Source organism: Delphinus delphis, chromosome 6 (assembly GCF_949987515.2).
Source record: "Delphinus delphis chromosome 6, mDelDel1.2, whole genome shotgun sequence".
NCBI lineage: Eukaryota > Metazoa > Chordata > Mammalia > Artiodactyla > Delphinidae > Delphinus > Delphinus delphis.
The window spans coordinates 97216871-97288756 of NC_082688.1; the positions used below are offsets into that span (position 1 = coordinate 97216871).

General features: G+C 42.0%; 2 protein-coding genes and 1 non-coding gene across 5 annotated transcripts in view; 2 read left to right on the plus strand and 1 right to left on the minus strand.

Moving 5' to 3' along the window:
* Nucleotides 1-10075, minus strand: part of SLC18A1 (solute carrier family 18 member A1) — a 21709-nt gene extending 11634 nt beyond the window's left edge. For all 3 annotated transcript variants that reach the window (XM_060013546.1, XM_060013545.1, XM_060013547.1), the window contains exons 1-7: nucleotides 9952-10075; nucleotides 8232-8589; nucleotides 7554-7612; nucleotides 4028-4111; nucleotides 2979-3071; nucleotides 1324-1413; nucleotides 1036-1079 (exon numbers count right to left, since the gene is read on the minus strand). In XM_060013546.1, the coding sequence (XP_059869529.1) occupies nucleotides 1036-1079; nucleotides 1324-1413; nucleotides 2979-3071; nucleotides 4028-4111; nucleotides 7554-7612; nucleotides 8232-8589; nucleotides 9952-10075 (852 nt within the window). The remainder of the gene's footprint in view (nucleotides 1-1035; nucleotides 1080-1323; nucleotides 1414-2978; nucleotides 3072-4027; nucleotides 4112-7553; nucleotides 7613-8231; nucleotides 8590-9951) is intronic.
* An 8270-nt stretch (nucleotides 10076-18345) lies between these two features.
* TRNAW-CCA (transfer RNA tryptophan (anticodon CCA)) lies at nucleotides 18346-18418 on the plus strand. The gene has a single exon. It is a non-coding gene; the product is annotated as a tRNA-Trp (tRNA).
* Nucleotides 18419-28709: 10291 nt separating this feature from the next.
* On the plus strand, nucleotides 28710-53067 carry ATP6V1B2 (ATPase H+ transporting V1 subunit B2). Its single transcript, XM_060015115.1, has 14 exons — nucleotides 28710-28882; nucleotides 35094-35149; nucleotides 39637-39735; nucleotides 40824-40917; nucleotides 41049-41126; nucleotides 41593-41732; nucleotides 42066-42167; nucleotides 42545-42642; nucleotides 43295-43418; nucleotides 45007-45157; nucleotides 46596-46678; nucleotides 48272-48376; nucleotides 49234-49363; nucleotides 51307-53067. Exons 1-14 carry the CDS (start codon nucleotides 28747-28749, stop codon nucleotides 51444-51446), a joined length of 1536 nt encoding a protein of 511 aa, XP_059871098.1. The 5' UTR covers nucleotides 28710-28746; the 3' UTR covers nucleotides 51447-53067.
* Nucleotides 53068-71886: the final 18819 nt, after the last annotated feature.

A 71886-nucleotide genomic window follows, 5' to 3' on the forward strand; every position in this document is an offset into this window, starting at 1 on the left:
GAGTCTTAACCACTGGACTGCCAGGGAATTCCTGACAATTTCACTTTTAGAAATCTACTCTAAAGATTACCTCCAACTCTATAACAAGGCCTACACACAAGGTTATTCATTGCAGCACTATTTGTAGCTGCAAAATACTGGAAACTACCTAAATGCCCAAATATAGAAGAATGAATAAAATATAGTACTGGTATGCCAGCCAGAAAAAAAAAATACTTTTTTGAATACATAGAACATTACCATCTAAAAATCAAAATTATTCAAAAAGGTACTAAAGGAAAATCACTCCTCTACTTACAACACTTCTGATACCAAATGGGTGGGCTTTTTTCACACCAAGCAATTCTCCAATTCTCTGTGAACCAACTGGGTGTCCCTAAAGTTTAATTCAATTCTGGCACTAATTACTTGGAGCTTGCACAGACCCCACAAGATTGCCCCCCACTTCAGACACCAATCACACGTAGTGCGCCCCTACGATACCAACACTACCATCTGACTTGGCTACAAAATCAAGGTCCTTAGATCAAACATTCCCATATTGTCTGTATTCTCTTATCTTTCTTCATGACTTGGTATAGATTTCCCAGAGCCATCTCTGTCTTAGAGTCAGACAGATACCAACTCTGATATTTAACTGCTACAGAATGACAGTCTGTAAGTATGCTTTGGGGGTAGAGATTGTTTGGATGGCCTCCAAGGTCTTCTTTAGCTCTGAGATAGTATAACTATAAATACTCAGGTCCCAATGTCATTGTCCTCCTGGTTCTGAGTTATCATACATAACTCAGTAAGGTTTCTTTGATTCTTTATAAGGTCCTTCCTCCATCTTGGTCCAACATCAAGCCAGACTCCTTCCCCATCCCTCATACTATCCTAAACGTGACCCTATTGGGAATCCAGTACAGTTCTTGCTTTCTCCAACTCCACTCCCCTTTCTTCTTATGGTTTGACACGGATGGTCTAGGCAGGCCTGGGTCACTGCACCTATCCATTCTATCACTCTCTTGGCAATGGAACTTGGTATCCACTTACCTCAGGAGAGACTTTGGAAGGCTGTAGGATGCAAAGCTGGAGTGCTAAGAAAGGAAGAGGGAGTGAGAAATAGTTCAGTGTGTCCACTTATTAGATGGAGGATCCAATAACAGCCACATTGTTAGCACCCTACCCCTTGCAGATCTAATTCCCTGAGCTTCCTCCCTCTCTCTTACGATGGGGCAGTCCTTGATCCACCCAAATATGTTAACACGGACACCATAGCATAATGCATTCCCAACCTGACCTGGGCTCTCGCCTGCCTGGTGGCCTCTTATGGTGACTTACCTCCATCCAGTAGTGCCAGGGAGGCCAAGATGAGGAAGGGTACAGTCTTCCCCCAAAGTACATATGTCACACTTCCAAACGGAGCTCCCACTAGAGAAGCAAAACAGGCATGGATTCCAGAGACGGGGGGCTGATTCCCAGCCAGCATGACTTGTCCTGCTATACCCAGTGAGCATTTCTTGATGGCCTGCTAGGGGCTGAGCTCCACATGAGGACACGAGGTTTTGAGGATTCAGAGATGAAGAAGACCTACTTCCAAGGGGCTCATTTTCTAGTGGAAGAAATGTGTGTGTGGGCGTGGGGGGAGCCAAATAATTATAACATGGTGAAAAGTAAATGTTCCATCCACGAAATGTTATGTAATCACAGTAGAGTGAGTTCAGGTGGCCACAGGGGCTTTGTCAACTGGGTAATACTTGTGGGGAAGGAGCATGTGTGAAGAACACAGAGGTGTCAGAAAAGGGAGTGTGGATAGAGCAGAAATAGAAGAAAGTCCCTGTTACTAGAATAGGAGTATTTGGGAGATGAGAAGAGGTGGGGAAGGTTGAGACCAAATAGCCAAGGGCCCTGTGTATCCAGATAAAGCATGTACTTGGCCTTGTGGGCTAGGGAGAAAGACCAGTGCTTTTTGGCAGGGAAGAAACACCAGCTCTGGTCATAGGAAGCTTCTTCGGGCGGCACCTTGGAGGAAGGAGACAACGTGCAGATCAGGCTGGAGGCTGGTGCCTTGTTCCAACTGAGACGTGATGAGGTGCTGGCTTTGAGCAAGTGGCTGAGGAGGGTTTAATAGGCTTATTCATTTGGGAGTGAGAGGTGATAAAGGAGACAAGGATGCACCAAAGTGTTAGCTTGGGTGTTTGGGGAGGTGGATACTAACAAAGAGCAGGGCTTTGCTTCCCTCTCCTCGCCGTGGTGGTAGAGAGCAGGGTATAGGCCAGGGAAGAGATTTTTGGTGTTTTCTTCTCAATTAGCTAGAAAATTCCTAGAGGGCAGGAAGCATGTCTGAGGCGTCTGACCTATATCCCCTCTGTGCCAGCACTGTGCTTGGCACACAATACGTACTCAGTAAAAGTTTGTGGCTTGTTGGACTAGTCAGTTAAACCAGACTTTGGATGAACCTCAAAGAAAGCATAAGCTTTGGAGCTTGGGATTCGATCTCAGAAAATCTGAGTCTGTATCCTTGCTCTGGCATTTCCCGGCCATGTGACCTTGGATGGCTATGAACGTGTCTTATCCTCCTCTGTGTAATGGGGATGATCATTCCTCTTTTACAGTGTGGTAGTGAGGAATAAAAGAGATTATGTATATATTTAACACAGAACCTGACAAAGAGCATGTTCTCATGTTGAAAGCACTGGCCACGTACGGAAGCAGCGGTAAGGCGGTGGCTACTAACATGCAGATATTCACTCCCTTGAATAGAGTAGGTTTCTGGACCATTCCCAGGCCCTTATGGGCTGTTCAGCTCCCCAAGGGGAAAGAGATTCTGCTTTTCCTGGGCAGAATTTCAGAAGGACTCAAAACATGGTTGTACAGAGAAGGAAGAAAAATGCTGTCTTCCATGACCTTAGAAACACCTGCCTCCTGGGCCTGTCTCCGGAGAGTCTGCTGTAGCTCAACCTCCTGAACCCAGACCTGGGGCCAGTGCCACTTACCTAACACTCCCAAGGCCAGGCCCCCCAAGGCAATTCCCATGGCCTGCCCTCTCTCACAGTCATCAGTGTAGACACTTGCCAGCATCCCAAGACCTGAAAGGAGAGAGGCAGGTAGAATTAGCCTAGTCTCTGCCTCTCTCACTGAGTCCTTGGTCTTGCCCCTATTATATCTTCAGGGGTCGTGTTAGCTAGAGTTTCAGTTTTGGGGGTTTTATAGAACCTAACCCATAGTATTTTGCAAATACTGCCTCCCACAGGTCCCCCAAATGCCCACCTTGCTCACTCCTTCTGTTCAGAATATCATTAGAAGTGCAAAAGTCTCTGGGAAGGGTAATGCAGAATACCATTGTCCAGTGATCCTGCATTTCATATTATTTTATCATTTCCTAGTACATTTCCCTGAATCCATGGATATGGAGTAGGCCAAGGAAGGGAAAAACCTATGGACACAGAACACTGCTCTATTCGATGGGGATGCCCAAGGAAGAGTATGAAAGCACTTGGGAAAGAGTGTGGGCTGGGCTCTTATGGCCATTTACTCATGTGTAAAATGTCATAAAATCTCTGCTTCATAGGGTTACATTAAATATTGTATTTGATAGTACTTTGCAAACTGTGATGGTATTATCAATAGTATTAACTTTACTACTTCTATAAAATGGTAAGAAGGGGGACAGAGAAAAGACCATAGAGTGGCATTAAATCAAAACCTGGCATACGTCACAGTTTTACCTTGGGCTTGGTCTGGCCTGAGCTAGCAGCATCTAAATATCAAAGAAAATTATGTCACGCTTAGGGATTTATAGGCACTACCAGCAACTCTACAATTATCTTGTTTTTAAATCACAATTTCCGCAACTATGCAGAGATACATATCACAATTTATGCAACAATCACAACTATGATGATATTTTCCTTAATTTCTTCATATAAATCTTAGAGGGTCTGATGGTAGTAAGAGATGGTGAGAGATGTGTGTGTGTGTGTGTGTGTGTGTGTGTGTGTGTGTGTGTGTGTGTGTGTGTGTGTGTGTAAGATGTCGGCGTTACCTGCAACAGATGAAAATGAAGATCCAATGCCTTGAAGAGTTCGGGCCACGAAGAGCAGGGTATAGGTACCAGAAAAAGCAAACACTGGGCAAAGAGAATAGCAAGATGCTCCAGTTAGCAAAAATGCCTTTGATTCCCTGGCCACCAGAAAATGGACTCATGATACTATAGACATGAGCCATTATGCGTACGTTTTAATAAAGCATGATCACTGCTCCCTGTTTTCGGAGTTGTCTTTCTAATCCTTCCCCCTTAATTAGGATTGCACTTTAATTGGCATGAAGACAGAGAAACCAAAGCATAAACTGATTCACCACACAGTGGATGGAAGGCTGAGTGTCCACATTTCCTGCTTAAAACCCAACATCCTGTCCACTGGAGTCAGGGCTGTGCACGAAACCCAATACCCTGGGCTGAGAACTGGTCCCTGGACCCTACTTCTGGATCCTCTATATGCAATACCCAGATTTGATCTTTGCCACTGTTGGGTCCCATTGGGTCATCTGGAGTGTGGGACAAAAGCTATGTGTACTTGAAGGACCATTGGTACTGTGTAGAAAATAATATCTTGTAATCCAATCAGATCCTTCCCCTTATATTGGAGGATCTTTTAGCCAAATCAGATCAGTGAGTATTTATTAAGTAATACTGACCATGCAGCTGTGCTGTACTCTGTAGCAGATGTGAGAGAAAGAGAATATCCAGTTCATGCCCTTGAAGAGATTCAGTCTACTAGAGACTAACATACACGAAACTGAGAACCAAACAGGAATATGTTATCAACAACTAAATTACAGGGCATTGGTAGTAATGTTGGTGGGTCCAGACATGTCTCATCTCCAATTCCAGGACAATACCACAGAAAGAGAGAAGACTCCCTCCCAAAGTGTCTGAATCAGCATAATCTGAATCCCTTTGCCCATTCATTAGATGTCTTTGGTTGTGTTTATAATCTTCTCCCATTACTTCCCGACATGAGCACACCGTCTCCCAAACATGCAAATGATTGGTCTCTCCTGGGCCAGGCCTCCAATGCGTTCTCCCAGGCTTTCTGATTTCCACTCTGTTCAAGGTCTGCTACCCCTATGTCCTTTGAGAATGGTGTGACCAACTCATCTCTGTTGGACCAGGACCTTTGCGGTTTTAAAATCAAAAGTCTCGCATCCCAGGAAGCCCCTCAATCCCAGGCAAACTAGGATGGCTGATCTCCCTATTTAGGAAGACCAAAGTAATTCCTTTTTCACTTTGTGCCCCAACATGGGCCACCATTTCGCTCCTAATTACATTAAGCATGTTTCCCAGCTGGCGGTCCTTCGGGGGAGTGATGGGCATTAGCAACCTCATTTTAGTATTTAAAAACCCTGAAGGAATGCTACATAGGATCCCCTAAACATCAAACGTTTGCTAGAGTTAGGCTAACTCAGTATAGCAACACTAGTTATGGCATGGAAACGATAATTATTATTTAATATATATAGTTCAGTAGATAAGAAAAGCTTTCAAAACATGAGTTCTTGGACTTCCCTGGTGGCACAGTGGTTAAGAATCTGCCTGCTAATGCAAGGGACACGGGTTCGATCCCTTGTCCGGGTAGATCCTACATGCCATGGAGAACTAAGCCCGTGTGCCACAACTAATGAGCCTGTGCACTAGAGCCCACGAGCCACACTACTGAGCCCACGTGCCACAACTACGGAAGCCTGCATGCCTAGAGCCCATGCTCCACAAGAGAAGCCACTGCAATGAGAAGCCTGTGCACCGCAACGAAGAGTAGCCCGCCTCACCACAACTAGAGAAAGCCTGTGCGCAACAACGAAGACCCAACGCAGCCGAAAATAAATAAATAAATTTAAAAATATAATGTTAAAAAAAAAATCAGTTCTTGACAGAGAATCAGGAAAGGACCTTATGCTAAAAAGTTTGGGATCCACTAGGACACTGCATTATCTTATTTTGCAGGGTGTTTGTCATGGCTCCCAGGCAAGCATTAAGAACACCTGGGTAGACAGAGCCATGTCTTTTCATTCTTTATGTTCCCTCAGTGACTTTTCACCTCAGTAACTTTTCACCATCACCATCAAGGCATCATGTGTGTGTACCATAAAATTTTGTGAAATGAACTATGCCTCATGTGATGAGATAGAGCGTCTTATTAGTTTTTAATTTACTGTTTGGCACAGGCTGAGCTCCTAGAAGTTCAATAAAGATTTCTAACTTTCATTTCTTCATTTTCTTTGATTCAACTAGAATGTCACAAGTAAGCTGAAGCTCTCAGATAGAACTTCACACATTGAGCTCCTGCACTTTGCACCTTCCAGCCCTGAACGCAACAAATTCCTGTTCAGTATTGGTTGACAGGAGACAAGTCCTATGCTGGAAGGGAAGACAATTTGAGAAAGAGCAATAGAAAAAGTAGAAAAGTAACAGAAAGGTAATAAGAAAAACAAGAGGGAGAAGGTATGTTATTCGGAGCAGAGAGGCAGCAGAGGCAGCAGGATGCCTTCCCCTTTATTAAACTCTCCCCACCACTCCACATTCATTTTTTTTCTTATTTTCTCAGGGTCAATTTCCAGATGTATTTTATTTCACTTAATGTTACTATTCCATCTTTAGGGAACAGTTATCTGATACTGGGTAGACTATTTGTCTTTCTCTTTCTTGTTTCCTTAGCAAATCTATTTTCCAAAACTATAATCTTTAATGGCCTTCCTTGAAGGGAGTGAACTTTTATGGAATTTTCCAGTTGCTACTGTCCAATTTAGATTCTTTGTTAGTTGCCCTTTACCTTTACATATCAAAATACGATGACCTCTTCTCAAAGATGGGAGGTTTGGGGCTTCCCTGGTGGCGCAGTGGTTAAGAATCTGCCTGCTAATGCAGGAGACATGGGTTCCAGCCCTGGTCCAGGAAGATCCCACACGCCACGGAGCAACTAAGCCCGTGCGCCACAACTACTGAGCCTGCGCTCTAGAGCCCGCGAGCCACAACTACTGAGCCCGTGTGCCGCAACTACTGAAGCCCCCGTGCCTAGAGACCATGCTCCACAACAAGAGAAGACACCGCAGTGAGAAGCCTGCGCACCACAACAAGGAGTAGCCCCAGCCCTCCGCAACTAGAGAAAGCCTGCACGCAGCAACAAAGACCCGACGCAGCCAAAAATAAATAAAAATAAATTTATTAAAAAAAAAAGATGGGAGGTTTGTACTAAGCTCATTCAAGGGATTACTGATAGATACACACATACACATTATTGCATACAAATTAAAACAGCCTTCACAATTTCCCCAAGCTGAAGGAAGTGAAGTATCTGTTCTTCTATAGCATGATATACAAATGCCAACTAGACTGAGTTGCCTCTACTGCTCTAGTCCCCATAACGAAAACTGTAAAGCATTTAAATCAGTGTCATAGGTCACTTAGTCAGATGACTAATTAGCTCACTTGACCCTGCTCTCTTCTTGGTAATGCATGTGATAAAATCAAAGTTAATCAATGAAGTGAAGAAAAGAGGTAGCAAATTACTTACTAACTGTGGAGATAAACATGATAACAAAGCCAGCAAACATGGGAATGTGATATCCAATCCTAAAAGGGAATTTAAAAAAAGATACGATTCCAATAGGCATCTGTGTACTTGCACTATATTTTTTCATGTCATTGGGAACAAAAATGCAGTTATTTGAGTGCATGGCAAAACATGTCTCCAAATGCAGGTACAGAGATGGAATGTGACATGTGAGTGCATATAAACAAACATGCAAATTGACCTGTTGGCCTGGGCCCAAATCCTCTTTTCCAGAAAAGACAAATAACCTAGTCAGAAGGCATATCTTTCTGAAACATGAGGATAATCCCAAACACAAGCACTAAGAAGCCAGTGCTCTAACCTTCAAGAAGCCTGTCCTATTTCTACCCTTACCCCATTCAAGCCATGTTCCAGGGCACTGAAATAATACCAGTAGTATACTTCTGTTCCCTGGTTCTCTTCTTGGTACTCAATAGTCATTACATCACTAAGAAAATCGGAAGCCCAAGTCATTTTATCAATATCATGCTATCTTTCCCAAACAGCTGACCACCCTGGGGTGCAGACAAGTGAGTTTTCCCTTCTTTATCCCTTCTAACCACCTTTATGATACCTCAGCCCATTCTCTTATTTCTGAGCCCCTGAGTACCCTGTGGGGCACTGTACCCATTGAGATACCTGTTGGTGAGAGGCCCCACGAATGGGTTGACCAGAAGTTGCATCAGAGCCTTGGAAGCAAACAGAAGCCCAACCCACAGGTTCTCTTCCTTCAAGAACTCTGTGCCTTGAAAGCAGTTGTTTTCATGGGCTGGGATGGCTTCGGTGACCGGAGGGGGGACAGTGCCGGGAGTGTCACTTGTCCATGCTATGCCACCGGGCACACTTTCTTCGATAGCCAAGGTGTTGTTTTCAAAGAAGGAGAAGATGGTGGAAGAGGTAGAAGTGAGGGCAGGCTGGGAAGCTGTGGTGGGCCCAGGGTACACAGAAGTGTTGACTTTGAACTCTGTGGCATATAGGTAAGTGGGCACAATGGGCACTGAAAGTTAAGAAGAACAAGTAATGAGGGCTAAGGACAGACTGCCTTCTGACTGCTAGTCAGTTCAGGGACATTACCATGAGGTCCAGACTCATGCTCAGGAAGGCGTCTAAGTGACATGATCTGAAGCATACTCAAAGACTGCGCCTGCCCGAGTTATCCTATTAGCTCAAGTACCTGAATTCCAACCATCATACAATTGGTCCTCATTCATGGATTCCATAATGGCTAATTCATCTACTGGCCAACGTTTGTAATCACAAAAATCAATGCTCGCAAAGCCATTGCGGGTTTTCTCAGACATATATGCGGAGAGTGTGGAAAACAGAGTCACCAGATGCTCACTTTTGCAGCTGAGGTTGAACAAGGTGGGCTCTGCCTTCTTCTTTCACTCTCACACAGAGATGCAGAGCATGGGGCGGGGAAGGGCAGCGAGGTGCAAGAAACTCCAGCTCTGGGGCCAGTTGGGCACAGCCTGAATCCCAGCTCAGCACCTGTTAGTGGGGTCGCCTCGGGCAAGTCACTTAACACCTCTGAAGTTCGTTTTCTCTTTTGTAAAGAAAATACAATCTACCAGGATGTGTTGTTTTTAAGATTTAAGATTATAATCTATACGGTGTACACACACACATATGTGTGGGGGGGCGTGGGGGGGCGTGTGTGTGTGTGTGTGTGTGTGTGTATTTCCCCGAAGAGAAATTATTTAGTATAGACTAAATCCAGTGTTCACAGAAAATTTATAGAGCACAACACCATGAATAATAAGAACTGACTGTATTGGATTTATCATTTGTTTCAGGAAGATTCTTGTTTAAAAGCATATATTTTACCCAGAAGGGGAAACATGTTGGTCCCATTTATATACCAGCACAACTGAAAGTAAAAATGAATAGACTACCAACTGAAAAAGAAGGACTGGGAGGGAATGAACCACAGGAAAGGTAGGTTTTGATAAGAAGTTGGATATCTATATAAAGTGTGTTATTTTGACCGAGCAGACAAAGGCAACATGGTGAGAAGGTGCTCACAATCCCAGAGGGCATTTGGAGTCATTAGCGCCTTAGGAAGAGAGTATGTGGAGGAAGAAAAGTATTGCCAGTTCTGGCTCCGGGTCAGTCCCTTTGATTCGGTCAGATGCTCTCTGAACCTCCTTCTCTTTGAACCTCTGGGGTCTTTCAGCAAAGGTTGGCAAGCTTCAGACTCCATTTCCTGCCATTTCTTCTAATCCCCAGCAATCTTTGTGTTTTCAAGCACAAAAAGAAAAATTCTCCAGTCCCTTCACTGCTGAATTCTAACAGGGTATGTGCTGTCCTCTGGGAACCAGAGCAAATTAACCCCCAGCGCCAGACCTCCCAAACGTACCCACCACAGTGAGCAGCATGTTGTCCAGGAGTAGAGCGACAAACACCACCAGCAACACCAGCTTCCGGGACTCTCTCCCCTTCTTCAGCAACCACTGAGGAACGTCCAAAACTGCCCTGAGCATGGTGAGGGTGCCAGGGGTGGCTCCTCTGCCAGGATTTTAAGGAGGATCTGGGAGAAATTCTGCCCAGACAAGTGAAACTCACTATTAAAATGAGAAGTACAAAGAGTTGCAAGTGATAGGATGGTATTTTTGTTTGTTTGTTTGTTTATATTTTACTGAAGTATAGTTAATTTACAATGTTCTGTTGATTTCTGCTGTACAGCACAGTGATTCAGGTACACACATATATATATTCCTTTTCATACTCTTTTCCATTATGGTTTATCACAGGATATTGCATATAGTTCCCTGTGCTATACAGTAGGACCTTGTTGTTTATCCATCCTATATATACTAGTTTGCATCTGCTAAATCCAAACTCCCAGTGATAGGATGGTATCTGAACCTTTTCCATGCCTGTGTCTCTGTTACTTCTTATACATCTGAATAACTCTACCTCGTTCACAGAATGCCTTCCAAGGAAGCATTGCTGACCGGCTTTTTATATCTGAAATTCTACCTCACACATTAAGCAAGTTCTACAGAGATCACCTAGCTCTATATTTCTCAGACATTTGCCCATCACCTCAGTAGTTTATGTCATATCTGAGGACTACCTGTATTGTTATTTACTTAATCTTTTCCTCTAAATCCACTCTTTAAAAACTGAAATATTATCATTTAAAAAGATAACTTTATGGGCCATGCCAAAAAAATAATTGTCTGTGTCTATGTACCACCCCAAAATAGCCCATGTGCCACAAGTGTTACCTGTGCTGCCCACTGAGAAACACTGACCTAGACCAAGCCTTTCATCTCACAGATGAGAAATCTGAGATTCAAGAAGCTAAGAGATGTGTCTCAGGTCCCACAATCAGTGTCAAACTAGAACAAAGTCCCAGGTTTTTTTTTTTAACTTGCAGGAATGTTCCCCACCATCTTCCCTTGCTCTATGGTACTAGAAACACACCTATTCTTTTGTTTAAGCTATAAACCCCTGCTCAGAAAGGTGTGCTACTCTGTGTAAGTAAAATACCAACTTTGATGATTCGTTTTCTACTTAGGATTTCATGTCATTAGTCAGCATTAAGTCAGAGTACTTTGTTAAACTTCAGGTAATAACAGTTGCTGGGAAGAATTTCATTTTCTTTTATGTTGTTTCTGTTGTAGTATCAACAATTCTAATCTTATAAAGTTTAAAATAGATTACTGTCATGAAACATATCAGGCTCTAAAAAATGTATACCCTTTGATTTGGAACCTATCTTAAGGAAATAATCAGAAATGCAGCCAAAGATTTATGTGTAAAATTAATAACTGTTGAATTATTTATGTTAGTGATACATTTTAAATGTATCATAAAAATGATACATTTTAATGGTGGAATATAAGTAGCTCTTAAAAACAATGTTTTCTAATAATTTTGATGACTTAGAAAATACTCTTAATATGCTAAGAAAAAAATGATATTAGATTGTATCTACAGCTTGACCTCAATTATATAAAAAATAAATATATGTGCACCATTTTAAAAGACTAGACTAGAAGGGTACACCCACAGTGTCAGCTATTATAATCAATGACAAATTATCTTCTTTTTCCTTTTCTGTAATTTTGAGTTATTCTATAATTATTCTATAATTAACTACTTTCATAATACAGAAACTAAATAATTTTAAATGATTATCATTGGGGTTCAATATCAGCCTCAAATGTTGGAAGTATCCTAGCACTGAGCTACTCTGTTCTAAGGCAAGGGCTGGAAGAAGGACACCATCCACACTACAGTTGCAAGTGAACAAGGGGTGCCCATGGAACCCAACTTCCAGATCAGTTTTAACCAGAAAATGCATGCAAATCATTTAAGGCCCTTCATTTCTCTGTATATAAGGAAAAGCTATATCTAAATACAAACTGAGTTAGGATATATTAGAAATGCACACATAAGAATATAAGAAGAGATTGAAAGAAAAGCAATGGAAAACTAAAAGATGTAAAATGGAATAAAATAAGTTCTCTGAGGACAGACCAAAAATATTCAAGCAAACAAAACCAAACCAAAACAACAAACCAAACAAAACCAGGAATCTGTCAACAAATCAGTAGTAAACTTTACAGGCATAATTCTCTTTTGAGAGACACAAATTACAAGGAAGGATTAAATGTGTCCCGAGAGAAAAACATCTTACCTTAGAGCTCACCTTGTACAAGGTACTCAGTGAGGTATTGGCAGCTGTTAGCAGTTCAGCCGGGACTCTTCTCTGAAAGTGGATGTGCTGATGGATTTATTGCCACCTGTTATCTGGGGATGGGATGTCATGTGTACCTTTTGTCCACAAAGATTTAATTGGAACCTTAGCTCCCTGCATCACAGGCAGGAAAGCAGCACTGAAGAGGATAAAGAGAGGGGAGAAATTATCCTAAATAAAGAGGAACTGGGCTACACCGTTTTTCATTCATGTTTATCTATCATCAAACACATTAACTTTTTTTGTCTGGGTCTGAATACAAACTGGAAGACACAACGGAACAAGGGTACGGTTCCTCTCGCTTGTTACTTAGTCAAAGAGGCTCCACATACCCAACTACTTTCGAGAAAGAAACAAATCTTACAACACCTGCAGGACCAAAAACAAAAGAAAAACAAAAAACAAACAAACAAAAAAAAACTATGCATATTGTTCTCAAGTATAAAAACCCAACACCTATGATCTCCGTGGAAGCACAGATTGCGTACTTCCATCTTTATATCCCAATACTAGCTCAAAGCCTGGCATGTGGAAGTCTCCAGTAAATATTTCTTGTATGAATGACTGGATGGATGGTTACATGAGAGAGTATGGCTCATTGTGGAATCTTCGAGTGGCCCTATAGATCTATACTCTTATGACATTAAGAGTCATCAGTCGGGCAAAGAACATAAATAATTTACAAAAGAGCAAATGGAACTGTTGAGCAGACTAGCAGCGGAGACTTCTTAACTGTGGAATTTGTAGCCCCTCTAATTGTCTTAATTAACTTGGGAACTTTCAAATTCAGGCTTAAAAAAAAGAAAAGAAAGAAAGAGATTTAAAGGAACCCTGGAAAGAGAAATAGGAAGTAATCAATAGAAATAGGAGGAGGGGAGTGTATGCATTTGCTATTGCTGATATAACAAATTACCACAAACTTAATGGCTTATAACAACACAAATATATTATCTTAGAGTTCTGGAGGTCAGAATTCCAAAATAGGTCTTATTGGGCTAAAACTCAAGGAGTTGGCAGAGGTGCAATTCTTCTGGAGACTCTAGGAGAGAATCTGTTACCTTGCCTTTTCCAGCCTCTAGAGGCCACCTTCATTTCTTGGCTCAGGGTTCCCTTCCACCTTCAAAGTCAGCAACACAGCATTAATTGTCTCTCTCTCTCTCTCTCTCTCTCTCTCTTCCATTTAACTCTGTCACTCTCTCTCTTAGCCTCTTGTCTCCCTCCTTCACTTAAAAGAACTCATGTGATGACATTGGCTCATTCAGATAATCCAAGATAATCTCCCCATCTCAAGATCCTGAACTCAATCACATCTTCAAAGGCCCTTTACCATGTAAGGTAACATATTCACAGGTTCCAAGAATATGGTGTGGACATCTTGGGGGGGAGGAAGGGTCATTATTCTGCCTACTGAAGGGAGCATGGCATACGGGCTCCCTTACATTCCTGTTGCCTTGAGCCTCTCTGAAAAGAGGGCATTAGGGCCAAAAGATAGAGGAGCGTATTAATAATAAAGACATTTACAAGATTCTGGGCAATGATAAGGCAAGATAAGGCAATGTCATGCTGGAGCCCAGATGACACTTCTACCGTGATGCCCTCCAGCCTAAGTACAGCTTTGGTACTCTGAGGTCTCAGGGCAGCCACCAGCAAAGCAAAGCTGTGTGTAGAGAGCATTAGCTGCAAAGAGCTTGTGTAGAGCACCTCCACAGGGAAGAACAAACTGTTTTGAGAGACCACCAAACTGCAAATGACCCATATAGTTGGAAAACCATGGTTTAGAGCAGCGGTCCCAAACTTTTTTGGCACCAGGGACCGGTTTCATGCAAGACAATTTTTCTACTGACAGGGCCGGGTCAGGGAGGGGAGATGGTGCTGGGATGATTCAAGCACATTACATTTATTGTACACTTTATTTCTATTATTATTACATTGTAATATACAATGAAATAATTATACAACTCACCATAATGCTGACAGAAGGCAGAGTTCAGGTGATAATGCGAGCAATGGGGAGCGGCTGTAAATACAGATGAAGCTTCACTCACTTGCCTGCTGCTCACCTCCTGCTGTGCAGCCCGGTTCCTAACAGGCCACAGACCGGTACGAGTCCGTGGCCCAGGGGTTGGGGATCCCTGGTTTAGAGGAGCTGAGGGCCTGAAAGACCATGTACTGGCTAAGAATCATCATACTTTGGGCATTAATAGAAATCATAGCACCAATAATAATAGCTCTCATTTACTGAGCCCCCCACTACATAGCAGACACGTTTCTACTATATGCATATATTATACATTATATATATCTCAGTTAACTGTAACCATGCTAGTATTCACAGGCTGGCCAAGTTTGGAGTGTTCTCATAAATGCCCATCACTGTTAATAATCACGGTGTTGTCTATCAAACAGAACTGAGGTCTTGGGACTTCCCTGGTGGTCCAGTGGCTGAGACTCTGCGCTCTCAATGCAGGGGGCCCAGGTTCGATCCCTGGTCAGGGAACTAGATCCCGCATGCTGCAACTAAGAGTTCACATGCTGCAAATAAAGATCCCGCATGCCACCATGAAGATCCTGTGTGCCACAACTAAGACACAGTGCAGCCAAATAAATAAATAAATATTTTAAAAAAAAGAAAAAAGAAATGAGCCCTTATCTTCCTCCTGTTTAATTTTCTAATGTAAAAAATAAATAAATAAATAAGGACTTCCCTGGTGGTCCAATGGTTAAGACTCCATGATTCCACTTAGGCGGGGGCAGGGGTTCAATCCCTGGTTGGGGAACTAAGATCCTACATGCTGTGCAGCGCAGCCAGAAAAATAAAAAAAAAAAGCTGGTGTGAATATGGGGAAATGTAAATTCATATACACTATTAGTGTGCAAATAGATACAATTCTTTTAGAAAGCAATTTGGCTTTCTATCTCTTGTCTTTCTTTTTTTCTTCCCTTTGGAAGAAGTTCTTTTTTTTTAATTAACATATAGTTAATTTACAATGTTGTGTTAGTTTCAAGAGCAAAGTGATTCAGCTATACATATATGTACTTATATATATATATAATTTTTCGGATTCTTTTTCATTATAGGTTATTACAAAACATTGTGCTATACAGTAGGTCCCTGTTGTTTACCTGTTTTATATATAGTAGTGTGTATATGTTAATCCCAAACTCCTTATTTATCTCCCCCCCAAATCTCCTGTCTTTCAAGTTATAAAATGTCCATATCTTTTAAACCTAGTAATTTCACTTTGTAGGAATCTAAGAATATAAAGTAAAATATGGGGGGAATACCACAGGTACAAAATTTTTATCAGCAGTGAGGGAAAAACTGGAAACATTTCTAATGTCCAACTGTAGAAAAGATTTAAGAATATGGGTTTGAAGGACTACCATGTTGCTGTTAAAACAGAGAAAGAAAGATTATTATGGAGGCTATATATCAACCTGGAAAAAATTATGTATGTTTATACCTAGATATTACAATGGAAAGTAAAAAGTAGGGTATAAAACTTCATGTAAATTCACAGCGGCATTGTGCACAATTGCCAAAAGGAGGAAGCAACCCAAATGTTCATTAGTGGATGAATAAACAAAATGTGATATTTGCATACAGTAGAATATTATTCAGCCTTAAAAACGAAGGAAGTTCTGACACATGCTACATGGATAAACCCTGAGGACATTATGCTAAGTTTAATAAGCCAGTCACGAGAAGACAAATATTGACTTCACTTATTTGAGCTAACTAGAGTAGTCAAATTCATAGAATCTGAAAGTAGAAAGGTAGTTTCCAGGGTCTGGAGGGAGAAGGAAGTGAGTTTTTGTTTTGTAAGCTGAAAAACGTCCAGAAGTTGGTTGGTTGCTCAACAACGTGTATATTCTTTTTTTTTTTTTTTTTTTTTTTTTTTGCGGTACACGGGCCTCTCACTGTTGTGGCCTCTCCCGTTGCGGAGCACAGGCTCCGGACGCGCAGGCTCAGCGGCCATGGCTCACGGACCCAGCCGCTCTGCGGTATGTGGGATCTTCCCGGACCGGGGCACGAACCCGTGTCCCCTGCATCGGCAGGCGGACTCTCAACCACTGCGCCACCAGGGAAGCCCCCAACGTGTATATTCTTAATGCTACTGAACTGTCACTTAAAATTGGCTAGGGTAATAAATTTTACGTTATGTATATTTTACTACAGTTAATGTTTTAAACTTTATGTGCATTGTCATTATATATCTCTAAAGATTCCATACACATAAGACAAATACACCTAAGTTATATTAGTGGTTGTGCTAAATGGCAAAAATTAGAGGAGATTTTTTAATTTATTATCCAAATTATAGTGGAAAAATTTTGAAATAAAAAGTCACCAGTAAAAGTAAGAGCTTAGTCTGTGTGTAATTAGACTGGTAGACCCTGAGCCCCCAGGACTAATGATTTCTAGCCAGAGCAGCCTGTTGAGAACAGTCTAGAACTGAAATGGAACTTAGAGGCTCTTTGACAGTGGCTCTGTTATCACTCCAATTAAAGTGGCTGGAACACAGCATCCTCAGACAGAGAGCTTTTTTCTGAAGACCAAATCACACGTGTAACCTAACTATACTTACATTTGGCTTTGGCTGATGTGGCCTGCCAGAGTAGATGGTCCTGTGACTCTGACATGGAGGGTGCTTTTGTTTCTCCTTGTTTCCTCTTTCTCTTGCTGTACAAATATTTAACCATCAGTTCAGACTTCCTCTTATATCAAGAATATGTCAGCATTCCAGCCTCAGGCTGGAGAGGTCTGGTTCCTGTCACAGGCTTCTGAAAAGAAGGCCAGGGGATTTCTACTTTATGGCTATCATCTACATGGCACTGTGGGCCCTGTAAGAGGGATCTGTGTCTAAAAACCTGGGAATTGCTGTGTCTCGTAAACTGAGGAGAGAGCTTGTTTCAGATAAAGGGAAACAAGGTGCTTTAAAAAACAAACTCAAAATGAGCTGGAACTTCATTGAATGTATTGTAGAGCAGCGGTCCCCAACCTTTTTGGCACCAGGGACTGGTTTCATGGAAGACAATTTTTCCATGGACCAGGGGTGGGGTGGGAGGGGATGGTTCAGGCCGTAATGCCAGTGATGGGGAGCGATGGGGAGCCGCAGATGAAGCTTCGCTCGTTCGCCCACCGCTCCTGCTTTGTGGCCCGGTTCCTAACAGGCCGCAGACCGGTACCGGTCCACGGCCCAGCTGTTGGGGACCCCTGTTGTAGAGAACTGGTGGCAAACTCAGCAATAAGTAAGTAGACTGGAGATGGGGTACCAGCATCCTTTTACCTCCCCACCGGCAAACCAGCATCCTTTTACCCTCAGGGATCTTGAGGAAATATAGACTTGCTTATGGAGGCAGCAGACTCAGAAACATTTAAAGCCAAAGAAGATACAGAATCTGCCCCTGAGAAGCCGGCTTCCTTATCCCTAGAGCCAGGTCTCTTCAAACTCAGTCTGGATTTCCTTTGGCTAGGGCCACCAAGGGGAGCCTGCAGCTGTCCCATTACAATGTAGAACTTGGTAGGAGGATGCCCATGGTGGGTAGGACTTGCCCATGGGGGACTCTTCTGGCGTGGTTTCTCACCTGCTACCTCAGTCTTTTTCTTTGATTCTTCAGTACGGACCTAAGCCTCATGTCCACACGCCTGGCTATCTGGAACTCTCTACCTACTATCAACACTCCTTCAGCTTTTCTTCCCTGGTGAGGACTCTCCTTTCTAATTCTTTACTGCCTCTCATTATGTCATTTCAAAATCCTCCCTTAACTATCAAGTTTCAGCCTGGCCATCTTCCCCAGATCATCAGAGGGTACCATCTCTGCCTAGTTTGACTCAAGCCTGCTCTGCTCAGGACACACAGCCTCAGCTACATTTACCAGTCAGCGTCCCCACCTCCTTTCCTTTAGTGCCAATTGCAACTATGCAGGGGGGACAAAAGGATTATTATGGGATCATAATCATCTGTGTGCAATTTTTGAAACTTGTAAAGGACTATAGAATTTAAAGAATCTTTCATTCAATAAATAAAAATAGGGACTTCCCTGGTGGTCTAGTGGTTAAGACTCCAGGCTTCCAGTGCAGGGGGCCCAGGTTTGATCCCTGGTCAGGGAACTAGATCCCACTTTCCACAACGAAAAGCTCCCATGCCGGAACTAAAGATCCCACATGCCGCGATGAAGATCCCACCTGCTGCAACTAAGACCCCACGCAGCCAAATAAAGAAATAAATAGTTTTAAAAAAGAAAGAAGGAAGGAAGGGAGGGAGGGAGGGAGAGGGAAAGAAAGAAGGAAAGGAAGGAAGGAAAGAAGGAAGGAAGGAAGGAAGAGAAAAGAAAGAAAAGAAAAGAAAATGTTAAAAAAAAAAAAAAAGAAGAACTCCAAACAAAACAAACAAAAAAAACAAGACTGGCCAAGAGCCAGATGCAGAGATATAATATTTTATGGCACTTGTGACATTTTTCCTTGAATTAGAGTTATCTGCTTCTAGACTGTAAGCTACTCAAGAACAGGTTTTTATCTTAGTCATCTTTGTATTCCACACAGCACCTGGCATCTTGCCCAGTAGAGATGCTCTGTAACTATTTGTTACTGTTATTGATGATGATAATGAACATTCTTGCCTCTCTAAGCATTAAGACTGGCTGAGGTATTGGAAGCCCCCCGGAAGGAGACTTGTACTTTCCCAGAGCCTCATTGCTTAAGAATGGGAATAAAGAAATTCAAACTTCCATTAGAAATTCAGCTCCCAAACCTACCCATCCCTGACTGTGTGAGCAGAATTCCACAGGCAGGACTGCGAGTTTTAAAATCCACCACTAACCCTTAGCATCTTAGCCTCAGTCATGGCTTCTTATTAACTTTAATTAATAGACTAGAATTGGAAAATCTACCATCCCACAAACCATTGATCAGACAGCCTGTGGAAATGTCCACGACTTTAGTGGGATATGAAAGGCCAATGGTAAATTCTCATAGGAACAAAGGCCATGGTTTCTATAAATATCTTTCTATAAATACCAGGAAGCAGAGAAGAAGCACCTGAATTAGCAGGGTTTGGGTCCTGGTTCGGCCATTTACTAGTTGTGAGACTTTGGAGAAACCACCTAACTTTTCTGTGCCTCAACTTATAGAGTTTTAGTTAACTTTGCTAATTTATAGAGTTCCTGTGATGATTTAGTGAGAAAATTAACAACCAGCACTTAGAAGAATGCCTGTAACATCATAGCGCATAATATTACATCCTATGCGCTTATCAGAAAAACAGTAACACATTGACTCTGCTCTGGCTGAATTTCTCTAATTGTTGGGGAAATATCCAAACACTAAGTTCCCTAAAATAAATTGCTCTTCAAAATGTACTATCCACCATGAACTGCTTCAGAGCTGTTACGTCTTGCTAACCATGAGAATTTATGCACCTTGCTCAAGAAACACATGGGACATGCAATATTGTTCCTCTAATCCAAACTGGCCCCAAATTCTGTCTAACCAAAAAGATCTGCCTTCCTGTGGAGACTAATCTGACCTCGGTAAATCCTAGCTGACCTTTCTCTTACCAGTTAGACAATGTAGCATGTCATCCATGCTGTTTTACATATTCTCTCTGTCAAATCGTGTGTGTTAATCTCGTCTCTACAATTTAGCCTTTAGCTCCTTAGCAACAAACTTTACAGTAATGTCACCTTTGCTTTAAAGATGTGACACAGGCCCAGAGACACTGTCTGCCTGAAGACACAGAGCTCGGCCCAATGTACTTACTACTTGAGAGCAAGAACATGCCCTCTAGTTCTTCTGAGGTTTTCCAGTGCCTAGCACGATGCTGAGTGCATTATCAGTGCTCATTCAAAATGCATTTCTTTCTTTTTATTTATTTATTTTCGGCTGTGTTGGGTCTTCATTGCTGCTCACAGGCGTTCTCTAGTTGTGGTGAGCGGGGGCTAATCTTTGTTGCGGTGCACAGGCTTCTCACTGTGGTGGCTTCTCTTGTTGTGGAGCACGGGCGCTAGGCGTGTGGACTTCAGTAGTTGCAGCACGCGGGCTCAGGAGTTGCAGCACGCAGGCTCTAGGGCACCAGGGCTTCAGTAGTTGTGGCGCGCGGGCTCAGTAGTTGTGGCTCGTGGGCTCTAAAGCGCAGGCTTAGTAGTTGTGGTGCATGGGCTTAGTTGCTCCATGGCATGTAGAATCTTCCCGGACCAGGGCTTGAACCCATGTCCCCTGAGTTGGCAGGTGGATTCTTAACCACTGCGCCACCAGGGAAGTCCCAATATGTATTTCTTGATAAAAAATGTCATTCAAGCTTTCACTGCACCTTCGCAATGAGTACATCCTAAGTAACCAAGGAAATAAGGCCCTTTTCTGGCAATGGTCTGACTGATGTTGAGACGGTACAGGCACATTGCCATGACACCTTAAGGAAAGGTGGAAATGATCCAAATTAGAATAAATCCTTAGAACTTTTCCTGAGAATCCCAGATGTTCCAAGTCCAGCTTGTCCCCAGGTCATCTTTGCAACTAAATAGGGGGCTTCAGACACCAGGTCAGAGCTCAGGTCTTGGATTCTCATTTCAGATCATCAGAAGCCCCCACCTGTCTTCGAAATAATTTGGTCTTCTAAAGTTCCCCTACATGGGGATAGAACAGCCCATCTGTAACTAGCCTGCATCAGAGGGAATCTTCCAGACTTATCCTAATGTGTACACAGGTGACCGAACCAGAACTGGGCAGCTAAGGAGGCTATGGAGCAAAAAAAAGCATGGTCTCGGGCTTCCGTGGTGGCGCAGTGGTTGAGAGTCCGCCTGCCGATGCAGGGGACACAGGTTTGTGCCCCGGTCCGGGAAGATCCCACATGCCGCGGAGCGGCTGGGCCCGTGAGCCATGGCTGCTGAACCTGCGTGTCTGGAGCCTGTGCTCCACAACGGGAGAGGCCCCAACAGTGAGAGGCCCACGTACTGCAAAAAAAAAAAAAAAAAAAAAAAGCATGGTCTAAAGTCTAGGTAGGTTCAATTGTCTTCCTAGTCCTGCTACTGCCTTGCTTCTGGAACTTGGGAAATCACTTTATTTCCCAGAGCTTTGGTTCCCTTATTTGTAAATTGGAGAGTTAGGTCTAGTTGATTCCCAAGGTCTATTCCAAGTCTAACAATCATAAACTAGTCTTAGAGGTAAAACAATGAGTTCTCATCGAATGTTGACCCTGTGTCATCCTTTACTACTTTCTTTGCCGCAAATTCCTTCCAGGTCTCTGCAATACAGAACTTTTCATTTGCCTGACCACATGCTTACTTTACCACTAGTTGAAACTGCTGCCTGTTAAAAAGAAAACTGTAACATTTTAAACAGAAGTACCTTAATATTTCTAATTTTATTTCTGATTAAAAGTGTAATGTAGGATCATACCAATAAAATGACAAATATAAAGAATGCAAAACATCCCATAACTCAGAGGTAGATACTGGTAACATCTATATATGTTTCTGTCCAATAATTTCTCTAAGGGTATATGTATACCTATAGATAATAGAGATTATACTGTGTATGACATTTTCTATAGAATTTCTACTCAATACTGTATTGTGAAAATTTTTTCCATGTTTGAGATATTTTTCTGTCTGTCCTAAAGTCTGAGTAATATTTCAACAAATAAATGCATCAGCATTTATCCAACTGATTCATTTTGTCTGGAACATTTGGGATGAGAAAGGGCTATCTTGATCTGGCAACAAAAGAAAGTCTTTGACAAAGGGCACCCAGAGTTTCAAGACACTTTTTCCCACTACCAGAGAATGATACAGCCAGCACCTGGTAAGGGAACTTCCAGCCATTGGCCTCTTCTTGGGTTTATATGCTTAAACATTGCACTGTTCACACTTAAGCAGTCATGTTCTAATCATAGGGGGCCCTCTGCTGTCCCCTTTCTTTCCACAACACATTAGTGACCCTAGTGACAATGAAAGTAACATGAAATAGAACAAGAGATCTCAGTTTTCAGGAGGTCAAAGTATAGTTTCCAGCCCATAGAGCTCACGCTGCATCTGATGGTAAAATTTAGAAAATACCCAACACAGAAAGAGAAATATATATATATATATGAATTAATTAGCTCGCTCTCCCATCTCATGCTGAAATTTTTATGTTGATTATCTTACACTGGTTTATGCCTTGTTACATGGAAATGTACAGACCTAGTGATTTGATTTGCTGTGGTTTGTCTTCATAATGTTTTCCTTGATGAGGATTTTCCAGCAAATGAAGAAAGACAAATATTATATGGGAAAAATTAGGTCACTGGCATGAGCTTTTCTTCCCCTGCCCTTCTATAATTTTCTTCCTCTTAATCATTTGTGAAAAAGAGTAAGTGTTTGCATTTCTGTTTGCACTGTTGATTTCTGGAAGCCTTCTTTTAAATTCTTGAGCACTATGGCAAGAAATCTTCCCAAATGACATATGGAGACTCAGAGACAAAAGGAATTGGGGATTGGCTCCGGGTCACACTGTGCTTATGTGGACAGTCAACACTGAGACTGGGGCTGGTGACTCTGAGTCTCATGTTCCAACCACATTCCCTGCTGCTGAGGCCAGCTGGTCTTGCATTCTTTGGGATAAAATAAGGATAGGATTTCAACAAATAATAAGAGGACAGTAACCAGTACACAATCTGATAGGGTGAGTGTTCCTTAGGAAAAACCCTCCATATAGAAGTATAAAATTAGTGGAGAACTGTTCATCCTTAGGAAAGGAGAACCCCATTTGCATTCATCTACTAGATATTCATTATGTATTATGTGCAAGTTACCTTGCTAAGTACTATAGACAGAAGACACAAGATAATTATAAGATATAGTCCCTGTTACTTCCCTGTTAGAGTAGTGGTTAGGAATCCACCTGCCAATGCAGGGTACACAGGTTCGAGCCCTGGCCCAAGAAGATCCCACATGCCACAGAGCAACTAAGCCCATGTGCCACAATTACTGAGCCTGCGTTCTAGAGCCCGCACGCTGCAACCACTGAACCCACGCACCGCAACTACTGAAGCCCACGCACCTAGAGCCCGTGCTCCACAACCAAAGAAGCCACTGCAATGAGAAGCCCGTGCACCGCAATGAGGAGTAGCCCCCTCTCGCCGCAACTATAGAAAGCCCATGCACAGCAACAAAGACGCAACACAGCCCCCAAAAAAAAGATATAGTCCCTGCTTAATACAATCTACTCAGGTAACTATGCCATTTATAAAGCTCTTAGAAAAGAGCCTGACACATAGTAATTAATATGTACATGATTGATCAAAGTATACAATAACAATGCTAGTTAAAACATATTTAGCTCTTGCTATTTGCCAAACACTTAGCAGTAATCTCTTTTAATGCTTATAACAAGCTTATAAAGAAGGCAGTATTATGATCCTCTGTTTGCAAATGCGACCTAGAGACAATAAACAAATAAATTTTTGTTCCAGATCATAGAACTAAGAAAACCAGGACTTCAACTAAGTTGTCTGGCTCCAGAGCCTCTTAAACATAATACTGTATTCTACCCCCTCCACCAGGTGATGCTCTCTGTGTGAGTGTATGAGACTGGACATTTAACATTCTAGAACAAAAAATTAGGCACCCCCCCACCACAAAGCCCCGCAATATCAATTATTTATATCACTGCACTGTCTTCTGATTATTAGCAGTGTACAAAAGTGTTGCAATTGGTCTATATCTGTTTTAGCTCTTTTCACTCACTATTATTTTATATATATAGTTCTGTACACTTAAATTCCACTAGCTTATACATCATATGCATGCCAGTAGCCATTAAATATAGAATCCTTGTCTAGTTCATTATTGCTAGATATTTAGGTTGCTACTTCATTTTCACTATGATGAATAACCATATTGCCATAACAAGCTATAAACATATTCCTTTGGTTAATAAGCCCATTAGTGAGATTGCTCAAACAAATTATTGGATCAAACACTATGAACAGTGTTGTGATCCCCGACCCACAGCAGGTTGCTCTCCAGAAGGACTGGCCAGTTTACAAAGCCAGGAGAAACGTGTTGGTGCATCCCTTAGTCCCTAATCCTGCCAGTGCTTAAAAAAAGAATCACTGGGTTAGTTTTGCTAATTTAACAAATACGGTAGAACCTCACGCTGTTCCAGTTTGAATTTCTTCATTATTAGGGAAACTGTTCCATAATTTCCTACCTATATTTTTCTATGCGTAGAATATTTGTTTTACCCTTTGTCTTTCTTATAAATTAAGGAAATACTTTTTTTAAAACCATGAGGAACAGTGTATAAATATTAATCCTCTAAATAACTGAGAAATTCTCATATTCAGTTTCACTTGATTAATAGTTTTGAATTACCTCAACTCTATACAGATACCATCATAGGACCCTAAGACATTATAAAATAAAAATAACAGTAATTGTCTAAGAAGTTGGAGATGGTGCCAAGTAATAGCAGATATCTGACAGTACCATATAGAAACATGATTCTATAAATGGAAATACCACTTTTCCAATTACTCAATGATGCTCAGCTATTTTGTTTTCTTTAAGTTTCAGGCTCCTGTGAGAATCTGACAAAAACCTATGGGTCATCTCCATAAAAGATACCCATATGCATACATTTTGCACAAGGTCTCATAGATTTCCACGGGTCCCGAGTTAATGATTCCCGTTACAGCAGTGTTATCTCTATCATTTTTTTCTTCAAAATGTTTCTCCTAAATACCCTCTTCTCTACATCCCATTGCTGATCCCCTTGGTCTGTATCTGAATTTACAGAGAGGAACAGCACGAGAAAAAAATATAAATGGACACTTACCGTTGCTCTCATTACAGTGATGAGATCCCTGATGGAGTTAGGGCCAGCGTGCCGTGGAGGTAGAGCCATCACTCTACTTGGAGTCATCACTGCTCACCCCAGACAATTACAATGCTTCCTAACTGGTTTCAATCTCTCCTTTGCCTTCTGCCCCAATTCAATTTTTTTCTTTTTTTTCTTTTTGCGGTACGCTGGCCTCTCACTGCTGTGGCCTCTCCCGTTGCGGAGCACAGGCTCCGGACGCGCAGGCTCAGTGGCCATGGCTCACGGGCCCAGCCGCTCCACAGCACGTGGGATCTTCCCAGACCAGGGCACGAAGCCGTGTCCCCTGCATTGGCAAGGCAGATCCTCAACCACTGCGCCACCAGGGAAGCCCCCCAATTCACTTTTTGCTTAGCAGAACAAGATGACTTTTTAAAGCCTAACCAGATCACATTATCCCTTCGTAAAATTCTCTAATCACACTAAGAATAAAATTCAAACCCCTAGCCATAGCTTCCAAGGCTCTATCTGACCTGGCCCAGTCCTTCTCCTATTGTTCTCTGCTAAGCTGAATCCATCCTAGCCCCGCTTTCCTTTCACCTCAGGACTTTTCCACTTTTCTCTCTACCTGAATCACATGTCTCCTGGAGCTTCCATGACTTTCTTTCTCTCTTCATTTAGATCTCAGATGGCTGAGAGGTACATTCCCTAACCACACTTTCTAAAATCTTCTCTCCACTCTGATCATTTTTTTACCATTCACTCTGTTTTATAATTTTTCATCCCATTTGTCACTACCAGGCACTTTATTAATAAACCATTTGTTTTCTGACTTTTCCACTCTTATAAGCACCATGAGGACAAGGACTTTGTTTAGGTATTGGTGTATATCTAGGACTCACAACAGTACCCAGTGCACATAATAAGTTGCTCCAATATTTATTAAATAAATGTTGGGACTAATACTTTGTTTATGCGCTACAGACCATAACTGATTCCTGCTCACAGAGTAAAAAGTTAAAGAAAACTTTTTTTTGCGGTACACGGGCCTCTCACTGTTGCGGCCTCTCCCGTTGCGGAGCACAGGCTCTGGACGCGCAGGCCCAGCAGCCATGGCCCACGGGCCCAGCCGCTCCGTGGCATGTGGGATCCTCCTGGACCGGGGCACGAACCCGCGTCCCCTTCATCGGCAGGCGGACCCCCAACCACTGCGCCACCAGGGAAGCCCCAAAGAAAACTTTTTAAAAAGTAAAAATCTTGAACTACTCCTAAAATAAAAGGATAAAAGGTGTGGTGATAGCTAACAGTCTGGTACTCATATCTGAAACTTACCTACTATTGGAAAAATTAGCATGAGAAGGCCAGATCTGAAATTTTTATAAAAAAGAAAGCTATCATACATTGTATTTGAAAAAAAAATCAGTGCAAACACATATTAAAGGATTAAAACTACATAGAAAGGTTATTAGGTTAAAAGTAGAATTCACTCTCTTATTCATATTCATACATATATATATATATATATACTTAAAATGTATACAAATTAACTATTCTACATACTATTTTGCAATTGCTTTTAAATTGCTTTTTTTTAATTGCAATTCCTTTAGAAAACTTATCTTGGAGGTTTTTTAAAATTACATCACTTAAGGCTAAACTAATTCTTCAAAGGTTGAGGAATACATTTGACTAGATAGGCCATAACTTATGAATAGGCATTTAATTTAGATTATTTCTACAGTTTTTCTATTTCAAAAATGTTTCAATAAATATCTCTGTATATATACACATATAAATACAGATTAATATAGATCATATATATTATATATAATATATAATGTGATATCTAATTTAATTGAACATATTTGTCAGATATGCACATATATGTATATATGTAATTTTCCTGAGGATAAAGCAAGTTCCTAGGAATAAAATATTTGAATCTGATACCATCAAATTGCTCTTCTAGACACCAATTATGCTTTTAGCAATAAAATTTGAAAATTCTTTTTTTCTTATACTCTTGACAACTTTTTTTTGGGGGGGGGGGGTGAAGTAGAAAAGGATAGCTTTATTGCTTTACCAGGCAAAGGAGGACACAGCAGGCTCCTGCCTCGAAAAACTACGTGTCCCTACTCTTGACAACTTTGGACATTAGTTAAAAATTATAGTCATTCCCATGAATTAAAACAAAATGGCACCTCATATTATTTCCCCCTTTTTTTTAAAATTATAAGACATACTAAATGATGCTAAATCTCACTCAAAATTAAGGAGTACTTGCTTCAGTGGTTTGGTTCAAAAGGGCTATGGGTATATGTAACAAAGGTCATGGAGATGAGATGCCCCTAAAGTAGAGTTTAAATAACTAAGTAATGATCACTTCATTTGTAATATGACACCATCATATACAGTTCAATCCCTACAATTTTCACCTATGTAAGAAAGCTTATTGTTTTCCATTAAGCATATATCTTCCCATTATATCACAATGGTCTTCTAATGGCCAAATAAAATGGATACTTGTAGTACTCCTATTACTTCCCTTCTCGTCAGTTTTTGGCATTAACAGTACAGTAATCCCTCTTTAAGATTTTCTCTTCTTTTTGCTTCTAGAACATGTGCTCTGCGTTCTCTCCAACTCTAGTATCACTCCAAGTTTGATTTGATTACAAGATACTCTTCCTTGGTACATCCCCTCACCTTAGTGATCTCTTAAAAGTTGGCCTTTAGTATCTTCCACAATACATCACACACTCTCTGGCTTATCTCTTCTATTTTCATATTACTAACATGGTGATAAGTTATAAATTTTGATCTTGACTTAGCCCAGATAGCTTCTCCTGGGATAGTTACCTATTTAGTTTAATAGAAATCTCATTCTGAATATTCCACAGGAAACTTAACACATCCCCAGACAATTAGCTTTTCTCTTTTCCTCCTCTACCACCAGCAAAATTCCTCACTTCCTTCTCTGTGTTCTACCCGGTAAACAACAACACAATCAACCAATCACTCAGGACCCAAGCCTGGATTGACACCTTCCACAGCCAGCTAAGCATTCTTGCATCGGTTCTAACCCTCAAATAGTTTTCAAACACATCCCACTTTGTCTTTCACACTACTACCACCACCCTAAAACAGTCCAATATATGTTTTTTGAAGGGACACATGAGTGAATATGTTGGAAAGGAAGATGATAAAGTGAGAGAAATGAGGGCACACGGTTCCCCATGTTAATATCCACTAGAAGAGGTTTTAGATTCTGTCTTTCAAAGTGTTTTTTTAGAACTTGAGTTCTCTTCATTCAATGTCATGAAATGCCGCTGACGTTTTCTTGCACGAAGTTGCCTTCCTTCCCTCTCCCTCCTTTCTTCTCCTTCTCCCTTAACTCTTGCCTTTCTCTGGATCCCTCTCCCTGGCCCGGCATCCTCCTCCCAGCACGCTGGTCAGCTCCTCTCGCGGAGGGCTCGGGTTTAGCCCCGCCTACGCGGAGCCCAAGTCACGAGGCCGCGGGTGGGGTGCAGCTCAGTGGGCGGGGACTCCTCAGCGCGCATGGGCGGAGCGGGGCGCGGGCTGCACCAGCTATATCTGCGCCTGCGCGGCGCCGCTGCTGGGCCAGTCGGGACGGAGGAGACAAGATGGCGCTGCGAGCGATGCGGGGCATCGTGAACGGGGCCGCGCCTGAGCTTCCCGTATCCACCAGTGGGCCCGTGGTGGGGTCTCGAGAACAGGTGCTGGCAATTAGCCGGAACTACCTCTCCCAGCCTCGTCTCAGTGAGTATCAGAGAGCAAGACGAATCCTGTCTTTGCTCTTAGCCCAGCCCCTTGCTCCCACTCACCTGCTTAACCAGAGGGGTGGGATGAGGGGATTGTTTTTCCCTCTCGCGTCCCCGTACTCCGACGTCTCTCTCTAGTAGGCGATTTGAGTGTACCTTAATTTCCGTGCCAGGGGTGGGCTAAGGGGAAGAGCACCAACGGGAACTTTTTCCTGGGTTGGTGGTCTCCTGGCTGTTGCTCCACCGGTGCTCTCCAGTTTCCCGAGGCTGGAGCATGCTCAGGCGCTTGCTTCCTGTCTCTGAGCGAAGGCCACTTCTTGCCACTCTTATCCTAATCTTCTGCTGACCTCATTTGGATCTGCAGGGGTCGAGGGAACCGCTCCTCCCCTTCCCCCTGCCTCGGGTGTGGACCTCAGGGCAGGACCTCAGATCCTGCCGAGGGGGACGGTGTAGTGTCATCGCTGACGTGCTCAGGCCTTTCGTGGATGGAGGTCAGGCCCACAGCCGGAGGGAAATGTTGTTCAGTGGAGAAGCTGCTCCGCAGGAGGACACCTAGATATCAGAGAAAGCTAGAGCTGAAAAGTACCCTGCGGGTCATCTAGTCTAACCCTCTCATTTTACAGTGAGAAGCCTAAGGTTCTGAAAGGGACAGGCCTTGCCAGGCTTTAGACCCCTAATTACTGGCAGAGCAGGAAAATTCCAGGTTTCTTAATTCTTGCTGGACCTTTTTCTGCCATTAATTTGATTGCAAGGCTATCTTGGAGAAGACAAGAAGCTTTGCCCATATTATTTAGCAAATATGCAAAGCATATGCATAAGCATGTTTAAGTGTTGTGATTGTAAAAAGACCTTAATAAACCAGGCTTAAGTGGACTGTTCAGCAGTTTCGAAAGAAATGGTTCTTGATGACTAAACAATAAAATTGTGTAGCATCAGACCTCTTCACAGTTTCCTTAGGAACCAGGGATGAGCACTGGAAGTAGACTCTTTAAAACTTAGGAAAGCACCTGATGTTTTCCAACGTGGTGAGACTGTATTTGCACCGGTTAATTGCCACAGTACCTCTTTGTGGGTGGCTCATTGGTTAACAAGAATTTCAGATGAAGGGTTTTAGTCTGAGCGCTCTCCTGCCTGACTAATCCCATCCTCATCAGTCAGTGGGTCAGGTCATGTGGCAGCACTGCAGTGTAAGGAAGAAAGAAAAGACTTGATTCTATGGTTTGCAGAGATGTGTTTTTTTAAAATTGAAATATAGTTGATTTATAACGTTGTATTAGTTTCAGGTGTACCGCAAAGTGATTCAGTTATATATATTATATATGTATATATATTCTTTTTTAGGTTCTTACCCATTAGAGGTTATTACAAGATATTGAGTATAGTTCCCTGTGCTATACAGTAGTTCCCTGTTGGTTATCTGTTTTATGTATAGTAGTATATATATTTTAATCCCAAACTCCTAATTTATTCCCCCCCCATGTGCTTTCTATAATGGGAATTATTTGCATTAGAGAGTGCTTGTTGAGAGTTTACATGAGCTGAATGTTTCAAGAAATTGACAGATGTTGCATTCTTATGACAATAAATTTGTGCCTAACAGTTACAAATACTCTTTTATGAATTGCATTTGTATGCTTTGCTGTTCTTTGGGTAGAACAGATAGACATTAGTGGTGCTTCTAGGAAAAGATTATAAGGGGCAGTAGTCATTTTTCCATATAATTATTCACTCAATCTCAACTCAGAGTATCAATTGAAATAATAACATAGTTTAAAGAGTACTCCATGATTGAGGTTGTAAACCCTTAAGGGAGATGAGTATGATTTCTCAACATTCTGTGTGTGCTTAGCCAGATGAGATTCCTCCTGACAACATTGTTGCGACATAATGCTTAAAACTGAAACTTTAGGGTTCAGGACTCCTTTTTGTATCCTCAGTGCCTAGCGCAGTGTTGGCACATAGAAACATTGTGTTTTGTAATTGTATAACTTGCATTTAAACCCCTTGTTCTAATAGTTTAGTATATGGATCTTTAATGTGGATGGAACCAGAGTAGGGAGTTGGGGTACTTAGTTTGAGTTTCACTTCTGTGTCTGGGTTATTCTAAAAAGCACAAATGATATCATACTTAGGCTAACAGCTAACTGCATTTGAATGTCATCTTTTTCCTGTATTGCCACATTCTTGATTCGAGTTAACACTTTTAATTGCTTCTGAATAAATATTAACTTCTTAATTTTTCTGATTAAAGATCGATGTTACCATCCTAGGTAAAAAGTTATAGTTATTTAATGTGTGCTTTTTGAACAAAGGAATGGAATATTGGCAGTTCCACTGTACAGATTGGATCCTGGGGCCATTAACAAGAGATGGAAAATGAGATATGCAGGCTTGAAATAATCTTGAGCACATTAGTTGAATTTCTAAAGTCACAATGAAAGAAAACTTGATTTCCTTTTAAACTTTGAGCAAGGTTCAATAATATACGAAGAACTCTTGGATGTTAAACGTTTTGGATTAGATAATCTCCTTTGTTCTTGAGATCCTAGATCAACTAATCTTAGTTTCTTATGTCACAAAGCAGAGTTAGCCTCAGTGAAAAGTCCAGTAAAGGAATGGTCGGCCTGCCTTTTTCCAGAACCTCTCCCTCCTTGCCCACTACAAAGTGTGGGTCTTTACTTTTCTTGCACAATAGAAGATGATTGTTCCGGTTTTGTTTTGCTAATAAGGTGGAGGCTGAAGGACTAGATCTCTTATTGTGCAATGACTGTCGAATGTTCTTTTTGAAAGTTTCACAATCATTAAGTAGTGTTAGTTCTGTTGAACAATCTCATATCCTATAGGAGGAAGAGGATGTCATCTAACAAAATATGTGCTTCTTAAAATCTTTGTAGATTTTGGGTTTTAAATGTCACTCCATAAATATTTATTGTCTTCATAAATATTCAGGATCAAAGATGTAAACATGTGTCTGCTGTGTTTTCAGAAGTTCTGATCATCCCCTGCAGACCCAAGTTCTTCTTCATTTGAAATTTTCAAGAGAAGAGTGGTCATTATTGTTTCTAAACAGAAATATTTATGTGATTTGTGAATGGGTATTGACTTTTTGAAGAGCAGCTTTATGTCTTTGGCAGCTTTAATCTAAATTGTTGTCTCTGCTTTGGACTATTAATACTAATGGTGAGAAAATCTGGGTAAATATTGTTGAGAGATAAAAGGTGGTATTTGATATTATTTTCTCTTCTTGTTCCCCCCCAGTAGTTTTACTCTTGTGGAAAGGAGCTATAGTTTGTATATAAACTGTTTTCTACTCCCTATTTGTAGTCCAAGTGCTAGGAACTGTGTTATCTCCATATTTTTAAGTTATACTGGAGACTAAGGGTCATAGAGTATAAACTTAGAATTGGTGGTGGGGGGGGCACAAACAAACAAAAATAATTTTAATCCTGGCTCTTCCATTTAATAACAGATTTCTCATAGATGTAGTTTAAGTGTGGAGTAGGTCTATCAGCCTTGCCTACCTCCCAGTGTTTTGTGAAACTGAAAAGGTAACCTATCTGAAGATGCTCTGTAAAGTGTGAAGCAGTTTCGTTTGGTAATATTTTTTATTTAGTTTGGATTATAACATTTATTAGTTTAGTTTGCATCCCATTTTAATTTAAACCAAGCATGTTGCTTAACCTCTGGTTTGTACCTGAAGTGGTCTCCTCATGCTTTCCAGTGACAGAAAACTGCTGAAGCATCTCCATTAGTTTCTTCCTTTCCTGCTTTAACTTTTCTAGTGGCTACACTCCACTGGAGAAAGGTTGTTTTTCAGTAATGATACACGAGTGCCTCAGACCACAAAAAATGACCAGTTCAGTTTTAGAATTTGAGCTGTAGCACAGAATCAAAGAAAAAATGACTGGAGGCAGACGGTGTAAGTTCAGATCCTTAGGCAAGTTACTTAATTTCTGAGAATCATTTTTCTCTTGTAAAACTTGGAATAATATTTGTTAGGCTTATAGACCTGTTATGGAGTTTAAAAAAGAATTCCTGACAAGTACTTTTTAAATGTGTATTGGTAGTTTTGTTATTAATTAATTCCAGTGGTTACTAGCTTTTTTAAAGACTACATACATTGTTGCAAATTTAGAGACTGCTTTTGATGAAGTAGAATCTTGCCTTCTATAGTTGAAATCAACTTGATTCACTGTTTCCAGGAAAAGCAATGACTAGCATTTCTTTTTTCTTGGTCATGCTTTTTGCCTTGTGACTGGCAAAACTTCATAATTTGAATGAGCTTGAATTTAAACATGAGATTCTTAAGGATCATTGTTGTAGAGGTTAAAAGTTCAAAGGAGATGCAAATCTTGTCCGGAAAGTAAAGAGAATTTCAGAACCTGAAGCATTTTACTGATGTTACATTTTATTCAAAACAGTTGCCTGTAAATCTCAAAACTGAATTCCCACACCTCCACTGGCCCACTCCCTACTCCCATTCCCAGCTGTTTAGGTTTTGAGAAGGTCTTTGTTTCTATAGTTTTAAAACCCGTGTGCCAAGAAAACATGTTTCTAATGTAGTTCACTTTGCATATCCACATAGCAATTTTAGAAAGTAATTGAAAAACAATATGTGGATTCTTTTAAAATGAGAACAGTGAGGGACTTCCCTGGCGGTCCAGTGGTTAGGACTCGGCGCTTTCACTGCCATGGCGTGGGTTTAATCCCCAGTTGGGGAGCTAAGATCTTGCAAACCGTGTGGCGAGTCCAAAAATAAAAATAAAATGAGAACAATGAAGAAATTGTTTTAGGGGTAGGACTTATTTTTAAGAGTACTAGATTATTTTAAAACAATGGAGCGGATTAACATAAAAGTAGCAGAATATGTGACAACTGGGATATTTCTAATAATCTTGGAGGCATGATTAATTTGTTTACGTTGCCATCCATTCAAGTAGCTTAACATTTAAAATTTGTGACTTGCTTTTTATCTAAGGTTGGGGAAAAAAAAGTAATTAGGGGCCTCTGTTGATCATTACAATTGCAAATGTATTCAAGCAAATATTTGGTGTGAGGATTTAAAGGTCCTCAGTATGAAGACTAGGGTTCCTGACTGCTTGCCTGCCCTGTCTCAGTGTTTCTACCAGGGCACTTGCTTCCTGGCTAAAGAAATTATGTTTTTAAATTCTGAAGCCCCTTGAATGGACAGACTGGTTATTAAATGGTTTCCTCATTCTTGGGAGTCTACATTCATTTCAGAAATTTCTGTCTAAGATGTCATAAGAAATCAAGCAAGTGAAAAATTCCCGGTTGGTTGACAGCTTCTTACACATTATTTTAGGTCTTGTAAACACTTATTTCATTTGTGTTTTCAGCTTTTCTGATTATGAAATTTAGTTAATTCTGACATTGTTAGAATTGCTTTCCTGAGTGTTCTGATTTATACTTGATTACCATTCATTATACTCGGCATGTATGTAGGTGTGATACAATTCAATGATAGCTACCTCCTTTCTAAAATGAGAGATTTGGGTAGTTTGTTGCTAGGGCATAATTTGCAGTAGAAAATACAAGCTTCTACAATGACAGTAACGCTTGACTTTTTTTTTTCTTTAAAGGATGCTTATGTGATCTCTGGCCTTTAATTCCATCCGCCTTCATAAACTCTTCTTTTTTTTTGTAGTTTTTATGATACTATTTAATCATGGCATTTTATCTTAACAGACTACATTTTGTCAGATTTCTTTTGTGAGTTTTGTCACTTCTGCTTAAAGTTACGGATTCCCTTCTTCTTCTCTATCTACTTTGCTAAGTGCTACCTTTTCTGTAAAGCTTTTTCTTTTCTAAGTAAGGACCATTGCAGGGTCTTTCCTGTGCTCCCACAGACCCTCAGCACACCTCTGGTAGAGCCCTTACCTCCCCCTTCTCCATATAAAATTGTGAACTCTTGTGGGAACTCTCCCTCTTTACCTTTGTTTTTGTATCCTGGGTCCTTGAAACAATGTGACTTATAGTAAGAATTAAAAATGTTTTTGGTTTGATGAAGGGGATTATGAGAAGTTGTACAGATGCAGGCATATTTTATAAATTCGGTGAAAAATTTCATACTTTCTGAGTGCTCCATATAATAGATATGATAGAGAGAGGGGTTTTTTGGTAATACCAGAGAGATCATTTAGACTGTTGTCCTGTTTGACAAGAACTGACTCTTTTGTGTTTCTTTCCAGCATACAAGACAGTATCAGGAGTTAATGGTCCACTAGTGATCTTAGATCATGTTAAGGTAATACCACTATCATTATCGTCTAACCATTTATGAAGTTAAAAGCATAGTATTAAGTACTGTTTAGTACACTTTAAGTCTTTTGTTATGATTTTTTTAAGCCATTCCTTGATCGGAATGTCAGTGCTATATGGAGACAAGAATTTTAGGTCAGAAGTCAGAAGATGGGATTCTAGTACTGGATCTGTTGTGGAATCTGTTTGTGGCTTTGAGTCCCTTGTCTGTAAAATTTAAAATTTTATTTGTTTGTTAATCATACCTCACAGGTTTATTAGGAAAACAACAGTAAAGTATAGTATACTGTTATACTTGTATACTGTATACAGTATATATAGTATACTGTTATACTTGTTACATTTTTGTCTTCTCTACTAAATTTTAAGGTCTTTGAGTGAGTAAACAATGTTACTTTTGTCTTTGAGGGCCTGATAACTGGTATTCAAGTAATGAATAAACAACAGATTATCTCAACAGTGACTAAAACCATAAGCAGAGAATAGTTTTTACTTATTCAGTTTGTTGAAAGATGCTTCAGTTACGTGGGGTTTTTTTTAGCCACACCTATACATAATAATTATCTTAGAAAAAGAGGCATAGAATATAGTCTGTAATTGAATAGACCTCACCCTAGGTGAAGCCTCCTGCCTGAGTTCAGTGATTAAAATATCTTCAGAGATAATTTGTATAATATGCTCTGTAGAACAGTAATTCTTCATTGGTTGGTGTTGGGAGTGGATCGGGGGAAAGGTACACAGTTATTAGTTTGTTGAGAGAAGTAATGACAGAAGTGTGTTTGGCATGTGGCCCCTCTGGAAGCAGAAAATAAATTGAAAAACATTTCTTAAAAGAAAGGGCAAAGTGAACTGTCTCTTCAGCTTTATCACTAAGATATTTTTGTGCATGACAAGGTACCTATACAAATTAATTGCAAGATTAAGCATATAGCTTCCTCCTGGCCACAGTTTCATACTAGTCTGCAGTTTGATTCAAAGCCTCAGTATACAAATTGTACAAGGTTTAGGCAGCTGCCCGTTAATATTTTGTGAAAGGATGAAGCATACACTTTTATTTTTTGAGGAAGTATTGAAAGCATTATTTGCTTCTTTGTCCTTTATTTCTTCTTTTTTATATACTTTCTATTGGATAAAATTTTTGACTCATATTTTAAAAATATGAAGCTTTTATATTAGTAAATATATTTTCAAAAACAGTTAAAAATATTCATGCGTCAACTATGTTAAGTGCTGAACTCAGCACCAAAAATACACAATACAAATACATAAATGTCTAATTGTTAAGTGCTATGAAGGGTGAGTGCAGGGTGCTATGAGAGTCAATAATGGGAAGGACTTAGAAAACATCTTGGAGGAAGTAATTTTAAGAAAGCTGAAAAAGTTTTATTGAATGTTTGTTTGGGGTATAACTCCAGCTGAGGAAAAAAGTTTATGTAGTTGTAAGAATGGCTTTATACCACCAGATTTAAGAGTGTTTTTTTGTTTGTTTTTAGTTTTTGGCTCCTGTTTTTAACTTAAGGCATACAGATAGTATCAAGGAATGGATAATTTTATACAAATTGTATCAGAATAGATGATGATGGAGACTGCTGTCCAACTCATTTTCTGAAGGTAGCGCATCTTTGATTTCCAAACCTGACAAAGGATAGTATCAGAAAAGAAACAGTGTAGTTAATCTCATTCACAAGCACAGATTCCAAAATTCTAAATAAAAATGTTCTCATGTATTGGATATTAGCAAAAATATACTTTAAAAAATCAACAGGGCTTCCCTGGTGGCACAGTGGTTGAGAGTCCGACTGCCGATGCAGGGGACGCGGGTTCGTGCCCTGGTCCGGGAAGATCCCACATGCCACGGAGCGGCTGAGCCTGTGAGCCATGGCCGCTAAGCCTGTGCGTCCCGAGCCTGTGCTCCGCAACAGGAGAGGCCACAACAGTGAGAGGCCTGCATACCACAAAAAAAAAAAAAAAAAAAAATCAACAGAATTATGACAAAGTAGAATTTATCCCAGTAATACAAAGATGATTTGATATTAGCAAATGTCAGTATAATTCAGGTCATTCATAGATTAAGCTAGAAAAAGCTTACGCTCTTCTCAGTAAATACAGAAAATGTATCTGATAAAATTATTTGTTTCTAAAAAAAAACAAAACAAAAGAAGAAGGAGGTCTTAGAAATAAGGGATAGAACAAACTTTTAAAACCTCTTAAAGGATAACCACCATAACATACAGCAAACAGCGTATTTAAGGAGAGACTCTAGAAACATTCCCATTTAAATCAGGAACAAGACGAGGACACCTGTTGTCACCACCGCTATCCATCTTTGTTCTGTCTTTGTGCTTGGACCCTAACCAATGCTGTGGGAAAAAGAAATTAGGGGATAAAGGGATTAAAAAGGAAAAGGCACAGCTGTCATCATTTCTTGGTAGTATGATTAATTAAACAGAAAACACAAGTCATTCAGTGGACAAACTATTAGAAACAATGGTGTAAAACAGTGTTGCTGGATGCAGATGATGTCTATAGAAATCAGTAGTGTTTTGTATGCCAGAAGTAACTACTAGAATAATTAGGAACTTTTTACAAAAAACTGTGAAACTTTGTTGAAAGACATAAAGGAAGACTTCAAATAAGTGGAGATTCCACGTTCATGAATGAAAAGGCTCAGAATAGAAAATATGTTGATGCTCTCCAGGTAACAAAATCAATTAGAAATAGAGTAAGAATAAAAATTTGGTGAGGGAGTAAGCAGATATTTCAGTGGAGCAAAGTTAAGATTCTTAAAACCAACTCTTCTCACACCTGAGAATTTGACTTGGTAAGTGATAAAGGCTACATTACAAGTCGTGCTACTTGTAGCACAAATTAATTTGTGCTACTCAGTAAATATTGTTGGGGTATTTGGCTTCCTGTATGAAAAAATAAAAATAAAAATGAGAAAAATAAAATTACGTACCAAAAATAAATCCAGATGGATTAAAGACCAAAACATGAGAAACCTGTCAGAAGACAATATAGAAAACCATTTTTATGACTTCAGATTGGAAGGTTTTCCTACACAAAAGACAAACCATAAAGGAAAACAAGTCATTTTATTGCAAAAACTTCTGTATGATAGTATACCATAAACAAAATTAAAAGACAAGAAAGACTGGGAGCAGATATTCGCAAAAGAATATCCGACTCAGAATCTATGAAACTTATCTAAAAGTAAATAAGAAAAAGCAGATGTAGTTGAAAAGCGAGGAAAAGATATTAATAAGGCTATTATAGGAAATGAAGTCTGAATTGTCAGTAAACATGAAAAGATGCTCAATATTAGTAGAATCAGGAAAATGCAAATTGAAAGATACTATTTTTTATTTTATCAAAATGGTAAAAATTAAAGTTTAATAATACAAGATTGGCAAAGATGTAGGGAAAAGATACTTATCTATACTACTAGCGAGTTTGTAAAGTAAAAGGTTCCTTTGCAGAGTAATTTCACATAAAAATGGACACAGCCTATAGCGCACCACTAGGTAACCAGATACCTTAGGGAAACTTGGGCCCGCATGTGAGAATGTTCATTGCAACATGTTTGTAGTAGTATAAATTTGGAACAGCCTTGAACACCAGTGGTAGAAGAACAGCTGAATAAAATGTAGTGTCACTTGGTTTTAACTATATCTGTTCTAACATTGATTCTAGATGCCCGTTTATTCATATTAGCATCTCCAGAATCAAGTGTCCTACAGTCAGTGTTGATTCACGGATGCATTGGCAGATGTTTTCCTTCACCTCACACAAAGTAGTGATGCATTTTTCAAAAGATTATGTTAATAAAATAAGGTAAATACTACTATAACAGATCCAAAACATACGGTCAAGTGGAAATACAAAACGAGTTGCAGGATGGTATATTTAGTATGTTATCATTTAGGTAAGTGAAACACTACAGTATATTTTTGGAAACATGCAATTTAAAATATTAAAAATGGATTAGAGGAATACATTTCTGGTTAGGAGAGTTAGATTGAGGAGGGAATATTAGCATTATTTATTATAATAGTAATTATTTTATTGTTTAGTTACATTTTATTCCTGTCCTCCCAAAGCACAAGGTGATTACACAGCCCAGAAGCAAACATCATTTCTGAGTAGTGGGAACATAGTTTTTTAACTTCCTGTAGTCTCAAAGCTTAAAAACATATACACAGAAGGAAAGAATTTAATTGCTGTGGTTTCATAGATTTAAGATCCTTCCCTCTGTACCTTATGTTGCATTTGCCAGTATATGTGCCAGTGATAAGTGTTTTAAGGACTTAAACTACCTGAGGATATTCTAAACTCTGGATGTATACCTGTGTGCTTTGGGGAGGTATGGGGTCTGCATGTGCATACATACTGTGAAAGACATAGAAGCATATAGAGTATTTTGAGGCGCTTTTAAAATGTTGGTTATTGAGCCTTTATTTTTTTCCTATTTAGTTTCCCAGATATGCTGAGATTGTGCACTTAACACTACCTGATGGCACAAAGAGGAGTGGGCAAGTTTTAGAAGTTAGTGGTTCCAAAGCAGTGGTTCAGGTAAGCATCACTTTCAAAACCTGGCCAGTTGAACGTTTTTCTGATCACAGCAAACATAAGAAACACCAGTAGTTCTTTCTGGTAATTATCACATAAGTATACAGATCTTCATCAACTTATAGGTGGGGTGACATCTTGATAAACCCATCATAAGCTGAAAATATTGTAAGTTGAAAATGCATTTAGTACACAGAACCTACCGAACATCATAGCTTAGCTTAGCTGACATTAAAGGTGCTCAGAACACTTATATTAGCATACAATTGCACAAAACCATATAACACAAAGCCTATTTTATAATAAAATGTTAAATATCTCATGTGATTGTTTTAAAGTACCGTTTCTACCGAATGTGTATTGCTTTTGCACCATCACAACCATGAAAATCTTAAGCCAGGGACCCGACTCTTTACTGGCTATGAGGGAAGAAAAGTATTTTTTCATGTTTTCTTGCTAAATGCCAGCCACCAATATCCATTCTAGCCCAGTAGCTCCACTGGTAAAATGGCTTTTTTAAAAAAAAATTTTAATGGATAAAATGAAACAGATAGTCACATAGAAGGAGAGAGATGAAAAGTAGAATTCAGAGCTTATGGGCTGAAACCAAAACAAGATCTGAGTCTCCTTCTTTAAATTGTCTCTGATAATGCCTAGTATTTAATGTTGCTGATTATAGGAAGTGCCGGTTTTCTCAAATAACATATTGCTCTAAAAAGTAGATCTGGAGCAGAGGTCGGCAGAATTTCTGTAAGGGGCCAGATAGTAAATTTTTTAGGCTTTGTGAGGGTTTTGCCTAAGGTCTCTGATGCATGTTCTTACGCTTTTTTTTTTCCTTTTTTTTTTTAAAAAAAACAATCCTTTAAAAATGTAAAAACCATTCTTAGCTTGCTTGGTGGATTTGGCCTGCAGGCATGACCCTGGTTAAGAGGTTGGCAATTTGGTTCATCGTCCACCATGAACACTTCTTTATTCATAATACTAAAAGTAGTCTGTACATTGATGTATTTGACTTTATAAGGGCTGACAAATCTTAAGCGCTTATGATCTAAATTTCTTATGCCCTTCTGTTTACTTTTCTTTCTTGATAGGTGTTTGAAGGGACTTCAGGTATAGATGCCAAGAAGACATCCTGTGAGTTTACTGGGGATATTCTCCGAACGCCGGTGTCTGAGGATATGCTTGGTAAACGGATATTATTATTCATTCTGAGCAGAGATCTGTTTCCTTTTTAACGTATTTCCATGAAGTCTTTGTAAAGATTATGAATATTTGAGTCATTGTCCACTCTGTACTGTCTTGTTACTGTTTAACAGGTCGCGTGTTCAATGGATCAGGAAAACCCATCGACAGAGGTCCTGTTGTACTGGCTGAAGACTTCCTTGATATCATGGGTAGGGACAGAAAATGGATTTCTGTGTTTTGGGGAAAATAGCATCTATCTATCTTATACCTTTGTCAGATAAAGGGTGATTTTTATGATACTTTAAGTAGATAACCAACATATTCCATGTTTGATTAATTATTTTTTGTTTACTATTTAATTTATTTTTCCTAGAGGTTATCTTAAAATTTTATATTTTATTTATTGTAAAATATCACCAGGATATATCTGAAATGTAAAAGCCATAATGGCTTTGAAATTAGGATTTCTCTCTTATTTGCTATACCTTACATTTCACTTTACTACCATATAATTTGTGAATCTACAAAAGATTAATGGAAAAAAATATTTAAACAGTTTCAGATTTCAAAAATAACTGATTTTTTAAGAGTAGAAAGAAATGCTTTATATGCTTTGTATGGTTGTAGTCTTAATGTAGAGACATAGTAAAATTTTCCCTTTTGGAAATGCATTAGGCCAGCCAATCAATCCTCAGTGTCGGATCTATCCAGAGGAGATGATTCAGACCGGCATTTCGGCCATAGATGGCATGAACAGTATTGCTAGGGGGCAGAAAATTCCTATCTTCTCTGCTGCTGGCTTACCGCACAATGAGGTGAGAACTAGAATCTGTTTGGTATGAAATTCAAGAAGAAAGAATTTCTGAGTGCTTCACTCTTAGTGAGAAACCAAATATAAGATTTTCAAGGTAAATACCCAATGTTACTGTTTATATAATCCAATTACATTGACTCTTCATCCACACATATCTGACTTCTTCCTTACTCTTAGGAATCTGCAAAAATTACAAAATAGTTTTATTGAGTAAAGCCCTTTAAGACAACCCAGTTTCATTTATGATTACAGTTCCCCAAAGTTTAGGGTAAAAGTTACTGTTGTAGAAGTATTATTTTAGATTTTAACTTAGTTCTTTTGTACTCCTCATCAGATTGCAGCTCAAATCTGTCGCCAGGCTGGTTTGGTAAAAAAATCCAAAGATGTAGTGGACTACAGTGAGGAAAATTTTGCGATTGTGTTTGCTGCTATGGGTGTAAGTATTATCTTTTTCTGTTTTAGTATGAAATGTAAAATTGCTTGTGTTATTAGAACAATGTAGAAAACTGCACATATATTATTCAGTTTATCTCTAGGCGGAGAAGTTGCAGCTTGGCATTTTGGGCAAACCATGGATTAGTATTTAGCATTTGACTATGGAATGTAAGAATAATTCCCTTTGTGCCCAAAGCAAGCTGTTCACTCTGTTGGCTTTTGTGAACGTTTTGGGGGTACTTGAACCTTTAAAAGAAGGAGCGTGCAGATCTATAGCTTGGCCTTCATCAGAAATAAATATTGGGGGGAAAAAGAAAGAAAGAAAGAAATATTGAGCATTTTTCTTCTCCCAGCACTGATGAAGTCATTGCCATTTAGGTAAACATGGAAACTGCCCGGTTCTTCAAATCTGACTTTGAAGAAAATGGCTCAATGGACAACGTCTGCCTCTTTTTGAACTTGGCCAACGACCCAACGTAAGTAAACAAAGAATAGAGCTATTTTCCCCCTGTTCATGCAGGCTTCTGGTCAAAAATGTCACCTTACACTAAGGAGGTAGAACATTACAGTGAAAGCTACACAGGCCTAGGTATGAGATAACCGTATTTAAATTCCAGCTCTGCTTCTTGCAAGTTACTTGGTTTTGGGTAAGTCACTTAGGTTCTGAAGCTCAGTGTCTTCTTTCATAAAGTGTGATAAATAATACTTGTCTCACAGGGTTGTTGTACATATTAAATGAGATAATAGTATAAGTTACCTAGCACACAGTCCATACTCAGTAAATTACCTTTTCCTCTTACCTGCAAGATCTGGCCCCTACGTCTTTCCTCCCTTTCTCCTTCTCTCTCTCTTCCTTTCTTGCTCAATTTTGAGAACTATATAGTTCTGACAAATTATGGGGCATTTATAAAATAAATCAATTTAGCTGTGTAGCACTAAGTAATTCTTATTATGTAAATACATAAAAGAACTCTGCCTTACTTAAGAACTCTTAAAGTAATAATTGCTTAACCTTCCTCAATTTATGTGAAACTTTAAAAGGGAGACTGTACTATTATTTCTGGAATCATTTTGTTTTGTTTTTGGCCTTTTTGTTTGAGTGACTTAGGACTTAATGTTTCATTTCAGTATTGAGCGAATTATCACTCCTCGCTTGGCTCTAACCACGGCCGAGTTCCTGGCCTATCAGTGTGAGAAACATGTATTGGTTATCCTAACAGACATGAGTTCTTATGCTGAAGCACTTCGAGAGGTAATTTTTTTCTTAATTAAAATGGATTATCTTGTCAGGGATTATCTTGTCCCTCTACAAGTTTTCATTTTTTTTTTAAATCATGTTTTTTTAAATGCATTGCTCATATATTAGTAGAATACCTTAATTAATCAGAAAAGAAAATATTACTTTTGTCAACCTAATTGAATTAGAGGATGAGATTTAAATTATTAGCCTATTTATCATACTCTCACTGTCTCCATTGATTAAGACTGGATTCTTAGAGTAAATGATGCAAGCTGTTTAATCAGTTACTCTCCAAGGTAGTTCTGTCTCTGTCCAGACTGTCAGTTTTCAGCCCTTTTCAAGAATTTCATTTTTAATGATGTAAATTTTTATTTATTTCCATAAGTGAAGACTACACTCTGGCAGAACCCTCTTCAGAACTTTTTTTTCCTTCAGAAAGCTCAGTGATTATTTAGAAACAATGTAAGATTCTAGCACTTACCATCCAGAAGTGTGGGGTGTTTGTTCTAATGCAAGTTACTGAAATTTTGAGTTACTTGCTCTTTTAAGTGTGCAAAAAAGGGAAGAAGACTTCTGAAGAGACAGCCTATATAAATATCTAGCCTAAGATTCCCTAAGGTCCATCATCATATCTCACTCGGCTACAGTGTTTTTTCATTGAAGGACTTCTTTTCTCCCATCCATCACAAATACTTTTCTAAAAGGCAGTAAAAATAAGTATTAGAAAAGTAAAAAAAAAAACAAAAAAAACAATTTACAAACCCTTTTATTAGTAGTATTAGATTCGACAGACAATTATTCTATCAAATTGCCGCTAAAGTTTTCTATATGTTTATCTTGCTTTCTACATTATCTCCTTACAAATTGATAAAAGCTGGTCTGCAGGCCACACTTTGAGTAGCACTGCTGGAGCATACTCTTGGAGGAACCAGAGTAGCAGTTAGAAGTTGGGCTTAATGATTTACAGTTCTTGTTGGCTGTAGATTAAAATGTATGCATATATTCTAGTGTGCCTGTCTCTAAGAGAAAGACCATTTATTACTATTCTTATCTTGTGCGGTGATCCAGGGAAATTATCTGGCCCTTGATTCCGGTTGTAAGTTGGGATTAATAACATTAACTTCCTCATAGGGTTGTTGTGAGGATTAAATTAAATAATGTATGTAAAATGCATCAGATGATTTCTGATATACGTATTTCCTTCCCTTTTGATCTTTTCAGGATTAGCTTATGTAAATCTGGCAAGATCCATAACGTGAAGTAAATCTTGTGAACTGAGAATGTTCTCTTAGTTTTAAAATGTACTACCTTTGATTTATAAAATTGCAAGCAGATTTTCTTCTAGCAAGCTATTTGAAGATTTGTGTTATGGCAGTATGATTTTAGCAGAAAACTGTGGTCCCCAATTGTCAACATTTTTGTTGCAGAATAATCTGAATTTATGTTGCTAGATTTTTCTTAATCATTTCTAGAGGTGATATTTAAAATGAACAAGATATTTCCAACTTTGTAATTTGGCCTGTTCAAACAAATGTGTTCTAACCAAGCTTTAACTTTCATTTTCTGGTATGTGATACTGTTCTCCTTGACTCACTGTCAGGTTTCAGCAGCCAGGGAAGAGGTTCCTGGTCGACGAGGTTTCCCAGGTTACATGTATACAGATTTAGCCACAATATATGAACGTGCTGGTAGAGTGGAAGGTAGAAGTGGCTCTATTACTCAAATTCCTATTCTCACCATGCCTAATGATGGTAAGTTTAGGGTCTTTGGATTATAGCATCCCTAATCGTTGTAAGGACTTTGATTTTAAGAGAGAAGACCATCTATCTTTTTGAGTTGAAATTCTTTTGAGAGTTTATCCTCCAGAAGTTTACCTTACCTAGTGATTTGTTTCTAATAAAATTTTTCATTTCAAAACTACCCATAATAATTATTCTTTTGTAGAAAAATTTTCTTGTAATTTTTATTTATTAGCTAGTATTTAGTGTCTACTGTTTGCAGGACACTGGTCTAGATGAAATGAATTTTTAAAAGATTTATGGGCTCTACTTAATGTAAGCTACTCATTCTAGGTGGATATTTTTTAAATGTATGTGCATCAGTAGTTTAAGGTAGCTTAAGTGCCAGATATAGAGCACAGATAGTAAATGCTACGAGACTCTAGAGATAGAACGATCATCAAAGACTTGCTAAAAATTACTTGGTTTTATCATGTGTGTCTAAGTGCACAGTGCAGTGCCTGCCTGGATGTATGCCCAGCAGCCCCCGGGTGAGACTTTCAGCATTCCCCTTATGTTAGTGTCTTTTTATCTTTATCTCAGTCTTTTAAAAACACTTTTTCAAAATATTTTCAGAAACAGTAATAACTCATTATAACTGAGCACTGTTCTAAGTGTTTTGTAAGTTTTGACTCATTTGATCTTCATAGCGACTTTTTAGATGCTCTCGTGTGAGGCACAGAGAGGTAAAGTGTCACAGTTAGGAAGTGGCGGCTTTAGAACCCAGGCAGTCTGAATACTACCTCTGATGTGAAAATGATTTGTTCCAAGGAAGCAGCTACAAAATTACTCTCTGTAATTTAACAGACTTAGAGGTGTCTTGCTCTGTGGGACCTGCTTGGTGCTGCCTGTGTAGTGTTGCTTAACTTGTTTAGCCTCTCTGTATTTTCCATGTTGAAATGTTGTGTGTCCCTCTGGGATAGCTTATGGATGAAGAATGTTCTGTCAGTATACATCAAATTGGCAAATCTCTGCAAATGAGCTTTGTGTTTAAAATGGAACTTTATTTATATTTGGGGGAGAGAGAGCATAACTAGGAGAAATAGTACTTTTTATGAATATAGCTAATTTAACTTGTGTCGACACATGTGTAACTGTGCTGCAGCCAGATACGTTAGACTGGCCAATACGGTAACCTCTAGCCACATTTGGCTGTTTAAATTCTAAAGTTTATTAAAATCAGATAAAGTTTGAAATAAAGTTTTTCAGTCGCGTTTAGCCGCATTTCACATGTTCAGTAGCCACATTTGACCAGTGGCTGCCATATTGGACAGCACAGATAAAGAACTTTTCCATCATCACAGCAAACTATTTTATATAGCACTGTTTTAAGTAGTGCAGATTGACTTCCTGTGGTTTTGTTTATATGAGATGGACACTTTAACTAACATCAGGTGTCTTTCTCTGGTAGATATCACTCACCCCATCCCTGACTTGACTGGATATATTACAGAGGGGCAGATCTATGTGGACAGACAGCTACACAACAGACAGGTATTTGACAGTTGAACGATGCTATAAGCCTATAGATCTATTCTTCAGTTATTCTTTAGTGACTCTCACTTTGCTCTTAGGAATTATTTATTTAGAAAATATAAGCAAGAGGGAAGAGATATGGGAACATATGTATATGTATAGCTGATTCACTTTGTTATAAAGCAGAAACTAACACACCATTGTAAAGCAATTATACCCCAATAAAGATGTTAAAAAAAAAAGAAAATATCAAATTACATTGTTTTTAATATGGCTATAAAATTGTCATTTCTGTAATACTAAAATCCTGGTGTGGAAAAAAGTGCCAGAATTAAGAATTAAATTTCCACTTTCTTTATTATGACTTAAAATGGAGTGAGTTGTTCAAAGAACTTTTTTGGGTCTTCTGTTCCATAATGGTATAATCTACTTTTGTTATTAATACAAGAACAGATTTTTCAGAGTTTTTTATTTGTCTTTTATTGTTAAAATTTTTAAAAATTGAGGTATAATTGACATAACATTACATTAGTCGCAGGTGTACAATGTCATGATTTGATATTTGTATATGTTGCAGAATGATCACCCCAGTAAGTCCACTTAACATCCACCACCTCACATAGTTACAAAATTCTTTTTCTTGTGATGAGAATTTTGAAGAGCCACTCTTCTAGCTACCTTTAAATATGTGATACAGTATTATTAACTTACATAGTCACCATGCTGAAAGGTCCATCCCCATGACTTAACTCATTTTATAACTGAAAGTTTGTACCTTTTAACCTCCCTCACCCATTTTGCTCACCCCTCCTCCCCTGCCTCAGGCAGCCACCAGTCTGTTCTCTATCTGTGAGCTTGACATTTTGTGAGATTATATGGTATTTATCTTTTTCTGTCTGACTTATTTCACTTAGCATAGTGCCCTAAAGGTCCATCCATGATGCTGCAAACAGCAAGATTTCATTCTTTTTATGACTGAATAATCAAAAACAGATTTTTTATTGGTTCTTTAATAGATGCCAGCTTCTGATATCAGCTTTTAGGTGAAATTATTGTTTTTTGTTTTTTGTTTTTTTTTGTGGTACGTGGGCCTCTCAGAGCCATGACCTCTCCCGCCGCGGAGCACAGGCTCCGGACGCGCAGGCCCAGCGGCCATGGCTCACGGGCCCAGCTGCTCTGCGGCATGCGGGATCTTCCCGGACCGGGGCACGAACCCGCGTCCCCTGCATCGGCAGGCGGACTCTCAACCACTGTGCCACCAGGGAAGCCCTATTGTTAATCTTTTTATGTGTGATTTTATGAGTCAGAGTTCAGAAGACCATTTGGATTTGATATTATAGGCAGATGTTGAAAATTCAGTTTTTTAATATAATCTTGTACTATTTTGTAAATTTTACTTTTTGGATTTGATTCTCAAAAGAAATCTTAACCTGTAAAATGTTTCTTCCTTTTCTTATCAGGAAAAGATATTAGGAATCATCTAGGAAACAAATGTAGCAGTGTTATGCAATTTAAGCAATAAAAATGAGTTTCAAAATCCTCCTTTACTACCAGTAAAGCTTGAATTTTGTACTTAAATATAATATTTTCCCCCTTCCCCTTTTACCCAAGATTTACCCACCTATTAATGTGCTGCCCTCGTTGTCGCGGTTAATGAAGTCTGCTATTGGAGAAGGTATGACCAGAAAGGATCATGCCGATGTATCTAACCAGCTGGTACGTATGTTTTCTCCAGGATGGTGTTTAAAGAAATGAATATTTTCTCAGTTCATTCTGCTGTCTTATACCTCTTGTCTTTCTTCCATATCACTTTTCTTCTCCCCCCATCAAAGTAGAATTTTAATATAGAACATATAATATAGAATAGTGGAATACAGAAACATTCATTAGAGCCTTTTTCATAAGGATAACTGCTCATGACAAAGATTAAAAATCACATGCTTGAAACCCACCTCTAATGCTGTATGAGGTAGTTTTTAAATAAAAAAGGCATAAGACGATTAAGTTTTTATTAGTAACCTTAATTATAGAGTATTTCTGAAAGACTATTCTAACTAATTTTTTGTTTAACATATTAGGCAATCACCGGAACGCTAAGGGATACAGCTGTATATATTCTATGAAATCCTTGGTTGCTATAGTGCTGAGATTGTATACCAAGCATAATTAAAGAAAAACACATTTGACCTTAAAGTAGAAATCATAAATAAACTCAGTGATAACACAGATATTTTTTTTTGAATAGAATTTAGAGATGGATTTCTCCTATTGTGTAAGTTGTGATTTTTAAATGCTCTACAAAATGTAAGCTCACTGGTATATATTGAGGGAGTGTATTTTTTGTAGAGTGTTAGTAATGCCTATGTATTGCATGCTTGAAGACTCCTTTCTTAGTGAGACTACGTATAATAAAGTCTTTCCAGTACTTGCATGTGAACTTTATGTGAATTATGTTTGGAAATCATGTGAAATACTGTGAAGATAGCTACAGCAATACACTTACATAGCCCAGATTACTGTTACCATTTATAAAACCTTATCTCTGTTCATGTAAACCTTTTTTCCCTCTTTAGTATGCATGCTATGCTATTGGTAAGGATGTGCAGGCCATGAAAGCCGTAGTTGGAGAAGAAGCCCTTACGTCAGATGATCTGCTTTACTTGGAATTTCTGCAGAAGTTTGAGAGGAACTTCATTGCTCAGGGTAAGATTACTGTTTTCCTATGAATAGAAACAGCATCATATGTAGTTTTGAGGAGGACTTCTTTCCTAGTCTGAGAGAATTTACATTGGTCTCCATACAATTTTCCTTCTGATTAGAGAAGAGTTTCTTCCAGCCGCCTGCCATGTCTTTGTTCTTAGCCCTCTGGTTCCTTCCCCTGTACCTTCAATTTCTTTATCCATTTATTTAGCTCCTGTCTTGTGTTTTCTCTTCCTTAGAACCGGCCTTCTGCTCTCCTGCCTCCATTGCCACTTCTCCTCCCTCTTACCCTCTCTGCAATGCTCTCCTCTGGCTTTGGGGGCTTTGGACTTTTCCTGTCCATCTATTTTCATCCTCCTGATTTCTCATCTTCCTGCTTCTTAATTGTTAGTGTTCCCAAAGGCTTAATTACCTGTTCTTTCTGTGCTTTTTTTCCCCTGTGCTGATGACTAACTTCCTGTGTATGAGCCTTTCCCCTCTTTCTGAAGCTCTAGTCCCGCATCTTGAGCTAGGAAGCCTTTGTTTATGCCACCATCCTCTCTGGCTCAGCGTGGTGAGAACCAGAGTATTTTCCCAACTGACCACCTGCCTAGCAATTCCCTTTTCAATTTCTGTCTACCTCTGGCATGACCATTACCCTAGTTAGCCCAAGCTCAGGCATTGGGCATTCTTAACCCTCTTCATTTATTCTCCAGTCATCAAATATTTGCTAATTTGCATTGTTCTTCTTTAAAACATCTTATCCTGTTCTCTTTTCATTCCTATTAAAAAAACTTAGGCTGGTGTTTCTCAGAATTGAATATGCTTTTGAATCTACCAGGGATCTTGTTGAAGTGCAGATTCTGATTCGGTAGATCTGGGTGGGGCCAGAGAGCCTGTATTTTGACAAGTTCTGGGTGATCTTGAAGCTGCTGATCTCTGACCACTCTGTGTGTCCCAAGACCTAGTCCAGACCTTTGTCCCATCACCCTTGGCCGTTAGTGCCAGCATCTTCACCAGTCTCCCTGACTCTCTCTATGCCATTGCCAGGGTAAATTTAGTATTAATTTTATTGATTGTCCTTCTGTTAAAAAGTCTATAATGGTTTTTATTACGTAGCATGTGTAGGGCTTTCAAGCTGTTTTGTTTGTTCTCTTCCCTGCCACCCCTGCTAATGCTGGTAAACTCTATTTTTGACCTCAGTGATACTTACAAACGATGTGTTTATTTTGGAATAATGCATCAGCTACACACTTAGGATTTGTGCGCTTTTCTATTTATGTGATACATTTTTTAAGTAACATTAAAATCCCCAGAACGTATGATAGTTGGGTTTTCTAAAAAAATAAAAAATTACACAGAACCTTAATATCTTAAAAAGATAAAAATTGTTCTGGTAGACAAGAGATGCAGAACTCTAGCCACTCTAACTCCTTAGTTAAAAAATGAGATTTATTTGCAGGATAAGAATGATTCTGCTATTAAGAATAATAATAGCAATAGCAAGTTTGAAAACTTTCACACGGACCTATTCAGGTGCTTAATTGGCAGTTAAGGCCTTCTGAGTATCTGTACTAGCCTCCTTCAGGTCAGCCTGTGTTCCTGGGAAACTGCTTTTCTCACTACTCTCTGGACAAAACTCTGGGTCTAGTTTCCATTATTCAGTGGAGTGTGTTTAGATCCCACCCGTTGTTAAACACACACAACACACGCACGCACACACACACACAGCCACCGAACGTCTCGCCTGTGGGCTTTCTCCCTTTTCTCTGGTTCCCAGGGGTCCTTATTGTCTAGACCCTCATTTCCACATTAAGTCACATCCAGTCCTGGGAGACCTAACTGCTTTGTGTCTCTTTTTATACTTCATGCTTACAGTGCTAGTTCCATAACAGAATAAATTTTGAATAACGCTGAGAAGTTGGAAGTACTTGGCCTTTATTCATTTAATCTCAATTTTTTGTAAGGTCCATACGAAAACCGCACTGTCTATGAGACTTTGGACATTGGCTGGCAACTGCTCCGAATCTTCCCCAAAGAAATGCTGAAGAGAATCCCTCAGAGCACTTTGAGCGAATTCTACCCTCGAGACTCTGCGAAGCATTAGCTGCTACTTCATCGCTGGCTCGATGCTCTTGTGAAATACTGGTTCTGTTTTCTTTATTCCTTTTGCACTCCCCCATCCCCACCTTTGTGTTGGAGTTTACTGTGTTACCCTGTAATTAAAAACAAGGAATAGGTAACATATTGTGCCAGTGTTGCAATGTTTTAAACTGCTAACAGCCTTTAAAATATCCCCTGTTCAGAAAACCTGGAACTTCAATGCTTTGTTTAAAGTAGCCGAGGGTTGGAGGTGAAGTTTTCTTACTGATGTGTGTATTTGTACATAGTGGTGTAGGTAGCTGCCTAGTGTCCTCATTATTTGGGTCTCTCAGACCTTCCTTGTCCACCCCCTCAAGAGTATCACTATCTGAAGTTATAATGCTTTGATCTCCAAACTAGAGACAAGATAGGGTCTGAAAGACGCTTCCTCTCAGAGCCAAGACACTTTCCTGAGCACTTGTTCTTAGATTTTGGTGTGCCTCTGGGTCTGTGCTGCTGCTCTAAGCAGATGGTTTTTACTGTCCACCTGCTGTTTCCTGTTTAATGAATAGATTAGAAAAGGAGTTTCCTTTTCCTCTTTGGTACGGATAAGTTTCAACTCCTGTTTCTTACTGTTCTCCCTCCCTCTGAGTAACACAGAATCGTGCAGGTTTTGCCCAACTGGCCTTGATCTGATAGTAGCGAGATGCCCTGTCTTGATGATCCTTACTGGGTTTCCATGCAGAGGAATCATAATTAAAATAATTAATAGAATTGTTGGTTGGAAAGAGTTGGGATACAATTTTTTAAGAAAGAAAAACCTATATCGGTTCTACATTTGGACATGCTAACAGTGGTTTTAAGTTTCTAAAGTGTTTACCAGATGCTAAAGGCAAGGTGGGGAAGAGAAAGCTCTTCTGTGTATGGAATTTTTTTATATATATAATCTATGGATATTTTAAACTCTGTTAGATAGCAGCCTTTGGAAAATCCCCTATTTGGTCCTGCTTTCTGACCTATCTGCCTTTTCAGGGTAATCTTGTGGCACAAGTGATAGCATTTAAAAGCTTTAGTCTTTTAATTCCTCCTCCTTCCTGCTGCGAGCCCTGAGCTGTCTTCTATGCACTTCTGACATGTCTACTGTTTGGTCTCTCTGTGTTCTTTGTTACTTGGGTGCAATAGCAACTTCTCTGTGCATTCCATCTTTCTTTCAAGTTGTGTAAAGTTCTTCACTTTTTTTCTCTGAGGGTGTAGGGGGTGGGGGGAGTCAGCATGATTATATTTTAATGTAGAAAATGTGACCTGGATATAAAATGAAAATAAATATTAAGTTAAATGGAAGTTACCTAAAGTGACTCTGTATCTTCTAATCAGAAAAGCAATAGCAACAAGCAAATATATAATAATGCATCTCTGATTCACAGTTTTGAACATCATAGCCAGTATTGTGAACCAGCCCCTTGATTCACAGTATTATGAACCATGTCCCCTTTACAGGGACATGGCCCATGTTTTGTACCCTCTGCCTTTTAGGCTGCCCTTTCAGGCTCTTTTCAGTAATACCTTTTCCAACATATTGTAGTTTGATCCAAGGTCGAGAGTTACTAAGGTGTGGGGTTTGTTTGTTTGTTTTGTAGATCATTAGTGGCTGTAAGTTCTCTGAAACTTGAAGTTTTGATTCAGGGTCCATTTAGCATTTTCGAGAGTTACTAAGGTGTTTTATAGCATTCTTTGTTTCAGACATTCTCAGGACCTCTAGAGCCTGTCTGCCATGAATGAAAGAGGGTAATAAATAGAAAATGAAATACATACTGAAGCAAGCCAAAACTTGCTTCAAATAAAATCTGAAATAGATGGTCCAGTAGATAAAGAAAACATACTGGTTAAAGCACAGGGATGTGGCATCATGGTGGCCTCCCGTTTCTTTCCCCTCTTCAACTCAGAGTGACATTTAGGACACGTAGGGGAAGAGGCTCAGTCATAGCAAGAGTAGGTAGACCTGTGTTCTGATTCTGGTGCTGCCATTAACTGTATGGTCTTGCTTAGTCATTTAACAGATTTGTGTTCCTTTCAGGGTTACTATAAGGACTAGAGATTTTGTATGCAAAGCATTAGAACAGTGCCTGGTCCGTGGTGTAGGCACTCATATAGTAGGCTACTTTTAATACCAAAGCTTTATTAAGGGAGATTTGACTTATTACTCTTAAATAATACTTAGGATTAGTTAGTTAAGTAGCATTCTTGTTAGTTTGTTATTTTTTAGTGAAAACATTTTCTTAGTGTACCTTTTTGTGCCAGTGATAAAACTTAATTGAAAGACTAAAGTTATGCTTTAACATGGACTCTCACCATGATTAAATGTTTTAAAAGGTTTTCATTTCAGTTGGCTTAAAGTATTTGGGAGGAGACAAGTCTCTTCAGAGTTCAGGCTATCTAAATAAGTCATTAAGCATTTATTGCTTGCAGCTGACTGTCACTTCGGTCCATAAGATTTCATGTAAGTGAAAAAATGTTTTCAGACTAATGTAATAAATGCCTCACTAAGATGTTTTATTCTCAGCAAGTGTGGATGGAGCACAATGTCTGGGGTCAATAAAAGCATTGTCTGCTTTTGAAATTTTCTGTTATACTGGTAATGGAAAGTTAGCTTAGTCCAGTATTAGGGAACAACAGAAAATAGTTCCCCGGACAGAACTGAAAATACCATTTAGAGACGACAAGAAAAACTTAGCGAGGCAGTTCTTGAAGGACAGTTATCTTTTATGGAAAACTTAAGTACAAAGAAATGGGATTTTTTGTTTGTTTTAATGAAAATCATGTTCCTTACTCAGCTACCAACTGTGGTTTTATTCCAAACTTTTTCCAGTCTGGAGTTGAATACCTGCCTAGTACTCAAGGAAACTATGCAGTGTCCTCAGTTGCCCCTGCCTCCGTATGAAGCCCTGCACTGGCAACAGTGAGCAGGAGACTGGTGTTTAGAAACAATGAGACTAATCAGTCAAGGAGCTTTGTATCCTCAGCAAGAATAGCAAAACCTGCCCAGAAAACCTGCTAAGTGTTTTCAGGCAGCTGGGCAACCTGGGAATTGTTGATCCCGCCCCCCGCCATGATCAGTCTGCTGCAGTTCCTTGTAGAGGAAAGAACAGCCTCCACCTGTGATGAACGAGGCCTGGGCTTGGCCAGTCCCCCTGGTGGAGCTAAGGGTACCCAGCCTTGAGTAGAACACAAGGCCATTTGCTGTGATTAGCAGCAGTAAGTAGTACACATATAACAGACCGCTTTTCTCCAAAGGATTTCATCTCCAAACTCCAGAGTGTTTTACACATTTAATAAATTTGTGACTTGTTCAGGGTCATGTAAGCTCACATGAGCTAGTACCTGGGTCTTTAAACCTAGTTTAGAGATCTTTCCAGAGCACTCTGGTAACAGCCAAAGGTCACTCCATAACTGAAACAGGCATCCACAAATTCTGGCCACTGTCTGGAAACCAGGACTTCGTGTTGTGGCGAAAGTTCTGGTATTTTATGGGACATAATGGTACTGTGTAAACAAAAGGCCTTGATGGGCTAGGATCAAGAACTTCGGGGCTCACACCCAAAAGCTAAGCTCTTCTGGGGAAGCAAGATGAGACGGTAGCCTCGAAAAGCTACTAGATTACTTGCCAGGCGGTTGTATTCTTCATTTCCACAAGAGGGCAGCAGCTCCTGAACAGCCAGGCACTGGCTAAACGTTGAGCTCCGGAAATGGAGACACTTTAGCTGCAGCAGAAGGGCAGTCAAGGTTCACTGAATCAAATGATGTCTTTTTGGAGCTACACATTAGCCTGGGGGCTATAAGGGAACATGATCTGATCATAAACCAAAACAAACCAAAATGGGTACAAAGAGGCCTGGATGTAGAATCAGGAGATCTGAGTTAGAAGGATCATAGAGCTTATCTGGTCCAACTCTCCTGATAACTAAAGGCCCTTTTAAGCCTCTGAAATGGTGAGGTCCAGCCTCTGGTGAATCTGGAACTGTCTCAGGAGGGAGTCCACTCCAGGGATGGACCTCTCTGATGGTAGAAGTGTTCTTTCTAAATCAAGGTAAAACTTGTCTCCCTGTAACATCACATAGTGGCATCCTTGGCCTTTCCCCCAGGGCTCTTCCATGTGATAACCCACCACCACTTTGAAGATAGTTGCCACTTCTAAGTCTTCTTCAGTCTAAATATTTCTAGTTCCCTCAACTATCCCTCACTTGATGGGATTATTCACCCCTTCAGTAACCGAATAGGTTTAGGACCCAGATCTAACCTTCTAGAACAGTGATCTTTGTACTTCAGTTCTTGGCTTTGTGCTGTCCCTAGAAGAAGGTCTCCAAAACATAGAGGCTTAGCCCATGGAAATCAAGTTCTTTCCCAAGCAGGAAGCTGGAACTGAAGTCATGGAAACATTGTCTGTGGTCTTCAGGAGCAGCTGTCATTGAGGCCAGGACTGTGATTCAAACTTAGGTTACAGTATGCTCAGAGCTAAGATACTCTGTTCTCTGGTTCTGTTGTACTTTTCCCCAGGATCTGCCACTCAGCAGCAATCAGGTGTAATCCAAGCACTATGGAAGTTTCATTAATGGTTTACTTAATAAATACAATACTCATTGTACAGATAAGACTCAAGTACAGATAAGAACAAAGAAATAAGAATCCCATAATCCTGCCACTCAGTGGAAACTATTAACATTTCGTCATATAGAATCCCTTAACAATCATGGCTTTGCCAACTGTGGCTTTGCCCACCCATCTTTTTAAGCCAAAGCCCATGGTAAGTATGGTTTCTTCCTCCCACAGACCGTGTATACGAGACTGTGGGACTCATGTCAAGAAGAGGTGTGTTTAAGCTATAAACTCTAAATACGTAAAAGACAGTGAGCCCTGTGGTTTAATCAGAGTGCTGGCAGAGTTAAAACAATACAGCTCATAGATTTCTCAAATCACTATAAAGGGAATTGTGGTCCCCTAGCAGTACTTCTTAAAAGCCCTTTTCTTCTCATCGGTGGACTACTTCTGTCTTCAGCTGCTTTGATCGAAGCCTCAGGGAGGGTTGAGGAAACCATTCTCCGTCATGCTTCTTCCTGTGCTTCCCTCCCCTTTCCCATCATGAGATCTCAGGAACCGGGATGAGGAGGGTGAACCCGAAGGGAGGGGGGCAAGGAGACCAGGCTGAAGCGTGAGTCAAGTAGAAGCACCGCGGCCCCCACTCGAAGGCAGGGTCAGGGTAAAGGCTGAAAAGTCTGTGCTCATTTCTGGGCCATCCAGAGGGAGACTCAGCCCAGGAAGTGTACCCCTAAGTGCTTCAACAACCTGTGAAAATACCAGACAGTTCTCTGCACTTTACCAAGGATTCAGATGCAGGAACGTGACTGTGAAAGATGTTTTAAGCCAGTAAAGACTGGCGTGAAGAAATGTGATCACGGGAGTTCTCTGGTGGCCTAGTTGTTAGGATTCTAGGCTTTCACTGCCATGGCTTGAGTTCAATCCCTGGTCAGGGAACTGAGATCCTGCAAGCCATGGGGCGAGGCAAAAAAAAAAAAGGAAAAAAAAAAAAAATATATATATATAATCACAGCTTCAGTCTGCATGCCATGGTTTCCAGGAGAATCTTTGAAAAATCGTGACCTGAAGCACTGAATGTGCCCTGGAACATTGTAGGTCATGCAGGAGAGTGGTTACTGCCGTGTGGATGGTTTTTAAATAGCAGCTTTATTGAGGTATCGTTCACATACCATAACAATTCATCCATTTAAAGTGTGCCTTTCAGTGTTGTTTAGCATAGTTACGGAGTTGTGCAACCATCACCACAATCTTATAACATTTTGATATTCCCCCTCCCCCCCAAAAAACAAATCCTGTACCCATGAGAAGTTACTCTCCATTTCCCCCAACCCTTATTCGTCCTAGGCAACCACTACCCTGTCTTTCCCTGTGGTTTTGCCTGTTCTGGACGCCTCATATAAATGGAATCATACAACATGTGGTCCTCTGTGACTGCTTCTTTCACTTAGCCTAACGTTTTCAAGGTTTATCCACGTCAAAGCCTGTATCGGCACTTCAGTTCTTCTTATTACCAAACAATATTCCATCAGTACGGATATACCACATTTTATTTACCCATTCATTGGTGGATGGACATTTGGGTTGTTTCCTCTTTGGGCCTGTTAAGAACATTACTGCTATGGACATGCATGTCCAAGTTTTTATGTGGACATAACGTTTCCATTTCTCTTGGGCGTATACCCGGGAGTGGAACTGCCAGGCCATATGGCAAGTCTCTGTTTAACCTTTGGAGCAAAGGTTACCAAAGGTACCAAAGGTTAGCAAAGGTACCAAAACAGCTGCATCATTTTACATCCCCATCAGCAGCGTGTGAGGGTGGGTTTTTTAACGCCAAAGATGTTCTTAATGCCTTTTTAAAAATTAGAACTTCATTTACTGTGAGACCAAGCGCTTTAATACAGTTGAAACTAAAGACACATACATTTTGCATCCTGCCTTTTTACGTCATTGTGTGGGAAGCTACACTTACTAAGCATTCAGGCAGTTTAATGACTGTCTCATACTTTATCATAAATAATATACCATATTTCCTCCCATTAACATTTAGGATATTTTCAACTCTTCACTTACCTGCTGCGATGAATTTTTCGGTATATCAATAGGTTTCTTTTTCTGAGATACTAAGAGATTGCCATCAGTGCAGGACAAAGAATATGAACACTACTAAGGCTCTTACATCGGCAAGCTGCTTTAAAAAAATATATACGACAACTTATGGTCCCACTATCAGTATATGAGCGTTCATTTCGTTGTGCCTTCTCTAGCACTGGGGTGTTCCTTCTTGTTCAGAAAACAAAATCAAAACCAAAACCTTAATTTTAAGAAAAATGTTCTATTAAAGTAACATATAGAAAATTACACAAATCAGGGAAGGGCCTGGCGTCCAGTGGTTAGGACTCCATGCTCTCACTTCCAGGACCCCTCATTGCGGCCGAAAAATAAAAATAAAATTACACAAATCATTAATGTCTGTATAGCTTGATGAATTTTCACAAAGTGAACACGCCTATGTAAACAGACCCATCTCAGCAGACAGGACATTTCAGCACCTCAGAAGTTACCATCACACCCTCCCTGGGGAAGCCACCATCTTAACTCCTAATACCATAGGGGAAATAAGCCTTGATAATCTTATGCATAAAAATGTATAAAGTAAACCAAGTTACCACAAAATTCCTAACCCTTCCCACCATTTGTTTCTTTTGGTAATCCAGGGCCTATACTTTACAAAGATAGGTTTCTTTATTTCAGCTTCCCCAACTGGGTGGGAAAAGAGGGAACCCACATGATTTCTAATCCCAGGGTCTCAGATTTGACCTCAGCTGTGTGCCATGCTTGTGCCCAGTATCCCTCCTGGGAATCTGTAGAACTTCTTCCTTCCTGTCTTGCTTAGGTAATGATGGGCTTTTTCCTGCCCTTCATAAATTATCAAACCAAACTCTAGAGGATGCCCCTCTAGGATTCTAAGCCAGCAACAGAACTTTCACACAATGAGTGAAGCATTTTACTCAAGGGAAGACCAGGGCTAAAGCCATGGCTCTACTCCTGGTCAGTTTTTCTATAGATGATCTCTTTCTAGAACAGGAGAGAACAAGTACCTTAGGAAGCCATTGCTCTTTTCCCCACAGACCTGGCAGCAGCTTGGAATGAAGGAACTCTTGTTTTTCCAGGTCTGGGAGCACAGGACATTTTTCTCCAGCCTGCCTAGTCAGCTCTGTTCCCTGGTCTTCCTCTTACATTGAAAGCTAAGAACTTACATATAGGAAATGATGTCACCACAAATTCAGGTGACTAGAGCTTTTGGGGGAGCACTTGGTTCTCTGCTGCTGCCACTGAAGAGAAAATATAGAACAGGGTTTTCCTCAGAGTCTCTTGGAAGATTCTAACATATTGCTGTTCTCAGCCCTGTCCCCTAACCTCACCTCAACCCACCATACTATATTATTTACAACCATCCCAAGACAGGGTGGGATAACGTTATTACCTTTTACCCAAGAATCATGGTGGTCAAGTAATTGACCTGGATTTGATGGCAGAACTGGGGTTGGAACTTGGGGGCTCCTGAAATCGAGTTGAGTGTCCTTCTGTCATTCTGTACCTCTGCTGTGGATAGAAGCCTTTGGACTGTGGCAGCCTGTGTGGAAAATCATGGGCTTTGGAGGAATCCCATGAAATCTATGCCCTATACTATAAACTATGAGAATTTAGGTAAGTTATTTACCAACTCTGAATCTGCTTATCATATAAAGGGAGGCAATACCTACTCTAAGCTGTTAAAGATTAAGTGAAAACACTACAAAATACCTTGCAGACTATCTAGGTTTGAATCCTGACTTTGCCTCTTTCTGATTGTAGGAGAAAATGTTTTAATCTCTGGACCTCCATTTCTGTGTTTGTAACGGTATATCTTTTATTTAAAACAAGCAAACAAAAAAACCTTATTTTACTGATGACAAACTGATCACAGTTATGGAAAAATTCAATGTCTGCACCTCAATGACTAAGTCATTTAAACTTAAGTTTCCTCATCTGTAAAACAATCTGAGCAGGGATCTCATCCTTACACTGTAGGGTGGTGGTAAAAATCAAAAGTCATTGAGAACCATTTAAAAACTCACGATCAGGGAAATATTAAGGCTCCATGTTTCTTAGAAGACTTTATGATCTCAAGATGCCTTAAGTGTCCAGGGGAAGCTACATTGTATTGTGTCTCTTATGTATCTGGTGAGATACTTCCTGTTTTGTTAATGTCACTACTGGAGCTAGATATTAAATAACTTGCCTGAGGTCACAGAGTTAGTATGATTGACCTGGCTCTGACACACAGCTGCTTCTTCAAAGACTGTTTTTTCAGGATGAGAAGGTCATGACCAGGACCTTAAGTTTTGTTAGAGAAATGAGACCTCTGGCCATAAAGATGGGTCACGCAGAGTCTTGGAATGGCACCATAGGGCTACCGGGAATATATTCATAAGCAAATCTGAGGGAAGATGGGCTCAGGCCTGACATCTTTTTCAGAAGAGCAAAACACAATAGCAAACTCTACTGACCCTGTACTGCCTTCTCTCCTCACCCACCATCACTGCTCCCAACTGGATCAGAAGAGAGGCCTCCAGAGAGTTGGTGAGAGGCCAGTCTCCTGGCAGCTGGGAGGTCCCATCCTTTTCGCCCACTGAGAGCACCTCTCGTTTCTGCTACCTGGTATCCACCAAGGAGCAGGTATCAGAGGACAGGGTGGCAGTGACTAGGGAACCCTTGCAGCCTCAGGGCAAGACAGGCTCCTGTACCTCCAAGAAGGCAATGAGCAGGGATCAGCTCCAGGAAGCTGTTACCCTGCAGGCTGAGGAGTCTCGGAGACACAGCCCTGTCCCCTCCAAGAGAGGTGCCCTTCCCCAAGGAGAAGCTCAGGAAGGCGTCCTTGGCATCACCCCCAGACAGCAGCTGAGTGCAGAGAGGCGTCTTTAGACGCCCCCCAGGCCCAGCCACCACTGCTCATGGCTTGGCCGTGTCTAGAGAGTGTGCCCTCCTAGAGCTGAAGTATTCCTGAACTCAGTGCCCAAAAAGAGGAGAGGAGAGCTTGCATTCCACCCCCAGCCCCGTGTGCCCCCGACCAGTTTTACTGAGATGGAATTATATAACATTGTATAAGTTTAAGGTGTACAAAGTGATGATTTATGCATCTATTGCAAAATGATTGCCACAATAAGATGCATCACCTCACAGGGTTACAACTTTTTTTCCCTTATGATGAGAGCTTTGGACATCTATTCATTTAGCAACTTTTTTTCTTTTTATTAGGAACTTTCAAATACAGTATTGTTAACCAATCATCATGTTGCACATTACAGCCCCAGGACTTAGTTGATAAGTGGAAGATTGGACCTTTTGATCACCTTCCCCCAGTTCTCCCTCCCCCCACCCCGTCTCTTGTTTGTTCAAGTTCAGTTTTGTTTTGTTTCTTCCGATTCCATAGATAAGTGAGATCATGCAGTATTTGTCTTTGTCTTATTTCACTTAGCATAATGCCCTTACCATCCAAAAAGAGCCTGGAATTTAATTCTGAGATAGCTGGCTGACAACTATAGCATCCCCAGGACTAATTGGGGCATAGATTTCTAGAAAGGGTCAGGTATGTCCTTCTCAAGCTGTCCTCTCTTCTTTTGCTCTCTCCTCCCTTCCTGTCTCCTTACCCCCAATCTACGCACTCCTGTTCTCAAGCTGACAGTTGTCACCCATGCTGCAGCCTTGGGATTGCCCATTCAGCCAGGATTTCTTGTGCTAGTGGGAGGGCACGAGGTGAGGAGAGTTCCTATCAGGCAGGCTACCGAAACTTCTACTCTAGAGAACTTTCAAGGGCACAGACAGCACTGACTTTTCTGAGGCCTGTTCTGGGGCTGGCCTGGCCCCAAGTGGGGAGAAGAGGCTCCCCAGCAGCAAATCCATTAAGAACCATGACTTGAATTCCTCTTCAGTTTGAGGTCCACGTCGGTCACTCAGAGAGCTAGTTGGGGAAACAGCCTAGCTAAATAGCAGAGGTGTCTGTGTGTCTGAGGCAGTGGCCGGTGCTTTTAACACTGTTACAGAAATAAAAGCAAACTGGGAAAAAAAAAAAAAAGCCCTCTTGATTCTTGCTGCACTTCCAGTATTCACCACGAGGTGGCAGGGGGCTACAGGAAAAGAGGGAGCTCTTAGGCGCAGGGTGTGCCCTTCAGCCCATCTGTCCCTGATGGTGATGAGGGGCCCTCCTTGGCATTCATGTGGGAATCATCCCAGGCACCTCCCTTCCCCTCCCTGCCCTCCTTCCACCTCTGGGTCTCACCATAGTCCCAATGGTTCTACACCCAGAGCTCCCTTCTGTGTTCTTTCAGGGATGCATCCCTTCCCCTGGGACTGGATAGCAATGGCTGGAATTTACTATGTGTTTACTATGTGCCAGGCAGAGATCTAAACATTTACATGAATCATGTGATTTAATTATCAGAACAACACTATGATGCAGGCACAAGTCACCTGTTGGACAGATGAATTGGACGAATGGAGATTAAGAGCAGTTTTCTTGGTCCCGTGGATCAAAAGCCCTGGGCCCAGGCTTTACCTGAGGCCATTTCCCCAAAGGTGGAGCCACAGCCAGTGGTAATCCACCTGCGTCAGCAAACCACAGTAAGTCACTGACAGCCAAACTCCCAGCAGTTCCCAGTTACCACATAACAAAGCCCAAACACAGGCTGGCCTCCCATCCCTCCCCAGGCAGCAGTGACTGTTCTAGGAGCAGCCTCCTTCCCACCTCCCAGGCCTTCTCCCAAATGAGATACCTCCAGGCTCTTCGGTCTGGGCTTTTACCGTATCAGGGAGATTATCCTTATCTGGTCGCACAATCCAATCCTACCCTCAAGTCCTATTATGGGATGAATGATGTCCCCCCAAAAATTCACATGTTGAAGTCCTAACCCCCAGAACCTCAGAACATGACCTTATTTAGAAATAGGGTCATTGCAGATGTAATCAGGTAGGTGAGGTCATACTGGAATGGGATGGGGGTGGGGGAGGCAGGCCCTAATCCAACATGACTGGTTCTTACAAAAAGAATGTCATGTGAAGACAGTGACACAAGGAGAATGTCGTGTGATGATGGGAGTGATGCAGCTACAAGCCAGGGAATGGCAGAGGTGGCCATCAGACCACTAGGATCCAGGAGAGATGCGGAGACAGGTGCTCCCACACAGCCCTCAGAGAGAACCAACCCTGCAAATACCTTGATTTGGGACCTGATTTTCGGACCTCCAGAACTGCGAGGCTATACGTTTCTGTTAAGACACACAGCTTGTGGTACTTTGTGATGGCAGCCTTAGGCAATGAATACAAGACCCAATTCCAATACTTCCTCTTCAGAGCCTGCAGGGGCTTCCCCTGCTGTGGGTCAGGACTAACATCCCTGGCGGGCCCAGGAAGGCAAGGAGCAGGTATCAGCTGCAGGAAGCCTTTACTCTGCAGGCTCCAGAGTCTCGGTGGTACAGCCCTGTCCCGTCCAAGAGAGGTGCCCTACAAGCAGATGTCTTGGCGTCATTTCCAGGTAGCAGCCGGACAAGCCCATGAGAGGAAGCCCCACTTCCTGGCTCTCGCTGGGTCTTCAGACCCCAGGCCAGCCACCACTGCTCATGGCTTGGTCATCGGTGATGTCAAATGTCGGAGGGCCTTGCATTTCAGCTCATGCCTGTCTACCTTCGGGCTGAGGACTGTTCAAGGACAGTGTCCTGTCACCTTCAACCAAGACAGATCCGAGCTGGGGACCTGAATGAGGCAGGGGACCCTGGGAAGAGGTAAAGTGACCAGGGCCAAAAAGGGGCAGATAAATGGGCTGGAAGGAGGAAGAACGAAGGGAGCAATAATTTCTCATTTGGTCTTAGCACCAAGGGTGGCCCTGAGGTTGTAGGGTCTGCTGTTCCTCACTTACCTGCCTTCCACAGGGCAGTGCTGGGACTGAAACTTTCCTGAGGCCCCTTGGGTCCTCAGGGGAGGGGAAAGTGCCTGTTAAGTATTGTTGACCTGAGCTTTACGTACACATGCTCATGCCCACCCCTAATGATCGATCCAGGAGGCGTTGTGATTTCTATTTTACAGATGAGAAAACCGAGGCTTGCGCTTCGTAACTAGACCAAAGCCTCAAGGAGGCCAGGCCAGCAGCAGTCACGCCATTCACTCTATCTGATGCTTTGGGAGCAGAACACCCCCGCCTCCATTGTGTTGGGTGCAGACTGTGGCCCTGGGGTTTGAGGTGGAGCCACACGGGGTCACTGGAGCAGCCAGCTGTGACCCCTTCTGCCACATGGAAGCTCTGAACCTCCTTATCACCAACCTCCCTCGCTGAGTCTCAAACCACCAAAGGCCCTGTCCCTGTCTTGTGACCAAGCCCAGAAACCCCCAGGGCTGCCTGAAAGTCAGCTGCCTTGAAACAAAGGGCCACTCGTGCCCTTCCACCCCTCCCCCGTCACACAGCCCAGCGGGGACAGCAGGTATGTAAGCAAATGGGGAAATAGGGTCACAGCTGCCACCCAGCCCGGACAGCGCTCGGGTTTTCTGAATTCCCTTTCCCACTAAGTGGTGATTACTGCAGCTGCCTGGGGCCTGATCCTTTCAGCCACCTGACCGCAGTCAGGGGGGCACCGGGAGAGCAGGCGGCGGCGCGCACTTCGGGCGGGGGGCAGAGCCGCAGCGGCAGATGCCAGGTCCTGATTATTCCGGGAGGGCTGCAGAGGGGTCGCATTTGCACTTCAAAGGGAGTTGGGGCCCCAGCGCCCTCCTCTTGGGACCTGGGCCTATTCTGGGGAAAATCAAGTTGCTTTGACTGAGTTGCACACCCGGGTCCACCCCCTTCTTAACACGAGGGCGGGTTTAAACATCTGCAAGGAGGAGTTACAGCCCACTCACTAGACCCTCCCAGGGACCCTCTGTCCAGCAGCTCTCCTCCTGGTGGGGTCTGTTCCAGTGGGAGGGGCTCTGGCGTTTAGCCCCCGCTCTGTTTCAACTGCCCTTTCATTTCAGTCCCTCCAACATCCCTCCTTAGGGGGTGAATCATGCCCCCAAAAATGTTGACATCCTAACCCCCAGTACCTGGGAACGTGAACTTATTTGGAAATAGGACCACAGCAGGTGTAATTAGTTAAGATGAGATAGGCCTCTAATCCAAGCTAACTGACTGGTGTCCTTACAAGAAGAGGAGAGACACAGAGGGATGCCCGGTAAAGACACAGAGACAAAGGAGAGAAGATGGACAGGGGAAGACACAGGCAGAGAAGGGAGTGATGCTGCAACAAGCCAGCGGACACGTGGAGCTGGCAGAAGCCGGGAGAGGCAAAGAGCAGTTTCCCTAGAGCCTTCTGAGGGAGCACAGTCTTGCCAATACCTTGATTTTGGGCTTCTAGCTTCCAGAACTCTGAGATGATAGATTTCTGCCCTAAGCCACCCTGTCCGTGGTACTTGTTAGGCAGCCCTAGGACACTAGTAGACCCCTGAAAAGTAGGTGGTAATATCCCTATGTAACTAAAGAAGAAACAGGCCTGGAAAACTGCTGTTCCAGGCCATGCTTCTTTGCAAAGTGTCACGAGGACCTCGCTGCAACACCTGAGCAGTGTGCTGGGGCAGGGGGCGACCAGCCCAGTTCCCCCCCACCCCATCATTAAACCCCAAAGTAATTCAGGTTGTGACCAGGGTCCTGAAACCACACAATGAAATGGAAAGAAGACTGGACAAGAAGCAGAATCACCCCTCTTTTACCCAAATCCACCTCCTCTCCCTCCCGGGGCTCCCGTGCTGTTTGTACGGGCTGCCTTGTCATTGCTCAGGTGTGTGTCTCCTCGGCCAGCCCCAGGAACGGGCTGCATCCCACTCCCTAGCTCCTTCTTTTGGCTCAGTAAGTGCCACTGGCTTTGGCTTCTCTCCTGCTGGGTAGTGGGATGGGGGGTTGAAAGGAATTATCACCCTAAAGGAGCTCACAGTTTGCAGGAAACCGTGGAGGAAGATGTGTTCAACTCCTCCGGGCCTGACCCTGACCCCTGGGCTAAAAAGCCACTGTCCTGCTTAGCATCTGTGAAGTGAGGCTGTTAACAGCCATGCCGGCCTTGGGTGTGATGTTCTTTGCACGCTGCAAATGCTGTTGTAAGCAGATAGGGTAGGGGGTCCCTGAAGAAAGAGAGCCAGGCATGGCTCTCTTGACGTAAGAGAAGGCATTTTGGGTCTAAGCCATTTTGTGACCTAAGCCTGACCACAATGCTTGCCCTTGAACGGGTCTCAGTATTTAATGATCTTAAGGGAAGTGAGGGAATGCAGGAACAAAGGAAAAGTAGTCAAGAAACAATAGTCCAGTGATAAAACAAAGTCCTAGTTTCTCCTCAAAGAGTATATATAACAGTCTGATACAGACCTTTGAGTTCTGCAGGGACTAAGGCCCCCATCCAAGCGGAGGATGGAATGATGACGCTGACCCTCCTGAACCTTCAATGAACCTTCAATGAACTAAAGCTAGGACTCTGTTGACCTTTGCCCCAAGTCTATGCTGAGTTCTCTGCCCAAGTCCCTTCATGAATATGCATGTACCCTTAGCTTAAAACTTCCCCAGTTATGCTGTTCAGAGAGACATTGCTTTGGGAAAAATCCCCAGTGTTCTCCTTACTTGCTGCAAGTAATAAATCCTTCCTTCTCCTGCTCTTTGCCTCAGCTGTCTTTGGGCTTGACACCCAGCAAGAGACGAACCCAGTTTTCGGTTAGCACTGTGTCCTGTAAGACTCCACCTCACTCCCAGCAGTGGGTGACCTAATGGGTGGGGTTGTATCCTCACCCACAACCCAGGCCCCCCAGTCACGACAGAACTGCCCTCCTCCTGGCCCTCCCCTTCCAGAGACGCTGGCCGTCAGCTTTCCAGCCACCCTGCCCCTCACTCAGGCCTGCAGATGCTGCTAGCTTCTTGGCGGGGCAGGACGGGAGGCTGTAGAGGTAACGGTCCTCCTTGTCTGTCCCTCCAGCCTCAGGAGGTGCAGATTGGAGCAGTAAGGGGGGAAGACAGCCCAGTGGGAACCAAGGGAAAGCGTTGTTCCAACAGTCACTCGCTGTGTGGGTGACCCTCGCTGAGGGTGCCTATGTCGTGGGGATGGTGTATCTCACAGCACAGGGTTGCCATGGGTCCTGGGGAAGGTGGACCTGCAGCCACGTAATCAGTGTGCTTTCTCCACAGGGCCTGGAGTCATTGGCCTCTCGCCGCCTAGAGAGAGAGAGAGGAGGGCCCGTCACTGTTCCTGCCCTACGGGGACACAAAGCAGGGGGTCCCGCCCCAGCCTCCTGGCCAGGACGCTGCAGCCACCTTAATGATCTCCGCTTCCTCATTAGGCTGCTGAATGGACAGCCTCCGCCCTCCCCAGGCCGGCCTCCCCATCGTCTGGCCATTTGTCTCCAGCCTTTTCCCTCTCCTCTGTGTACAGCACAATAGCCTGTAAATGGCCACTTCCTCTGTCATTTACTGCCTGGGATGGCCTCACCAGACAGTCTGAGGATGAGAGCCTTCGCTAAGTACCCTCCAGGTCACCGTAGCCAAGGGGAAGCTGGGGGGACCTAGACCCTCGGAGGTGAAGGGGTTCGCTCAAGGTCATGTGGGGGGACTGGCAACAGAGCCCCATGGGAAGTCTGACCCCCATCCAGAGCACCCGCTATGGCTGACGAGGTGTCAGCCAGCTTTGGGGGTCCCTGCCCAGAGGTCACCTACAGCTACACTGGTGGGCTGGCTCTTGGGCAACCCCGAGAACAGCACAGCACAGCCCGCCCCAAGCCTCCCTTCCCTGGCCGACCCCGGGTCCTCCCCATGTCTAATGTCCCATCCCTGGAGATTTGCTGGGGACATCCTAGAAGTCCTTAAACGTACCCATCATCAGACACATTAGATATATTCAACCAATGAATATATCTCTTCTCTGTAATGGCCCAAATACATAAACAAATACGGCTCTCGGCAGGGAGCGTCAGTGAGCACCTACAGAGTTGTGTTTTGGAGGCTCGAAGAGGGGCATTGTGGATGTAACCTGCACCTGAGCTTCGCACAGGACTCTTGGCTTGATCTTGATGCCATCCATGAGGGCTTGGAGGCTGCGGTGGAAAGAGCTAGGATGGAGGCCCCCATCCATGAGGCTTTGGCTGGTGGTGCTGGGTTCCGGGGTGAGGGCAGACACTGATGGGGAGGCAGCGAGGAGAAGGGGAGAAGAGAGAGAGTAGGCAGCGTGGTGATCTGGTGGGTACACGGTGGGTGACCCGGATCCCCCCTCCAGGAGGAGACTCATCCCCCGCCACCACCTGTCCGGAGTGTAGTGGCTGCAACTCGCAGCTGAGTCCCTCTCTGAGTTTTGCCTCCTGGTCCACAGCCACGCCTCATCCCAGGAATGGGGACAGGTGTAAAGGCCCAGCCCTCCTGCCCCAGCCCGTGTGAGGACCAGCAGAGCCTCACGGTGAAGTCTCCCTGCGCGCCGCAGTCCTGCTGGCTTCCTTCCCTTGCGGATGGAAAGCCCTGCTCATCTCTTTCTGGCGCTTTCTGGAGGTTGACCTGTGCCCTGATGAGAGGTAGGGGTGAGATGGGAGGCACGCAGTGCCTTTCCCCGTTGAGAAGCCCCTCCACCCCCTTCCCACCCACACCCACATACACACACCTCTCGGGCCCCAGTTTTCAACATCAACTTTAAAAACACTAGAAACTAGAGGAAAGGAGCCCTGTCTTTTTTTTTTGCTGGTTTCCCTTCTGTGTGTGTGTGTGTGTGTGTGTGTGTGTGTGTGTGTAAGAAAAGTTAATTAACTTAATAGGCTTTTTCCTTTCCTGATAGAGTTATGCCCTTTGGGAATCTGTAGGTAGAAATACCCTATGAAACTAAGATATTTGAAAGATGGCAGTGTGAAATTGAGCCTGAGGACGGTCTGCTTTTCTCGGGCTCAGGAAGCAGGAGGAGGGAGGTGGGAACCAGATTGGGAAAAACAGGCTTTGGGCTGGGGAGACTTTACTTAGGTTTTCCCGTAGCTGTGTCCTTCTATGATGCCAGCTCTCGCTGGGAGCTGGCCGGTTGGCCTCGCTGGGGCTCCTCCCGCTTTCTAAGTATAGTCTTTGAGGCCCAGCCGGCTGGGAGCCAGAGCCAGAACTTCCCTGGAAAGCATTTGCTTGCGCAGGGGCCAGGCCAGGGAAGCTGGTGCAGGAGGCTGGCGGGGCTGGACTGTGGGCAAAGGTGCTCAGATCCCCCCCGTTTCTTATTTCCTCGGGTGGGCCTGGCTCCCTCGGACTCCCTGTGTGTACATCAAAGTCTTGGAAGGATGGTCCTGAGGCTCCTTCCAGGCTGACCTCTGGGTGGGCGGCCCTCTCCTCCCCTCTGGTGGTGACCAAAGTGGGGACCGGAGCAGGCTGAGCTCCAGGCTGCTCAGCCGGGCGTTGGCAGGGGCTGGGGGTCAGCTGGCCCCCCAGGAGCCTGAGGCACTCAGGGGAGTGGGGGACAAAGGCAAGGTGACCTTGATGAGCTGACTCCCTCGCTGCACCCATGCCCAGCTCCCCCGACCCTGGAGCCCAGCAATCTCACGTGACCTCACTCTTCTCCAGCTTGGGAAATACTTCAGAAACCAAGTCACTTCCTCCGAGGTCACCTGTCCTGGGATATCTACTTCTGAAAGCTCAGCCCAAGGACGTGCATTGCTAACAGTGGAGTTTCAGGACTCTGTGAGGGAAGGGCCTTCTTGAGGGGAAGAGGGGCCTCTCAGCCTGTGGGAAGGTGGGGAAGACGAGTTCAGAACACAGCCTTTTATGGCTTGTCAGTGACCCGGGGGCTGTCGTAAGGGTAGAAGGAAGAGGCAGCCTCCTGTCAGAGCGAGAGGCTCGGCAGTGGCCACAGTCAGGCCCCACACACTGGGGGGTCCTGGTCTCTCCAAGCCACAGCTTCTTCATACATAAAATGCACGGTTGCCGTGAAGGGTAAACACAGTGTGGATTTGGTAAGTCATCCAGCCGCAGCCCAGGAACTGATAACTTCCCTTCTAGGGGTGGACCGCACCCGCTAGTTGCCACCCCGTGGCCTGCTCTGCTGTGCCCGCCTTCCAGCCTGGAAGAACCAATCAAGTCAAGGGAACCCTGGGCCTTGGACCCTCGGGCTACGTGCTGCCTCGCTCTCGGCCCGCAGCCCAGGAGGGTGCCACCGGGTGATGGATGCTGGCAGGCAAATAGTCCTGTTATTTTTGTTGCAACGAATTTAATTTGCCTCACCTGTCACCGGTTACAAACGCTGTCGTGAGCCTACTTACCTCTAAATTAGCCGTAACTGAGGCAGTAGGGGGATGGGGAGAGCAGAAGGGAGAGTGCGGTGGGGACTCTGTGTGTGTGCATGTGGGCACGTGTGTGTACACGCGTGTGTGCAGGGCAGAAAGAGGGGAGGGGCCGTGAGAGCTGAGAGGCTGCGCTGGGAGAGACAGTGAACTGGGTTCTAACTGGCTCCCTTCAGGCAGGGGGTTTGATCATTGCCACAGGCTTGCTCGGGCCCAGGCCCTCTCCAGCCCCTCTACCCCAACTCCTAGCAAATCCCTCTTTGTTCCTTTCTTCCCCCAGCTGTGTCCTTTCTCCCAGGAGCTTCCCCTGACAAGCCAGCCTTCTGGAGTTGAGAGCTGGGGAGAAAAACTGGGGGTGGTAGGGAGACAGCTGACCAGAATAAAGTCAGCCGTTCCCCAAGGCGGGGAGCTTTGCTAAGGCTGCCGTAGCCTGGGCCACCACTGTAGTTTATCACAGTTTGAAGCAGTGACATTATAGTAATAAATAATAATAATTATGGTAACAATAAATTATGAAAGCAGTAATAAAATTAATAGCAACACTCGATCTAACTTTTATCGGCATCATCTCACTGAACTGTCAAAACCACCCTCTGAAGCACAGAGAGGTTAAGTCACTGATCCAACATCACACAGCTCAGCAGCAGTAGAGTCTGGAGGTGAACTCAGCTAGCTCTGAGGCTGCACTTGACCCCTTACCATGCTTGCCATTGAGGCTCCCTTGGCCAGTCTCACAGTAGAACACAGAACTGGGCAGCAGAGTGGGTTTGTTTTTTTTTTTTTCGTAAAGATTGTGACTGGTGAGAAATGTCTTCGTGTTTATTGAGATTGTGTTGATCGTAGTTGTGCTGTTTCAGGGACCACGCTTTGACCTGTGGTTAGAGTCTGGTTTGCTGAGATAGGTGTTGTAAACATAAAATGTAGGGACTTGAAGCCGGCTAAGGGGACTGAACTTTATTCTGAGGTTAGAGGGGAGCCCCTGAAGGTTTGGGGTAAGGGAGGAGCATGGAGGGAGCAGCACTGAGGGGATAAACCTGAATGTTTTGTGTCAATGGATTTAATGGACCAGAGTGGGAGCAAAGAAACCAGCGGGGATCTGAGAGCTGTCAAGGTGACTAGCTCTGTAATTCCCCAGCCGCATGATCTTGAGAAAGTCCTCTCTCCTCTCTGGTCTCTCTTTTGCACATCTGTAAAAGTGAGATGGTTGGAATTAGAAGATATCTAAGATGTCTTGGGCATTCTGTGATTCTCTGGATGACCTCAGCTGGGCCAATAGATGCTGGAAGAAAAGAAGGCACTTTTTTTCCCAATTAATTATTAAGTTTTGGCTGCCTTGGGTCTTCGTTGCTGCGTGCAGGCTTTCTCTAGTTGTGGCGAGCAGGCGCTACTCTTCGTGGTGGTGTGCGGCTTCTCATTGCGGTGGCTTCTCTTGATGCGGAGCGTGGGCTCTAGGTGTGCGGGCTTCAGTAGTTGTGGCTCACAGGCTCTAGAGCACAGGCTCAGTAGTTGCGGCTCATGGGCTTAGCTGCTCCGTGGCATGTGGGATATTC

What these genes read in the sequence shown, in the direction of transcription:
- ATP6V1B2 (XM_060015115.1), top strand. Translation starts at nt 28,747, where the DNA reads ATGGCGCTGCGAGCGATGCGGGGCATCGTGAACGGGGCCGCGCCTGAG. An exon ending in TCTCACCATGCCTAATGATG is followed by an intron (nt 45,158 to 46,595) that starts GTAAGTTTAGGG and finishes TTTCTCTGGTAG; the next exon opens with ATATCACTCACCCCATCCCT. An exon ending in GACAGCTACACAACAGACAG is followed by an intron (nt 46,679 to 48,271) that starts GTATTTGACAGT and finishes CTTTTACCCAAG; the next exon opens with ATTTACCCACCTATTAATGT.